The sequence below is a fragment of the Dendropsophus ebraccatus genome, chromosome 9 (genome assembly GCF_027789765.1).
Source record: "Dendropsophus ebraccatus isolate aDenEbr1 chromosome 9, aDenEbr1.pat, whole genome shotgun sequence".
Taxonomy (NCBI): domain Eukaryota; kingdom Metazoa; phylum Chordata; class Amphibia; order Anura; family Hylidae; genus Dendropsophus; species Dendropsophus ebraccatus.
The window spans coordinates 94,133,346-94,205,434 of record NC_091462.1 but is presented as its reverse complement, the minus strand read 5'-3'; the positions used below and the strand labels follow the sequence as shown (position 1 = coordinate 94,205,434).

Sequence of the window (72,089 nt, the reverse complement as noted above, 5' to 3'; positions counted from 1 at the left end):
TTTTACAGCAATATTGTTGGAATTTCATTAAAGTTTCTACATAAGTGGTGCAGTTTTACCACAACTGCATGAATCAGTAACAACTGTATAAGGCCCTATTCACACATCCTGTTCCTGTCCGCAATTGCGGATCCGCAATAATATAGGACCAATGTATTTCAATGGACCTATACACACATCCGTGTTGTGTACTGGGCTGCAATCCGTTCCGCAAAAAAAAAAGGACAGACCCTAGTACGGACAGTAACTGACACATCCAATACAACTCTATGGGGTCTGTATTTTACTGAAGCAATACGGATGCAATACGGATGCAATACGGATGCAATACGGACTGAATTTGCGGATTGTATACTGACTGAAATTTGCGGATTGGAAAAATATACTGACGTGTGAATAGACCCTAAGTGACTGGCAGTGCACTAGCGTTGCTGGTCACATACACAGCTCTATGCAAAGTCGCTGTACTAACGTGAAAGGTTTGGCGCTGATTATGTCTTTATATATTGGGTGGGCCCCAAGAATCAATTTCCCTGGTGGGCCAAGGTACCCCAGTCCGACACTGTACATACGCAATGCAAAATGTGTAAAAAAAAAAAAGTTTTAATAAGTTTTAAAACTTTTTAAAAAATCCCTAGTAAAATGCCCCATTAAAGATTTACACTCACCGGCCACTTTATTACGTACACCTGTCCAACTGCACGTTACCACTTAATTTCTAATCAGCCAATCACATGGCAACTCAGTGCATTTAGGCATGTAGACATGGTCAAGACAATCTCCTGCAGTTCAAACCGAACATCAGTATGGGGAAGAAAGGTGATTTGAGTGCCTTTGGACGTGGCATGGTTGTTGGTGCCAGAAGGGCTGGTCTGAGTATTTCAGAAACTGCTGATCTACTGGGATTTTCACGCACAACCATCTCTAGGGTTTACAGAGAATGGTCCGAAAAAGAAAAAAACATGCAGTGAGCGGCAGTTCTGTGGGCGGAAATGCCTTGTTGATGCCAGAGGTCAGAGGAGAATGGGCAGACTGGTTCGAACTGATAGAAAGGCAACAGTGACTCAAATAGCCAACCGTTACAACCAAGGTAGGCAGAAGAGCATCTCTGAACACACAGTACGTCCAACTTTGAGGCAGATGGGCTACAGCAGCAGAAGACCACACCGGGTGCCACTCCTTTCAGCTAAGAACAGGAAACTGAGGCTACAATTTGCACAAGCTCATCGAAATTGGACAGTAGAAGATTGGAAAAACGTTGCCTGGTCTGATGAGTCTCGATTTCTGCTGCGACATTCGGATGGTAGGGTCAGAATTTGGCGTCAACAACATGAAAGCATGGATCCATCCTGCCTTGTATCAACGGTTCAGGCTGGTGGTGGTGGTGTCATGGTGTGGGGAATATTTTCTTGGCACTCTTTGGGCCCCTTGGTACCAATTGAGCATCGTTGCAACGCCACAGCCTACCTGAGTATTGTTGCTGACCATGTCCATCCCTTTATGACCACAATGTACCCAAGATCTGATGGCTACTTTCAGCAGGATAATGCGCGATGTCATAAAGCTAGAATCATCTCAGACTGGTTTCTTGAACATGACAATGAGTTCACTGTACTCAAATGGCCTCCACAGTCACCAGATCTCAATCCAATAGAGCATCTTTGGGATGTGGTGGAACGGGAGATTCGCATCATGGATGTGCAGCCGACAAATCTGCGGCAACTGTGTGATGCCATCATGTCAATATGGACCAAAATCTCTGAGGAATGCTTCCAGCACCTTGTTGTATCTATGCCACCAAGAATTGAGGCAGTTCTGAAGGCAAAAGGGGTTCCAACCCGTTACTAGCATGGTGTACCTAATAAAGTGGCCAGTGAGCGTATATTACCCCTATTCTCATTATACAAATAGAAATATTAACAAAATATAAAAAAATAAACATATTACATATCATAGCGTGCAGAATTGCAGAATCTATTAAAATATTACAAAATTGTTCCTGTACAGTGAATGGCGTAAATAAAAAGTGGGGAAAAAAACACCAGGACTGCTGATCAAAATTTTTCTTTTACACCATTATGATATCAATAAAAACTAGAGATCATGGCACTAAAAATGACACCCCAACCAGCCCTGTAGGTGGAAAAATAAAAGCGCTATTGCTCTTAGAATGCAGGGAGGAACATTGCTTCAATTTGACCCAGATATCCTGGCATCAATGACCTTGGTCATGTAGGGGTTAAAGGAGCAAGCGAGTGCCGACCTGTCAAGTCAGCACTCGCTAGCTCCCCATTCCTCACTGGCTGGCTGTGATATTACATGCACAGAAAGCAGCCCGGGGGCTGTAGGGAGCTGCGGCACGGGATACCGGACAATCAGATTAGTACCCTCCTCAGGAGTGGTAGACTAAAGACCACACCAAGAGCAAGGTGTGTAATAGTCTGCAAGGTCACAAAGGAACCCAAGCGACTACCACGTAACTAAAGGCTTTTATCACAGTAGCTAATGTTACAGTTCATGAGTTCATGAGTCTACCACCCGGGGGACACTGAACACCAATGGTGCGGCATGGCGACTGCAAGGAGAAGGCGATGATCTCAAAAAAGGACATTGCTGCCCATCTGCAGTTTGCTGAAGATCAGCTGGACAAGCCTGAAGACTACTGGAAAAATGTTTTTGGACAGATGGAGGTTCTTGGTTAAATGAGAAACATTATTTCAACAGCGTGTGAACATAGCCTGTTTTCAATGTTTTCCTCTCCTGGTTTTGGTTTAAAAATACTGAGCAAAAATACTGTGTGGAAACATAGCCTAAAAGTGATTTCTTTTTAATCCTTGTTGGTGAAAATCACAGCTACATACCAGATTAAGAGGAATCGCCTAACACACAGTTCTTCTCTCCTCTACTTGCAGCTTCTTGTTTTATGACTACTCCTCTCTGACCTCTAACCTGTGTGATGCCTCTGCTCCTGTCAGTGCTGCTACACAGATCTCAGTATACCGCTGAGCATTGAAGCTGAATTTTAGCAGGTTAGGCATAAGCAGTCAACTTTTACATGGTAAGGGGGGGGCCTCTTGGTTCCCCCAATTTATGGGCCAAGCTATGACCTCAATAGCTACACCAATGGAAAAAAAAAACCGCTCCCTGTTTTATAGGAGCTCAACTAAAGGTTTTTTGATTGTATACCCTATTTTCAGCTATCAAATTAACTTGTTATTGGTAAATAAAGTTATTTTAACGCCTTTGTGTGGTCCTTCTGCTTTTGATGCAAATTGTCTGCTTTGTTGTCTTGCTGTACACTCTAGCTGGGAATTTAGCTACCTCTATCTCCTTCTTCCATGTGGGAGACCTGGGTGGGTATATATATGTATATATATATGTGGTGTCCCACCAAGGGTGTTGCTATTGGTTACACCCTTCACAAAAGTCTGTACTCATATGTGTAAACGGTAATGTAGCAGCAATGAGAGTTCTTTCTTCTTCTTTCCTATCCCCTTTCTCTTTGCATCTTCCACATATACTCCTCACCCACTCACAGCACATCTTACATGTGCTGTAGGAAGGAAGTCACATGGGTAGATGAAGTGTAAGGTCTTTTCTACTTTGGATTCTGTAGAGGAAGGACGCAAGCTAGAACGCTCTCTATAGCAGCCAAGTTGTGGTTCAGATATTGAGCAGAGCACATGCACGCGCTAGACACAGACACAGTTTCCGTCTAGCAACACTGCTAGACACTATGCAATGTTAAGTCGCTAGAGTCACTAGAAAGGACAAGTCAGAGATCATTTCAGCCCACACCGAGAACCAGAAGGAACACAGTGCAGGACAGTCTCAATAAAAAGTAAAGGAACTGATGTGGATAGAGCAAAGTTGCTAGAAGCCTATGTACTCTATCTTGCAACAAGGGTGTAAGCAGAAAACCCTCAGCATATCGCTCATCCCAGGTAACAAGGTCTGGGGCATGTGTCACCCTCTAGGACGGGTCACTCGACACTGGTGGGCAATAGGTGGTGCAAAGACCAAAGAGTCAAAACACAGACACAAGTATTTCTCTCTACTTTCAATTATTCTACTTCTTCTACCTCTGAAGTACCTCTCAGCACTTTTTACCTCTCTGCTCCACTCTCAGTACAGATCTCGCCTATCAAGTATAAAGTACCATATCAAGGCAAAGCTGTATTACCTGCTTCCTACATCAAGTAAACAGATTTTATTTATTATAACGGGACTCTGTGGTTCTTCACTGGGTGGCAGTACCAATAGTCTGGGTGGGTCACTACTCTACTCCGGACCACCGTGAAAATTGGCCAAGGGACCCCCAAACAGCCCGGCATGCTACTGTCGACAGGGGAAAAAGGTATAGCCAGCCCACTAAAAAAAAAAACAAGTGTGCTAGCATACCTGTGTACCCATCCAGCACTGGCGTCATGACAAATTACCACCGGGCAGGGCTATACCTCGGCCAACCACCACCAGAGTGGCGTCACACCTAACCAGCACCGGCCGTGCCTCTACAGCAGAGGTCACCACACACACATATATATATATATATATATATACATACACACACACATACATAAATGAAGGTATGGTGGGAGGAACATAGAGCTGGCTGAATTCTGAGCTATAGTGTAAAGCAGGAAGAGGATGTCTGTTACAGGATGTACACTAGAAAGAAAGTGGAGCAACAGCTGATGGACAGCATGAAAGACTACAGAATGATAGTAAAATAACTTAATTTACCAAAAATCATCCTTTTATTTATATTGAGTATTAACCCCTTAGCAACCCATGACGTATCTGATACGTCATGGTGCCGCGGGGGGTGTTCAGAGCGGGGTCCCGTTGTCAGCCGGGCAGTGCCTCTATTAGCCGGCGCGGGTCCCGTTGCCGCACCGGCTAATTAAGCCTCTAAGTGCAGCTGTCAAACCTGACAGCTGCATTTAGAGGCACTGCGCCGCACGTCCCTGTGTCTAGTGGGACGGATCTCCCCCGCGCGATGCGATCGCGGGGGGGAGATCCGTTCTTCTGCCCGTGCCGGGCCTCAGCGTCGGAATGACGCTGATCCCGGCTCGGCAATAGATTGCTATGGCCTGCAGCAGGCCATAGTAATCTATGACCGATCTAATCGATCTTTGCTGTGTATATACACAGCATTGATCTCTATGAGAGATCAGTGCTGTCTATATACAAGCCCCCAGGGGGGCTTCTAGTTACAGTAAAAAAAAAAAGTAAAAAAGTGTTTTTATTCATAAAAAAATCCCCTCCCCTAATAAAAGTCCAAATCACCCCCCTTTTCCCATTTTATAAATATAAATTAATAAATAAATAAATAAACATATTTAGTATCGCCGCGCGTAATCGCCCGAACTATTAATTAATCACATTACTGATCTCGCACGGTAAATGGCGTCAACGCAAAAAAATTCCAAAGTGCAAAATTGCGCATTTTTGGTTGCATCAAATCCAGAAAAAATTTAATAAAAAACGATCAAAAAGTCGTATATGCGCAATCAAGGTACCGATAGAAAGAACGCATCATGGCGCAAAAAATGACATCTGACACAGCCCCATAGACCAAAGGATAAAAGCGCTATAAGCCTGGGAATGGAGCGATTTTAAGGAACGTATATTTGTTAACAACGGTTTGAATTTTTTACAGGCCATCCGATACAATATAAGTTATACATGTTATATATCATAGTAATCGTAACGACTTGAGGAACATGCATAACAAGTCAGTTTTACTCCAGGGCGAATGGCGTAAATGCAAAGCTCCCCGAAATCAAAACAAATTCGTTTTTTTTTCAATTTGACAGCGCAAATGATTTTTTTCCGGTTTCGCAGCATATGTTATGGAAAAATAATGCCTGTCATTGCAAAGTACAATTGGTTTCGCAAAAAATAAGCGCTCATATAAGTCTCTCGGTGAAAAAATGCAAGCGCTATGGACTTTTAAACTTAAAATGGAATAAGCAAAAGCGCAAAAACGAAAATAGGCTTTGACCTTAAGGGGTTAAACACAATAGTAAAATAGCCCTTCGTTCCCACATACATTAATATTACAGCTGTAATTTTCATAACAGGTTCAGTATTCTGTGATAATTTCCCGATATATCTTTATGGTAGCCAGAGCAAATCTTCAGTCAGAGCATATAGACATAAGACCCAAAGTTTTCGCTTCCTAAATCCAGTAAAAACTAAGTGCAAAACAAATGATCACCACTATGTGGCAATACAGGATCATGGCATTGTGATGAAACCAGACACACTGCACTTCACACGGCCATATCCATTCTGTATATATATCGGAAAGTAGCAGGGAGAAGTTAAAGAACATGTATCACCTAGATTTTTTTCTAGGTGATACATAGGTGCTGAAAGATTTTTTTTTTCTAATCTGTTTCCATTTTTCCAAATTGCCTGAGCTATTTTAACAGCATTTAGAGAGATGCTTTACAGCAAGCCCAGAGGACACAACAGACAGGAACTGTCCCATTCAGATTTATAAAAAAAAAGGCTTCTAGGCATGCTTAACCCCTTAACGACATCGGGCGTAAACTTACGCCCTCGCGCCCTGGTACTTGGCGCATCAGGGCGTAAATTACGCCCGATGTTTCCCCGATCGCTGCGTGTTCACACACAGCGGTCGGGGAAGATGGCCTGCTATAAATCATAGCAGGCCATCTTAGCTTCACGGCACGGGGGGTGGTTAACACCCCCCGTGCTTACGATCGCCGCTATAGGCTGATCAATTCAGATCAGCCAATAGCGGCGATCGGAACCTTTCCGGGTCATCGGCGACCCGATGACCCGGAAAAAAATGGCGGTCGGTGCTGTCCGAGGACGGCACCGACCGCCATTACTGTAAAAAGTAATGGTGATCGCCGTGTCACCGGCCCGATCGCCGTGAACGGCCGGCTGGCCGTTCACGGCGATCGGGCCGGTGGCACGGCGATCAGAGTCCCACAAAATAGTAAATACCTGCCCTGGACCCCTCAGCTAGGTAGCCGGGGGGTCCAGAGCAGGTATTTGTACATTACTCACCTGTCCCGGGCTCCTGATCGGCGTCTTCCGGGATCGGCTTCTCTCGGCTATTTTCGGCTCCAGCGTCGGCTCTTTCCGTATTTTGCGCTCTGCTGCCCTGTAGCTGCTGATAAGTGTATTACACATATCAGCAGCTACAGGGATGTTCAGAATGTAGAAATTTTTTTTTTTTTTCAATTTTTTTTTTTTCTATTTTCCGCACCCTATCGCCGCTGAGTGTTGATCAGCATCGCACGAAAGTGCGCTGCTAATCAGCAACTCATCCTTTTTGGTGTAGGGTGTTTTTTTTCTATATTCTACTGCCACAGTCTGCTAATAAGTGCCGCACATAAGTGCGGCATTTATCAGCAACTCCTTTGTTGGCGTAGGTTTTTTTTTTTATACTTACTGTAAAAAAACACGTAAAAAACACTACATTACACCACACTACATTGAATAAAGTTTGACACTACACCACTACATACCCCATATACCAATCCCCGTATAAAGATGGCCCCCAGGGTGTTTTCGGCGTCAGAGGGATACGTTATTGCCTCCGACACCGAAACAGCCAGTGAGGATGAATGGGGGATCCTTCTTTCCTCCATTCATCCTCATCATCCTCATCATCCAGTGACATGTCTGGGGGTAGCGTAGCGTACGCTGCCCCCCAGACACGTCTTTTCCGCCAGTACCATCCCAATAAGAGATGACGGTATGGCGTGAAATTCTACACACTCTGTGAGAGTACCTCAGGGTACACTTACAGATTTCGGGTACGTGCACACTGCGGAATGGCGAAGGATAACCCTTTGTGCATTCCGCAGCTGGCACCCGCCGGCGGACTGATGCGGGCGTGTGTCTCCACCAGTGTCATAGACTCCATTCTATGCACGGGCGGAATCCGTCGTCCATCCAAAGAATGAACACGTTGGACGGAGAGCGGAATCCGTCCGTGCATAGAATGGAGTCTATGACACGTGTGGAGACGTGCGCCTGCATCAGTCCGCCGGTGGGTGCCAGCTGCGGAATGCACGAAGGGTTATCTGTCGCGATTCCGCAGTGTGCATGTACCCTTAGAGTGTATGTAGGAAGGGACACCCGAATCCAGCCCCAGATGCCCCCCCCCCCCCCCCCCCCATCCTCGGAGTTAGTGGGAAGATCGTCCGGGAACTGATCTTCCCACTGCTGGATAAAGGTCACCACCTGTACGGGGATAACTTTTATACTAGCACCCCCCTCCTCTGGTCTCTCGCTGCCCGAGCTACTGTAGCTTGCGGCACCATCCGAACATATCAGAACCAGTAATAGCGCCCTAATATTTGGCAGCCATGGAGCGGACCCAGCGCTTCTGGATATGAAGGACCCCGTATCGCACCAGGACAACATTTTCCAGGTGACGTCCCCCACACTGGAGAAAGGGAGACCCCAGAAGAAGTGCAGAGTGTGGCGTAACAGGGGGATCAGGAAGGACACCATTTTCCCGTGTGACACCTGTCCTGATCACCCCAGCCTCTGCATACTGGATCGCTCCAAGGCGCACCACACGTCACTGGGGTTCTACATTATCTAAATTCTGTCCCTTATTCCTATTTCAGGGGTCACGTTGATCCGGGGATTATTCTGATCGCCATTATGGAGTCAGGAAGGAATTTTTTCCCTGTGATGAGGCTACTGTCGTCTGCCTCACGAGGGGTTTTTGCCTTCCTCTGGATCAACACAGGTTGAATTTGATGGACACCTGTCATTTTCAACCTTATAAACTAATAATTGGCCTAATACCCGCAAATAAATTAGAATTGTCCCTTTTCCCCAGCTAAGTAGGTATGGCCGCCATTCCCATTAGAGGAGGCCATGATGCAATTATAAAGCCTCTGTGCGGCCAGGACAGTAGAAACCCCCCACAAGTGACCCCATTCTGGAAACTACACCCCATAAGGAATCTAAGAAGGGGGGCAGCGGGGATATGGCCCCCTGGTGACGGCCACATTTGGGACGTGAAAATGAAAAAAATTGTATTTTTTATTTTCTCGGCACATGTTCTACGTAAGTGCCCGTCACCAGTGGGGTCCATATGCTCACTGCACCCCTTGTTAGATTCCTTATGGGGTGTAGTTTCCAGAATGGGGTCACATGTCGGGGGTTTCTACTGTCCTGGCAGCACAGGAGCTTTGTAATTGCGAGATGTCCTCCATCCTCCATTCCAGCCTCTAAATGGCGCTCTGTCCCTTTGGTGACTTGCCCTGTGCCCATATGGCACATTATGCCCACATGTGGGGTATTTTTACTCAGGGTAAATTACCCTACACGTTTTGTGTTCATTTTCTTTTTTAACCCCTTGTGGAAATGGAAAAAAATCAAGGCTAGACATTTAGTGTAATTTTTGTAAAATTTTTACTCTAAATCATTAATCTTGTCATGTTTTTTCATTTTCACAAGGGGTTAAAAGATAAAAAAAAAACATTTAATGTGTAGAGCAATTTCCCCTGAGTACGGAAATACCCCACATGTGGACATAAAGCGCCATGCGGGTGCAGGGTAAGCCTCCGAAGGGACGGAGCGCCATTTGGTTTTTGAAGGCTGGACTTGGATGGAATGGATTTCGAGGGGCCATGTTGCATTCAAAAGGCCCCTGTGTTGCCAAGACAGTTGAAACCCCAAGCAATTTCCCCCGAGTCCGTAAATACCCCACATGTGGACATAAAGCGCCATGTGGGTGCAGGGCAAGCCTCCGAAGGGAAGGAGCGCCATTTGGATTTTGGAGGTTGGATTTGGCTAGAATGGATGATGAACGCCATGTCGCATTTACAGAGCCCTCGTGCTGCCAAAACACTGGAAACCCCCCACAAGTGACCCCATTCTGGAAACTGCAGCCCTCAGGGAATCTAAAAAGGGGTGCAGTGAGGATATGGACCCCTTGATGACGGGCACATTTGTGCCATGAAAGTGAAAAAATGAAATTTTTCCCTTTCACGTCACATTGTTCCACATTTGTGCCCGTCACCAGTGGGGTCCATATGCTCACTGCACCCCTTGTTAGATTCCTTGAGGGGTGTAGTTTCCAGAATGGAATCACTTGTGGGGGGTTTCCAGTGTCTTGGCAGCACGAGGGCTCTGTAAATGCGACATGGCCCTTGAAATCCTTTTCAGTGAAATTCAGCTTCCAAAAGCCAATTGGCACTCCTTCCCTTTGGAGGCTCGTCCTGCGCCCCCTTGGCACTCTATCGCCACATGTGGGGTATTTCTGTACTCGGGAGAAACTGCGCTACACATTTTTTGTCTTTTTTTGCCTCTTATCCCTTTAAGAAAATGAAAAATTGAAGGCTAGAACAACGTTTTAGTGTAAAAAATAAATTTTTCTTTTTTCACGCCATATTGTTCGGAAAATCTGTGAAGCACCTGTGGGGTGCAGATGCTCACCGCACCCCTTGTTACATTCCTTGAGGGGTGTAGTTTTCTAAATGGTGTCCCTTTAGGGGTGTTTTTTAGGTTTTGACACCCCAGAGCCTCTGCCAACCTGAAGTGGTACAGTCAAAAATGACCAAATATAACGGAGGCGTTGAAATTCACTAGGCGCTCCCTTATATCTGAGGCTTGTGGTTGCGTCAAATAGCGCAATAGGGCCACATATGGGGTATTTCTATAAACTGCAGAAACGGGGCAATAATTATTGGGGTGCATTTCTCTGGTAATAGGTTTATAATTATGAAAAATATTGGATTACAATAAAATCTCTGCACAGAAAATTAAAATTTTCAAATTCCTTACACACTTAGCTTTTATTTCTGTGACTCCCCTAAAGGGTTAAAACACTTTCTGGATGTGCTTTTGCAGAGTTTGGGGGGTGCAGTTTCTGAAATGGGGTGCTTTGTGGGGCTTTCTAACATACAGGCCCCTCAAATACACTTTAAACCTGAACAGGTCCCTAAAAATATCTGATTTTGAAATTTTACTGAAAATTTGGAAATTTGCTGCTAATGTTTTAAGCTTCCTATCGTCTAAAAAAAATGAAAGATAGTTTAATAAATGCCGCCAACATAAAGTAGACATGTTGCTAATGCTATTTAATATATAATTTATGTGGTATAACCACTTTCTGTATACGCAAAAAAGTTTCAAAGTTGGAAAAATGCATTTTTTCACATTTTTTCACATTATTTGGTTTTTTTTCATAAAGATTTGTTATGAGTATCGACTCCAATTTACCAGAAATGTAAAGTACAATATGTCACGAGAAAACAATCTCAGAATCAGCCGGATAGGTAAAAGCATCCCGAAGTTATTAATGACTAAAGTGACACTGGTCATATTCATAAAATTTGTCTCTGTCATTAAGGCCATTTCAGGCTCTGTCCTTAAGGGGTTAATGACCAATATACTGTTCATAATATTGTGCATGAAAACATCCAAAGTATCCTAAGCGCCAACTGGTTTCGCAGCACTGTACATATTTGCCAATTTTGGTCCCTGTCCCCATTGGGGATCACAACCTAAATTCACCGGTCTGTATTCTTTGGGTGTGGGAGGAAACCAGAGTGCCGGAAGAAACCCACGCAAACATGGAGAGAACATACAAACTCTTTGCAGATGTTGTCCTTTGTGCGGTGTAAACCCAGGGCCCAGTGCTGACCACTGAGCTACCTTGCTGCCCCTGGAATGTCCTGACTAGTTAACCCCTTCCCGTCAGCCATATGTGTATATACATTCCTGATGCACATGTCCCATGCAGCAGGAGAGTATGTATACGTTCCTGACTTCAGGGGCTTTTGACGTGTGCTGCAGTGAGAGCGGTTCCGCACACATCAGTGTGTCCAGGCCCGAGATAATGACAGGCAGGGGCGATCCTGCATCAGTGAGAGTGGTCCCGCACACATTAGTGTGTCCGGGCTGGAGATAATGACAGGCAGCTGCGATCCCGCAGCAGTAAGAGCGGTCTCGCACACATCAGTGTGACCGGGCCGGAGATAATGACAGGCAGCTGCGATCCCGCAGCAGTGCGAGTGGTCCCGCACACATCAGTGTGTCCGGGCCGGAGATCCCTCAGCTGCTTGTCATTATTCCCTTAAATGCTGTGATCTATAGCTATTGCTGCTTTTAAGGTACTCAGTGACAGGACAAGCACCTGTCCCTGACTGATCGGGAGCCCCACAGCCATGCTGTGGGAAACCCGATGGCTTGTACCAATGGGCATGGGTAAGCCACTTAGCTCTGTCCTGTCGGGTCGGCCATCTGTAAATAGAGTCTGCTCTCAGGGAGGCTCTATGCACAGATCGCTGATCACACTGATCTATGCTATGCTATGCTATGGCATAGCATAGATCACTATATGCAATCTAATGATTGCAAATTTTACAGTTAAAAAAGTGTAAAAAAAAAAGTATAATAAAGAAAGTTTTTAAACGTATAAAAAAAACACCTTTGTATCACCCTCCCAATAAAAGTTTAAAATACCTCTGTGCCCATTATAAAAGTAAAATTTTTTAAAAATATATAAATAAATAAATAAAAATTAATAAGTAATAAAAACTAGAGGTCATGGCGCAAAAAATGACACCCCAACCAGCCCTGTAGGTTGAAAAATAAAAGTGCTATGGCTCTTAGAAGGCGGGGAGGAACATTGCATTAATTTGACCTGGACATTCGAGCATCATTGACCTTGGTCATTAAGGGGTTAAGGAAGGTCACCCCTGACAAGGTGTACCCTATATGGTAGTTACCACACCTGTAGGCTTTAGCACTGCATAACTATCGTGATACAGTGCTTAGAAGAAATCAGTAGCATAGAGACCCTGTCAGGGGACCTGGCCTCCAGGCCAGGCCCTGTGGGTAAACCTTCAACAGGAACACAACTTTCTGTAACTTTCTCTATTAGAATACTGACTGTACATACCTACCCAGGAACTAACAGGGTGATTTATAATAGAGGACAGGACTAAGCTCTTATTGTTGGGGATACCTCTGGAAGGGACAAGGCCTGAGCATGTGATAGGCCAGTGTGCTGTGTGGTACACTGTCTATGGTTTGGACAAAAACATTGATAAGATGTTTAGAAACATAAAAGATTGTCAGCAGAAAAAGACCGCCTGGTCCATCTAGTCTGCCCTTTTAGTATTTCCCTTCTTATTATCTTAGGATAGATAGATATATGTATATCCCAGGCAGGTTTAAATTCTGTTATTGTAGATTTACCAACCACATCTGCTGGAAGTTTGTTCCAAGCATTTACTACTCTTTCAGTTAAAGGTATTGTCCAGCGAAATTTTTTTTCTTTTAAATCAACTGGTTTCAGAAAGTTATATAGATTTGTAATTTACTTCTATTTCAAAAACTCAAGTCTTCCCATAATTATAAGCTACTATATGTCCTGCAGGAAGTGTTGTTTTATTTACATTCAGAAACAGTGCCCTCTGCTGCCACCTCTGTCCGTGTCAGAAACTGTCCAGAGCAGCAGCAAATCCCAATAGAAAACCTCTCCTGCTCAGGACAGTTATTATCTCGGCCAGAGGTGGCAGCAGAGAGCACTGTGTCTGAATGTAAATAAAACACTTCCTGCAGGACATACAGCAGCTGATAAGTATGGGAAGTAATATTCTCTCACGTTACTTCTGATTTTTACCTCAACTAACCTATCACTGTGTCCTCTTGTTCTTGAGTTCAGTTTTTTTCTATAAACACTTCCCTCCTGAACATGATTTAGTCCTTTAACATACCTAAAGGTTTAGTTGGCAAAAGGAGGGCGGTGGGCAGTAACTGAAGGAGACGAGTTTCGGGAGAGCATGGAATGGAAATCTGTACAATTTCACTTACACAACAATAACTTTTTTCAAAAAATATAAGGTGTCTTGGCAGTGCCACCACATGTGTATAGGAACTTGGGGTCGCATCTCCAACATACATCTGTGTAGTCAGGGTTGAGTTTATGGAATTTAGAAGTAGTTAGGTACCAGCAGGAGAGGACCTTGTATCCATTTTCTTGTAGTCGTACGCACCTAAAAGTGGGTATAGGGGCTGCTAGAATGGATTTGAGCAGTGGCTTAGTAAAAGAAATCCCAATGTCCTTATCCCAAGCCTCTAAGTATGAGTGGGTTGTGATATTCTTCAAGGCATCTGCTGAAAGTTTAAGTGAGGTAAGTGAGCTGGTGTAAGCTAAGAAGTCTAGTTTTCGGCAGTTGGTAAACTGGAACACCTCTGTGTATGTTGGCAGTAGACCCTCTGGGAACACTGAGTGAAGGGATTGCGTATTAAGGCTCAGTTCACACTGAGCAAAAGCGTCAGAATTCCGCTGTGGAGAGCTCCCGCTGTGCTCAGTGTCCTGCAGTATTTTTATGGGAGGGCGCGCGCCTCCGCTCTCTGCTCTAAGGATTGACATGTCAATTCTTTGAGCAGAGAGGGGAGAGCTCCGCCGCAGAATTCCACCATTCTAAGGTGGAATGATAGTGGATATAAAGTCTTTGGTATGTGAACCGAGATATCCAATAGGCCGATATCCAATAGGCCTCCTCCCGCGCCTCATTTATCATGATTTTCGCCTGCTGGAAGCTGGTAGATTTGGTATGCTGGGCGCAGGTTTGCACACCTCTTAGTGAATCCGGGCGGGGAAAGAGGGGAAGGGCCTAATTGAAGACCAGCGTGCGAGTAAGCCGGTCTTGATAGACCCCCCCCCCCCCCCAAAAAAAAAAAAGTGTCCATTGGGCTCTGCTGATGTCCAGTGTGCAATAGCACCTTTTTTTTCGTTGTTTTGCTCCAGTGATCCTAGTCTGTTTAGTTTCACTTTATGCCAAAATAGGATTGACAAATCTGGGTCAATGTTTTGTCCTATGTGTGTTTTGTCTTAAGTGCGTGACTTGAGATTAAGCGCAGAAGTGTTTGTGAATGACGTAACAAAGAGCTGTGTGCCTTGTTGAGTTTCTCTGCCAATTTTTTATTTGAACTTTTTATCCAGTTAGAGCAGTTACATGGCTTAGACATTGCAGGTATACCTGTTTATAAGTTAGAGATTAAGGGTGCGTTCACACCTACAGGATCTGCAGCAGATTTGATGCTGTGTTCAGTTATTTAAATGAAATCTGCTGCAGAAAATCAGCTGCAGATCCTGTAGGTGTGAACGCACCATAAAGGAGTTTTTCAATTTTTTTTTTTATAGATAATGTGACCAAAAAATCTGCAATCCTTCCTTTTTACTCTTTTCGTTTATGCTGTTTATCATGCAGGAATAATATTGTTATAGTTGACTAGATCGGACGTGCATGGGGCCCAATTGGACAGTGACAGCACAGTGACAGTGACAGGACAGCAGCTCCTGTCAGTAATACCTAAATGCTGCAATTACATTGTTTAAGGGGTTAAAGGGGAACTATCAGCAGGTTAGACTAATCTAACCTAATGATAGCCCCCTATTGTGTACAGGGAACCGAGGAGTAAGGTATGTCTCTTACCTTCCTCCTCAGCAGTGTTCCTATACTGTTAGTAGTTGAATCCTCAGTCCGGAGCACCATTAGGAGCATGGCCCCACCCCCAGAGTGCAAGAATAGATCATGGTACAAAAATTAGCCCCCCACCGCAAAAAAGGGCAATTCAAATCATTATATTCATTTTTTAAATTTAAAATAGTAAAACATAGCAAAACTATATAAATTGGGTATTGCTGTAATTGTCCTCATCTGAGTAATAGAGATAACATATCAAGTGATTATCGGATGTATTTGACCGATTAACAACCATTACGGCCAATGATCGCTTTGTGTAGTAAAAGGCAGCTATTACTATGACTATGCCCAATGTCGGCTGATCGTTGTCTTTCAACGTGTTAACACAAATGATTAGTATAGCAACGATCTGCTGCCGTCGCTCCTCGTAATAGCAGCGGTGGCAGCAGACCGCCGCTATCTCCTATGGAATCGAAAGATCATCCGGGGAGCCCCTCCAGCACCTCCCTGTGCCCCTATCGCTGTCAGCACATGTAATGGCGCCGGCAGCAAGCAAGGAACGAGGAGCAAGCAAGTGCTGACCTGACAGGTTGGCGCTCACTTGTTCTCGGAAATCGCCCCGGGCTTTAGAGAAAATGGCCGGAAGAGTCCTATAGTGATAGAGAAGAATGAGAAAGTGGGTATGAGGGAATGACCTAGAAAGAGCAGGAAGAGAGTCTCGATACCTGCTTCTCAGCTACTTTATATATAAGGTTGTCGTGTGACAGAGAAATACCCTGATTTGGTATTATCATATATTCTTTGTATGTTCTGCTGTTTTAGTTGTCACACTGCTACAAACGGCATACACTAGAGTATATTGTCAGTAAAGTTAAAAGTTGTTTCACAGAATCCTAGTGTCAGAAGTCATTCATCCGCACTTTACACAGCTAATTAAAAAGGAGTGTGAAAAAATGTCAGACTCTTGTCGCCATGTTTTTCGTCAGCAGATTGAGGGATTTAGTTATGAACATGTGAATTCCAGAAAGTTTGTTGAACACAGACCGAGAGTTCAAAAGAGCAAAGTTAAAGGGGACAGGAGCCGGCATGTAGAGAATTTTTACCAACCTATGCGGGTTTCTATATGAGGCAGGTAAGGAAAAGTGGTAGTTAGTAAGAGAAGGAGGAGGAAGGGCAGGGTTACAGGCCATAGGCAGGCTCTATGTGAAGATTACCTAACAGATTACCTGCCAAAGATTTGAAGCCAAAGCCAGAAACAGACTGTAAACAGAGATCAGGTCATAAAGGAAAGCCTGAGATTCCTCCTCTTTTCAAATCCATTCCTGGCTTTGGTTTAAAATCTTTGGCAGATAATCTGTCAGATAATCTTTCTGTGTAGATGGACCCTAATGGTGCGTTTACACAGAGAGATTTATCTGACAGATTTTGGAAGCCAAAGCCAGCAACAGACTATAAACAGGGAGCAGGTCATAAAGGAAAAATTGAGATTTCTCCTCTTTTCAAATCCAGTGCTGGTCTTGGTCTCCAAAATCTGTCAGATAAATCTCTCTGTGTAAACGCACCATTAGGCTATGTTCACACTACGTAACAATGTTGAAATTGAGTGGATGGCCGCCATATAATGGTAAATAACTGCCTTTATTTTTAATACAACAGCCGTTGTTTTAAGGTAACAGCAAATATTTGCCATTAAATGACGGCCATCCACTCAATTACAACATTATGTGATCATAGCCTTTCTGTGCTTTCAATCCACTCCTGGACCTGGACCTGACATGAGGACCAAATACTGCCTGAAATATACTGTGTGTGAACCCAGCCTTTACACTGATCAATGCTATGCAATGGCACAGCATTGATTAATAAATGCAATCCAATGATACTACTTAAAAAGTGTAAAAAATAAAAATGTTTTTAAAAATATGCCAAAGCTTCTCCCACAATAAAAGTTAAAATAAGCCCCTTTTCCCTTTATACAATTAAAACATGTAAAAATAATTAAATAAATAGACATATATCGTAGCGTGCGTAATAGTCTGATATAACAACATTGTTCCCGCACGGCCTAAATGAAAAAATGAAAAAAGCGCCACAATTGCTGATTTTATGTTACAATATAGGGCAGAAAAAAAATTAATAAAGAGTGATCAAAACATCCTATCTACACTAATATGGTACTAAGAAAAAAAACTTTTTTTTTTTTTTTACAGTTTTTGGACAAAAATTATGGGTTTGTCTGGTTTGTAAACAAATTGTGTCTCACACCTTTAGTAAATGTGTCGGTCCACTAAAAGTGGACAAAAATGGACAAAACCCCCACAATTTGCTACCTTAGTAAATCAGCCCCATCAATTTTTCTTTCCAATTTCACCCCATAAATAATATTTTTTATTAACAATACCTTTTATGGCCTGGTCATTTAAGCCATGTTGGGCTTGGTCATGAAGGGGTTAAAGGTCAGTATAGAACAGTTTTTTCATGAATTTCTAAAAAACATCACATGTATATGGAAGTTTACTACATGATAGTAAATTTACTGAAACAGTTAATGAGGAAAGTCTTGGTTCTTTGTTATCATGTGCAGGTCTGTGTTTTTCCTTCTTATACTCCTCATTGTCATTCACTGTGACTGGGTGTCAGTGTTTGGGATGGATGGTGGTAGGAGGAGGAAGAATGGTCACATGGGGCTGTTTTTTTTTATAGTCTTCAGTTATTACCTGTTATTCAGCATTGCTATTTCTTATGTCTATGACCAGTGGAGATCCACAAGTGCTTTGATAGATATTCATATTCTCCACTACTATCTCCCCAGATCATGACATAAATCACATTTAGGCTACGATCACACATAGTATTCCAGGACTGGAGCTGACAGGAGAATCTATAATAGAAAGGTTAACAGTTTATGAATTTTGAGCCATCTACTGGATACTGACTGATACTGAGAAGTCCGTCAATTTTTTTTTTATTAAAGTATTGTATTGTCCCCTAAAAGTTATACAAATCCCCAATATAAAATTATTACGGGAAATGCACATAAAGTGCTTTTTTTCTCTGCACTTACTACTGCATCAAGGCTTCACTTCCCGGATAACAGAGTGATGTCACTTCCTGGATAACATGGTGATGTCACTTCCTGGATAACATGGTGATGTCACGACCCGACTCCCAGAGCTGTGCAGGCTGTGGCTGCTGGAGAGGATGATGGTAGGGGAACACTGAGGGACACAGGGCACTGGAGGGACACTGAGCTTCCCTGGTGAGTATACGGGCCAGCCTGCTGCCGGGGAGTCAATAAAACTATTTTGGGGGAAATCAATTTTTTTTAAAGGGGAACTATCAGCAGGTTAGACTAATCTAACCTGCTGGTAACCCCCTAATGCACACGGGGCATTAGTAGGAAGGAAGGTACAGTATGTCTCTTACCATCCCCCTCGGCACTGTTCCTGTGCACTTAGTAGTTGAATCCATGGCCCGGGACACAGTTAGGAGCACTGTCCCACCCCCAGAGCACCAAGCTGGCCTGCTCCATTGATTATCATTAGAAGGAGCGGGCCAGCTTGGTGCTCTGGGTGATTTGGATCGGCACAATAGGGTCAGTGCTCCTAACAGTGTCCCGAGCCGTGGATTCAACTACTAACTAAGGGGAACAGTGCCGAGGAGGAAGGTAGGACCTTTAAAGGGAACCAATCACACCAAAAATACCCCTAACGCTATGGGAACGTGCTGCTACATCACCCAGGATGCTCTTCAAACATACCGTAATTTACATACTGCATGGGAGATTGTAAAAGTAAGATTGTGGTTTATATACACATGGGAGGCAGGCTACAAGGGTATGTTTAGGAAGCGTGCTGGGTGATGTACCAGCACGTTTCCATAGTTTTAGAGACGTTTTTGGCATGATTGGTTCCCTTTAAAGTTAAATTCTAGCTAAAACCACTTGGGGTAAATAAAGATACCTGGGCTCTGCTGTGTTAGATAATCTCCCAAATGCTAGTTTTCTAGGGGCATTAAAGTGAATGCCCTAAATGCTGAAAAATGTACTTTTCTCCAATCCGTTTCTATTTTAAGACTTTTTTTTTTGGACATTATGATGACCGCCATCTTGCCTGAATTCTTTTTAACAGCTTTTATAGACATGCTTTACAGCTAGCACCAAGCGCATTAGCACAAGAAACTGGGCCAGACTGTATTTATTTAATTTGAGCATGCTCTGTGACCTGCGAAGAGGTCATAAGGCTCAGCTTAATATTAGGCCTAGTGACCAGACAAAAAACTGCCAGATTTTAAGATTATCTTATAACATACTGTATTTTCCGGTGTATAAGGCGACTGGGCGTATGGAAAATGGTAACCCCTGCCTGGCCAGGCAGGGGTTAACTGCAGCTAAATAAAAAAACAAAAAACATTAAACTTACCTGGGGCCTGTTCCCGGCATTGGTGCGCCTCCAGTACCATTCCCGGCGCAGGCAGTGTGACGTACAAACCGGAGATGCTTGGCTGCCGGGAGAATGAGAGAGGCTTTGGGAACTTCCAGCGCCTCTGTCATTCTCCCAAAGCTCTCCCAGCAGCCAATCGTCTCCGAGCCTCTCTTATGAGACGCTCGGCTGCCCCGGAGAGGTTCGGCGATCTCCGTCTCCGCCGCAGTTAGTGTACGTCACACTGCCTGTGCGGGAAATGGTACAGGAGGTACGCCGATGCCAGGAACGGGCCCCAGGTGAGTTAAATGTTTTTTTTTAATAGTGGTTAAGATGGCTCGATTTTCGAGCCCCCCCACCATATGGGGCGACCGGCGTATACCCGGCGTATAAAACGACCCCCGACCTCTAAGAAGATTTTTCAGGGTTAAAAAGTCGTCATATACGTCGGAACATGACCAAAAATTTGTAAAAATATGTTTAAAGCAAACCTGTCATTAAAATTGTCACAGGAGGACATGTCACAGGAGGGAGGTAAGAGAGAGGGTCTTGTGTCTATTTTTACATAGAGGAATTGGGGACCCCCACAATGCTGGTACTGGGATAGGGCACACTTTATAGTTTGCCCAATTCGATATGCAATATGCATTATTCTTTAACAAACTTGTAAATAAAAGGATTACACCAGCGCTCTGTAACTGTATACCAGTAGTAGTATGAAAAAAAAAAAAAAAAAAGAGAGAGAAAAGTAGGGCGGGCACAGATATCCCAGAACCAAGGGGAAATGCTTCAGTAGGACTAAGGAAGAGTCAGCAAGAGACAAGGCACAGACCTCGTAAGGAAAGGAGCACAGCTGCCGGGAGTCAGGTACATGGGAAAAATTATTATTATTATTATTATTATTATTGGCAATAGAGGGATATTACACATCTACATCCACTCATGCTGAAGTTTTGTCTCCATCTTTGCAATACTTAATGGTTATATAATATACAAAAGATAGATATATATATATATTAATAGAACCTAACTCAATGCCGAAATCTTCTGAAAGTTAGCCGCGTGCAAATTGCTATTCACTTTTTTCCAACCCATTGAATGCCAATATAAATTAATAGAGAAAAGGGTGGGGGTATAATACCATATATTAATAAATATGCCTCACTGTATTTATTTATATAGCACTGACATATTCCACAGCCATGTACTGAGATCAAACCCTATCCATACTGCAGCTCCCAATCTAATACCAGTATGTTTTTGGATTGTGAAAGTAATTTACTGCATTTTTTCTGACTGCATGAGATACATTGACTTCGACGTGCAGAGTTAGAAGAAGCCCCCCAAAAAAAAAGAAACACAGCTAATTTCTTGTAAAGACAGGACCACCCCTTAATGTGTCATCAGAAAACTACCTATTGTTTATTAAAGGGGTGCTCCGGGCATTCATATTTTTTATATATTGCTGGGGCTGTACAGAAAATAATAGACAAGTCAGTCTAGGAAGTAGAAGCCAGGCCATTTAGAGGTGGGCCTGAAGGCATCACAAGAGGACCCCAAGGGAGTGTGGTAGGCAAGAATATGATGTTTATTATTTTCTGTGCAGCCTCAGCAAAATTTAAAAAAATATAAATACCCAGAGTACCCCATTAAGCATATTTTTCTTGATCTTTTTGTCCCCAATTTTCTGTTTTACTATCTATATTATAAAATAGTGCAATCTTGCAGTTTTCATTCTCACCATTAAGCCTAAAACTAAACCAAGACTTCCTGTTCTGTCTGTGATGATAATAGTAAAAATAATAATATTTATAATAATAAAGATAATATTTATTTATATAGCGCCAACAATGCCGCAAAACGTCTATTCTGAGGGAAAGTATACAGACAAAATTAGACATCAACAAATCAGACATGAAGAGTGAGGGCCCTGCTTGCAAGAGCTGTAAAGCATCTAGATGCTGTTCTAAACTGCTCAGGCAAGATGGCTGCCCCCATAATAATGTACAAAAAACTAAAATAATAATAAAAAATTATTATTAGAAAATAGAAAGAGATTAGAAAAAAAGAACATGTTGCAGTATCAACTGGCTTAAGGGTGCGTTCACACATACAGGATCCGCAGCAGATTTGGTGGCACAGATTTGATGCTGCAGAAATCAATGTAACTAAATGACTAGACACAGCATCAAATCTGTGCCGTACATGTAAACGCACCCATGGGCCATGTTCACACACAGTAAAACACCAGCTGTTCTGTGACCCGGCCGGATGCCGAGTGCGCCCGCATCCGAATTTCCCGCTGTACACAATGGAGTATGCAGCTGGAGCCGCACGATCCATTGTGTACACTGACAGGTAGCTGCCAGTAGGAATCCTATACTATGTGTATACAGTCAAGGCCAAAAGTTTTGAGAATGATACAAATATAAATTTTTACAAAGTCTACTGCATCAGTTTTTAAAATGGCAATTTGCATATACTCCAGAATGTTATAAAGAGTGATCAGCTTAACAGCAATTACTTGCAAAGTCAATATTTGCCTTTATTCCCCAAAACACATTTCAACATCATTGCAGCCCTGCCTTAAAAGTACCAGCTAACATCGTTTCAGTGATTGCTCCATTAACACAGGTGTGGGTGTTGATGAGGACAGGGCTGGAGATCAATCTGTCATGATTAAGTAAGAATGACACCACTGGACACGTTAAAAGGAGGCTGGTGCTTGGCATCATTGTTTCTCTTCTGTTAACCATGGGTATCTCTAAAGAAACATGTGCAGTCATCATTGCACTGCACAAAAATGGCCTAACAGGGAAGAGTATCGCAGCTAGAAAGATTGCACCTCAGTCAACAATCTATCGCATCATCAAGAACTTTAAGGAGAAAGGTTCCATTGTTGCCAAAAAGGCTCCAGGGGGCCCAAGAAAGACCAGCAAGCGCCAGGACCGTCTCTTAAAAGTGTTTCAGCTGCGGGATCGGGCTACCAGCAGTGCAGAGCTTGCTCAGGTGTGAGTGCATCTGCACGCACTGTGAGGCGGAGACTCTTGGAGCAAGGCCTGGTCTCAAGGAGGGCAGCAAAGAAGCCACTTCTCTCCAGAAAAAACATCAGGGACAGACTGGGGTAAAGTCATTTTCTCTGATGAATCCCCTCTCCGATTGTCAGGAAAACAGCTTATTCGGGGGAAGACGAGGTGAGCGCAACCACCAGTCTTGTCTCATGCCAACTGTTAAGCATCCTGAAACCATTCATGTGTGGGGTTGCTTCTCAGCCAAGGGAATCGGCTCTCTCACAGTCTTGCCTAAAAACACAGCCATGAATAAAGACTGGTACCAGAATGTCCTCTAAGAGCAACTTCTCCCAACCATCCAAGAGCAGTTTGGCGATCAACAATGGCTTTTCTAGCATGATGGAGCACCTTGCCATAAAACAAAGGTGATAACTAAATGGCTCAGGGAACAAAACATAGAGATTTTGGGTCCATGGCCTGGAAACTTCCCAGATCTTAATCCCATTGAGAACTTGTGGTCAATCATCAAGAGACGGGTGGACAAACAAAAACCAACACATTCTGACAAACTTCAAGCATTGATTGTGCAAGAATGGACTGCTATCAGTCAGGATTTGGTCCAGAAGTTGATTGAGAGCAGCCAGGGAGAATTGCAGAGGTCCTGAAGAAGAAGGGTCAACACTGCAAATATTGACTTGCTGCATTAGCTCATTCTAACTGTCAATATAATCTTTTGTTACTCATAATATGATTGCAATTATATTTCTGTATGTGATAAAAACATCTGACTAACACACATAAAAACCAGAGGAAAGCAGATCATGTGAAAATATAATATGTGTGTCATTCTATAGGAGTATATTTTAAGCAGCTGGCTGATGTAGTAATAATTATAAAAACATGGTTGAGATTGGGAAAAGACAACATTTTCCCTGACTTTTTCCCCATATTTATTTTAACATGCCCAAGGCGACCCAAAATGTGGCCAACAAAAGTGAACTACTTTGCATTACCAATTGCAGAGTATCTGAATGTGTATAGCAGTGCCTCCTCTTGTCGCTGGTGGGGCACAGCTGGGGAGGCAGTGTTCTATAATGTGACTATAAGCAGCACAGTCCTTTTTCTGGGTACAAGAATCTCTGGTTTACCAACTTTATTGACCCATTTTGTTGTTATAATAATTCATCAGCAGGTTAGATATTTCTATACTTCTACATAGCAGGTTACATATGTCCGTACAGCCCACAGGTGCTGAGGATTCTCTGCACCATTTTTTATTTTATATTTTTATCCATATGCTAATGAGATGTTTTGGTGCACTGGGGGCGGGGCTACCACCCATTCTGCCCCAGGCCCGCCTCATCTAATGAATACAGTATTCATTTAGCACTCTGCAGCGATGAGAGCAGGCGAGATGTCACTGCAGAGCGCTGCCCCAATATTCACTAGAAGAGGATTGCTGGCCAGGCAGATCAGTGCACTAGGCACACTAGTCCCGCCCCCAGGGCACCAAACACCTCATTAGCATATGGAGTAAATTACAAAGTTCCCGAAAATAGCGCTGAGGATAAAGGTAAGAAACTTATCTAACTCCTCAGTGCCCGTGGGCTGTAGGGACATATCAGCAGGTTAGATGTTTCCAAGAAAAAACTGATTCTTCAAAAAATAAGATCAATTTTGTATGGAATGGTTACCTAAGTTATGTTCACTAGAACTGCTGGGAGTCAGGGTTTTATGGACACCAACATGGTGACAAAGTGGGGACAATGTGCGCACAACATAGTAACACCCTTCCTTTCAAGAAGAATATGCCATTCCAGTGCAGCCTATGTGCACTCAGTACCTGTTGGGTTACATGCCACAATTATCTGATACCTTTAGTGCAGTATTCAAAGAAGGTTACCGAGCCAATTCAGCTCTATCCCGCCAAGCTACCACTCTGGTGTAGGTGAACAGCTAATCCAATAATCCCTTTCCTAACATATACTAAAAATAAAAGGGCACAACATTTACTGAAAACACATAATATCCTCTGCATCTGTTACACTGGTATCTGGCCAAGTAGCAAAAGGGCTTTTAGTCCCGTTCAGGACTCAGGTGGGACTGCTCCCTCTGCATCTCCTACAGCTTAAGACCCTGACCACCATAGATGCCTGCAACTTACTTAAAGGGGTATTCCAGGAAAAATAAACTTTTCCCCTATCCACAAGATAAGGGAAAAGTAGGAGATTGTGGGGGTCTGACCTCTGTACCCGCCGCCAATCTCCGTATCAGGTCCTGGCTTCTGTATTATGAATAGAGCGCTGGTGAGGCACGTGACCCGCGGCTCTATTCATTCCTATGGACGGTGGAAAGAGGCGAGTACGGCGGAAGAGCACTGTTCCTATCTTTTTCTGTCGGCTCCATAAGAATGAATAGAGCCGCCGGTCACATGCCGCACCCAAGGCTCTATTCATAATACAGAAGCCTAGACCTGATATGAAGATTGGCAGGGGGGTACAGAGGTCGGACCCCCACAATGTCCCACTTTTCCCCAAGCCAGTGGATTGGGGAAAAGTTTAATTTTCCTGGAAAGTTAGATGGTTGACTACAACAGGCGGTAACATTTGGTAGCATTATCTATAAGACGGAGAGGGTTTGGTACTTATTCTGCATCGGGGCTTAATTTTCACAGTTCTTTGTTCCCTCCCTCATCTGCTTTTACACTAACCCACGAGTAGGGATGGTCCGAACCTGCCGAGGTTCGGGTTCGTATGAACCCGAACGCTCGGCATCAGATTCCCGCTGTCCCGCCGCGGATACAGCGGGAGGAACGCCTGGAAAACTGGGATACAGCCTATGGCTATGGCTGTATCCCAGTTTTCCAGGCGGTCCTCCCGCTGGATCCAGCTGCTCCACGGAGCGGGCAGACAGCAGGAATCTTTACCGAGGGTTCGGGTTCGTACGAACCCGAACCGAACTCGGTTCAGACCATCCCTACCCACGAGCATAGTCCTACGTGACTGCATTGAAGGAACACTAAGGGTATATGTAAGAATGGCTGTTTGTAGTCACGAGTATGTTGTGTCTTAGTTGGTTACATAAGTTTGCTGTTGGTTTTGCATAGAGAAATCTGCTTCTGCTTTCTGGCTCACACGCGATATCACCTTACATTTATACAAATGATTTTCATACCAAGTCATAGGAAGAAACCATAAAGGCTACCCCTACAGACTTTTATATACATTTATTCAGTAAGTGACTGCAAACTCTTCCAGTGTATGTTTAGATCAGGTTTTCCTATGGTATCACCTGGTAATCTTCAATGTACACTCACTGACAAGAAAATAAAATAAAAATAGATCTTCGAGAAGGAGTTTAAACTGCGTGAATGTAATTAGGCTTTAATAAGTCCCATATGGTATCCTGCAGCCCATTAGCTCTTAGATGGCGCAGCTGGGTCTGAAGATCCCCCATACTCTCAAATTGGCTAATCATAAATGGTCGACTGGCGATAATTCTGGTGCCCGTGAAGCCTGGGAAGATATACAATCTGGAGGAGATATTTCTGGGAAACCCTTGCATGTGTGTAGACCATTATCCTGCAGCTGGATGTCCTGTACATATCACTGAGCTGTAAGTGTCCCTCATATCATTACTAGGAGTGACTGACAGTTATAAGTCATGATTCCCCACATCATCCCACCAGCAGGGGGCAGTGTGTCCTCCCCACATCATCACATCAGCAGGGGGCAGAGTGTCCTTCCCACATCATCACAACAGCAGGGGGCAGTGTGTCCTCCCCACATCATCACAACAGCAGGGGGCAGAGTGCCCTCCTCACAACATCACAACAGCAGGAAGCATTGTGTCCTTCCCACATCATCACACCAGCAGGGGGCAGTGTGTCTTTCCCAAATCATCACACCAGCAGGGGGCAGTGTGACCTCCACATCACCACACCAGCAGGGGGAAGTGTGTTGCTCCACAGCAAAAGACTGAATCACTCACCACAAGGCCTCCATACTGTAACCAAACTGTTGTTGGATCACACATGGAACCTGTACAGCTCCAGGCCATGATAGTTCTGGTGGCTGGCAATGGCAGGACATGTAATGGACATCATGACACCAAATTTCCTTCTGCTAACCACTGATCTTGACAGACAGTGGTGTCTGGATGGTGGACAAGGAAACTTTCAAAGCCGCTTGTGCTTGTCAGTAGATCAAACAATCCTATCTATTGGTGGTTTGTCTGGGCCGTCTGGGGCCTCTGTGCCGTGTTCGCGAGCCCTGATATAACTACAGCTCACAACACCTCTTAAGGGTCAGTTCACACGTACAGACTCGCAGCATAAATCTCACCGCGAGTCTGTCAGGTCCTGGCAGTTCACTGTTACTACATACTCGCAGCTGTCTGAACGACCGCTGCGTGTATATAATTCTGCCGGCCCCTTAACCCCTTCTGCTGCCGCCCGTCTCCCGCTCTGTATACATTACCTCTCCTCGCTGCACGGGGTCCCGTCGTACTGCTCTCCAGCCCGGCCAATCAGTGTGTTGCCCAGCCGCAGTATGCTCACAAGCTCCCCCTAATGGTCGCTAATGGCAGACAGAATTTTAAACAGAGCTCAAACTCCTTCAAAAAACCTATGATGCATGTTATAGGTACAGAATGTTAGGTCTAAAAAATAATAGTGTTGAGTAAAGGTGGACGTACACTATGAGCATAAAGGTACGCATCCTAAAACATATGATAAGGTAATATTTTATCCTTAATTATTTCCCCCTGTTTGGTCACCCCTTTCCCCAGTTCTTTATCACAGACCCAAGGCTACCACATCCTGCACTGTCTGCACCTTGAAGATTTATGGAGCCATTTTCCTGGAAATTTCACAAAACGTTCTTGGAACCATTTGTTAGTCATTTGGTGAGCATGCATTTAGCTACAGTATAAGAAGTGCAAAATATAATATTTTAAAGCTTTTATGTCTGGATTTGTTGTTAACTTATTATGAAAGTCTGTTGTTTCTCTGTCACAGGTGACCATAATATGGCTTCTGGTATTACTGGCCACCATGTGTACTGGTAAGTGACCTGGTGTTATTGGTGTGATGCGGCAAAATTCCCTCAATACGGCTCCTGATGGACCAGAAATGCCAGTTAATCCATTAATCCATAAACCATAGTAAATAAAATTAGTCCATAAAAAGAATACATGAAACAGGAGGAGATTCTAGTTTGGCTGATATTCTCCAGACATGTATCAAGGCTCTTTTAGGTGTTGAAGTGTGTGTGTGTGGGGGGGGGGGGGAGGTCATATCAACTGGTGTCAGAAATTATACCGAATTGTAATTTACTTCTATTTAAAAATCTCAAGTCTTGCCGTACTTATCAGCTGCTGTATGTCCTGCAGAAAGTTGTGTATTCTTTCCAGTCTGACACAGTGCTCTCTGCTTCCACCTCTGTCCATGTCAGGAACTGTCCATAGCAGTAGCAAATCCTCATAGGAAACCTTTTCCGCTCTAGACAGTTCCTGTCATGGACAGAGGTGGCAGCAAAGAGCACTTTGTCAAACTAGAAAAAATACACCACTTCCTGCAGGACATACATAAGTACTGTAAGACCTGAGACTTTTAGATAGAAGTAAATTACAAATCTATATAACTTTCTGAAACCAGTCGATTTGAAAGATAACTTTTTTCACCGGCGTACCCCTTTAAGCACTGTATTACAGGAAAGCTACCTCAGTTAAGTGCCAGTTGAGACCAAGCTCTTTCTCTTTGGGGAGCTACTCTGCATACTTTTTCCCAGTGAGCATTGCTTGGCATATAGGATCCCTTCTGCCTGCTGGGTAGTTGTCCGAAGGAGACACATTGGACCCTCAAACCTATATAACTAAAGGAACACAATGGCAAAATAGAAACAATAAAAATGCAGGGCAGTGATAAGTTTATGAATGTGGGGGGAGGGGGGGCGACTCACTGGTGGGCCCCTTTAACACTCATACCACCTGCTGGCACTTCTGCTCTATGTACCTTGAGTGAACCACCACTACTAGTTTATTGCAAACCAGTACCACAAGAGAAACCAGCTCTTTTCATTGCCATTAATATCAATGGAAATGAGCTGCAATACTAGACACAGCCTATTAAAAGGAGTGGCGCTGTTGCCACAGTTTTTTTTAGTTACCCTCTATCATCCCTACGAAAGGCAATAGTTTATTGTAGATCTCATACAGTGTGACCCAGTCACTCCAATCTTGATCTATGAAATTTGGAAGCTTCCCATTACAAATACAATGCGATGAGTGTTCTGAAGTTGTGTTCAGCTCTAAGTGAAATAAATAGCAAAGCAAACACTTGGAGTAAGTATAATTTTGGCTGCATAAATGGAAATTCAATATGTAACTTAATCTATGTTAGTTTTATGCAATGTCTCTTGCAAACAGAACATCTAAACCAAATGAGCAAAAGATATATATAGATATATATATATATATATATATATATATATATATATATATGGGCCTATTTACTGTGGGCTCCTGCACGGCTAGTCACAGTTTCCCTTTCTTTTGCCAGCAGTTAATATGGCTGGAGCCCAGTTACATAGTGGTGGGTGACCAAGGTTGATCCGGGGCGCTTTCCTGGGCTGGTGCGCTAATTGTTTGTTATGTGTGCCCAGTGAGAGGCAGCGATTGGATGGAGACAGAGACAGAGGTGGTAATGTTGGGCATATGTCTTATAATATAGCATCAGCTTATTAGTTCCCACATGTATATTCTATGGGGGATATTTATCAAACTGGTGTAAAGTAGAATTGTCTTAGTTGCCCCTAGCAACCAATCAGATTCCACCTTTCATTCCTCACAGACTCTTTGAAAAATTAAAGGTGGAATCTGATTGGTTGCTAGGGGCAACTGAGCGGGTTTCACTTTACACCATGTTCAATAAATCAGCCCCTATATTTCTATATCTCAGCTCTTGCCCATATACAAGATGGTTGCCTCCCCATGTGCGGTCCACTAGGCATGCATGTATGGCGTGGGGAGGGATGGGAGCAGGTTTGGTGACGGCATGTGCATGCCGGAGGCCATTTCTGGTCCTGTTTGTTTCCATGCATACTGTCATGCAAAGGGACCGCCCGATACCAGCAGTTGTCATCAGAGAAAACCAATCACGTGTGTCAGAGCTGATATATAAGGACCCCTGGGCCCCCACCTCAAGCAGGAGCGAAATGGCGGAGGTGAGCTGAGGTGAGCTGAGGTGAGCGCTGAGGTGAGCTGAGCGATTATTCTAGGACACCAGGTTTGATATCACTATACTAGCTTTTGTGCATCTATAGAACAATATGGTCTATGATTTGTTCGGCATACTGATTAGGCTAGGTTCACACTGCGTTTTTAGCATCTGTTTAACTGATCCGTTTTTTGAAAAAAACGGATTGCAAAAAACGGATGCATTTGTGTGCATCAGTTTTTGATCCGTTTTTCCATTGACTTCCATTATAAAAAAAAACGGATCAAAACGGATGCGTTTTTTTTTACGCACAATAAAGTACTGTTGACACTACTTTTTTGACCGTTAAAAAAAACGGATTGCAAAATCACAGTGTGAACCCACCCTAACATGATATTTAGTTTGTTGAATTAGTAAACCTGTAATGATGCACTAGCACTTTATACTGACAGGATCTGTCCCAGTAACACGGCCGCTTCGCCAAGTCTTTTTTTATGTTGTTTTGTGACTATGTTTGTGACAGTAAAAATATAAAAAAATTAAGATTTTCATATTTTTCTACTTTTGGTCGTAAATTTCTGATAATTCCTTTTGGGCATAGATATTCATTGTAGGTGTAGTATTTCATGAGGAAATATCTTGCATTTGAATAGTGTATAAATAATTGTGGTTCTCAGGTGTATTTAGGTGTAATTAAAGGGCTCGTCCAGCAAAAAAACTTTTCTTTCAAATCAACTGGTTTTAGAAGGTTATACAGATTTGTAATTAACTTCTATTTAAAAATCTACAATCTTCCAGTACTTATCAGCTGCTGTATGTCCTGCAGGAAGTGGTGTGTTCTTTCCAGTCTGACACACTGCTCTCTGCTGCCATCCCTGTCTGTGTAAGGAACTGTCCGGAGGAGGAGAGGTTTTCTATGGGGATTTGCTACTGCTCTGGACAGTTCCTGTCTTGGCCAGAGATGTCAGCAGAGAGCACTGTATTAGACCTAAAAGAAAACAAAATTTCCTGCAGGACATACAGCAGCTGACAAGTATGGGAAGATTTGAGATTTTTAAATAGAAGTAAATTACAAATCTATATAACTTTCTGAAACCGGTTGATTTGAAAGAAAACAATTTTCATTGGACAACCTCTTTAATGGTGCGTTCACACCTACAGGATCTGCAGCTGATTTTCTGCAGCAGATTTCATTTAAATAACTGAACACAGCATCAAATCTGCTGCAGATCTGCTGCAGATCCTGTAGGTGTGAACGCACCCTAAAGTAGCTGTAATATACTAGGACAAAGGAAATAGGATATACAGGTATAAAGATGGGTGGCCCATACTTAAAATAGTAGACCCGGAATGGGTTCTGTCATCCAGAGCTTGTATCTACCAACAGGACACAGGGGCCATGGCATTTATAGCAGCTTTTGCCCGCACATGTAGTTTTGTATTGCAAAGGGTTAAATTGTGAAAATGTGTGAATAGACAGGCTGTGGATTTGACTGAAATTGCACAATGAGTTTTTTTTCCCCACTACATGTGGATAGGGATTAAAAAAAAAAATTCACCATGTCCATTATGTTAGATTCTATCAGGATTTATTGCAGGCATTTCCCATTAACTTCAATGGAGAAGTTAAAATCCACAATAAATTTACAGATGAGGATCCAGAACTGCAGATTTGAAATATAATGACAATTTATCTTTATAATATGAACTTATTTGTCCTGGAAACCCCCATTAAAATGGCCAGTTAGTAATACATTCCAGTTCTCCCTGGCCTTACTATCCTTCTATCCATGTTTTCCAGGACTCCCTAGGGCTGCATCCAACTTCTTAAAGCGAATGTACCAGCAGTACATTCGCTTTAAGACTTTTACATGGATAGAACAGCGCTGGCCTGGGGAATCCAGTGCCGCGTCCCTATTTTTTAAACACAGCCGGTTACTGCGTATGGTGCAAGTTGGAGCAACCCCCTGCCCCTCTATGACACGGCTCCATTGATTCTAAAGGGGGCTGGTACATTCGCTTTAAGCCACCGATATTCAAATGCTGAATGATCGGACTCGAACATGCTCTAAAACCATTTCCTCTGGATAACCCCTTAGATAAAAGTGGCATAGACCTTTTTTTTCTCCCATCCTGTACAATCCCTTTAAAAGACCATTGGTTATGTATGTAATATTGTAGGGTATATATAAATAAGGCATACTGTACATTGCATATACATGTGTTATATCTCCCTCTCCAGCTCAGGAGAAGCTCCACATCAATAACTTGGACTGCTATAATGACTATATCACTGAGATGTTTTGCACTTGGAAAGTGTCTACTGCAAACACCAACTGCAGCCAGGAATTTCTGCTTGAGTACAATTTAAAAAAAGACAGGTGAATTCCTTTGCTTTCCACAATATCCCCTTAAGATACAGAAAGCTGCTCTTAAAGGGGCTGTCCGGGATTAGACAAACATGCCTGCTTTCTTCCAAAATAGCACCTGTTTTGTCCTGTGTTTGGGTGTGTTTTGTAGCTCAGTCCCATTGAAGTGAATGGAGACTAATTGTAATACCGCACAGAACCTGAGGACAGGGGTGGCGCTGTTTTTCCAAAAAAGAGCTGGTGTATAATCTGAATCAATGATCCCCAACCTTTGACTCTTAAGCTGATGATCCCCAACCTTTGACTCTTAAGCTGATGATCCCCAACCTTTAACTCTAAAACTACAACTCCCAGCATGCCCTGACAGCCTTTAGTAGTTTTTTGCTCTGCAACAGCTGTAAAGCCACAGGTTGGGGATCTTTGATCTAGATCAAGGATCGGGAACCTTCGGCCCTCCAGCTGTTGCAAAACTGCAGTTCCCCTCATGCCTGGACAGCCAATGCTTTAGTTCTCCAGGCATGATGGACCCCTGTCCTTGATCTAGGATAGATCATGGTAAAAGGTTTCTCCCTATGCATATGGGATCCTCAACCACGGTTCAATATTTCCTATCTAGACAAGGAACTGCCTCTAGAGCTTACTGAATACAATTTACACTCACCAGCCACTTTATTAGGTACAACTGTCCAACTGCACGTTACCACTTAATTTCTAATCAGCCAATCACATGGCGGCAACTCAGTGCATTTAGGCATGTAGACATGGTCAAGACAATCTTCTGCAGTTCAAACCGAGCATCAGTATGGGGAAGAAAGGTGATTTGAGTGCCTTTGAACGTGGCATGGTTGTTGGTGCCAGAAGGGCTGGTCTGAGTATTTCAGAAACTGCTGATCTACTGGGATTTTCACGCACAACCATCTCTAGGGTTTACAGAGAATGGTCCGAAAAAGAAAAAACATCCAGTGAGCGGCAGTTCTGTGGGCGGAAATGCCTTGTTGATGCCAGAGGTCAGAGGAGAATGGGCAGACTGGTTCGAGCTGATAGAAAGGCAACAGTGACTCAAATAGCCAACCGTTACAACCAAGGTAGGCAGAAGAGCATCTCTGAATGCACAGTACGTCCAACTTTGAGGCAGATGGGCTACAGCAGCAGAAGACCACACCGGGTGCCACTCCTTTCAGCTAAGAACAGGAAACTGAGGCTACAATTTGCACAAGCTCATCGAAATTGGACAGTAGAAGATTGGAAAAACGTTGCCTGGTCTGATGAGTCTCGATTTCTGCTGCGACATTCGGATGGTAGGGTCAGAATTTGGCGTCAACATGAAAGCATGGATCCATCCTGCCTTGTATCAACGGTTCAGGCTGCTGGTGGTGGTGTCATGGTGTGGGGAATATTTTCTTGGCACTCTTTGGGCCCCTTGGTACCAATTGAGCATCGTTGCAACGCCACAGCCTACCTGAGTATTGTTGCTGACCATGTCCGTCCCTTTATGACCACAATGTACCCAACATCTGATGGCTACTTTCAGCAGGATAATGCGCCATGTCATAAAGCTAGAATCATCTCAGACTGGTTTCTTGAACATGACAATTCACTGTACTCCAATGGCCTCCACAGTCACCAGATCTCAATCCAATAGAGCATCTTTGGGATGTGGTGGAACGGGAGATTCGTATTATGGATGTGCAGCCGACAAATCTGCGGCAACTGTGTGATGCCATCATGTCAATATGGACCAAAATCTCTGAGGGATGCTTCCAGCACCTTGTTGTATCTATGCCACGAAGAATTGAGGCAGTTCTGAAGGCAAAAGGGGGTCCAACCCGTTACTAGCATGGTGTACCTAATAAAGTGGCCGGTGAGTGTATATATATGATAAAACAGTATGCAGTAAGCTCCTAAGCTCCCCCTACTGGTGGTGGCTGGGAGACATTTTATTTTGTCTACATATTTGACTAACTGACTTGCTATAAACGTGGCTTCCTTTGTGGCATGGTCGGCTCTTCTCTATGACCCACTGTGCTGAAAATACTTTCCTGTAACCTGTAAAGATTGCATAGGGTACATTATATGGACCTGTTAGCAAGGGGTTTGACCAAAATGGATACATCTACTAGTACGAGGGGGAGCCCATGCAGGTTGTATGTGTTTGGATTCTATACAGCACCTGGTAATTCACTTTATCCAACATCATGTTATAATTTAGAGCATGACCCGCTGCAGGAAATAGCTAGTTACAGCAACACAATAGCTCCCTTTGGCTCACGGTCGGCTTTCAATTACAGATATTTTTGTTGGATGATTCCGCACTCACATATCTCTCTTGGTTGCAAATATTAAAGGGGTTATCCAGCAAAAATCTTTTTCTTTCAAATCAACTAGTTTCAGAAGGTTATATAGATTTGTAATTTACTATTTAAAAATCTAAAATCAGCTGCTGTATGTCCTGCAGGAAGTGGTGTTTTCTTTCCAGTCTGACACAGTGCTCTCTGCTGCCACCTCTGTCCATGTCAGGAACTGTCCAGAGCAGGAGCAAATCCACATAGAAAACCTTTCCTGCTCTGCACAGTTCCTGTCTCAGACAGAGGTGGCAGCAGAGAGAACTGTGTCTGACTGAAAATAAAACCATTTACTGCAAGACATACAGCAGCTGATAAGTATAGGAAGACTTACATTTTTTGAATAGAAGTAAATTACAAATCTATATAATTTTCTGAAACCAGTTGATTTGAACGAACAAGATTTTCTCTGGATAACCCCTTTAATTGTATCTGTTAACAGTACAGCAGCCCAAAGAACAAACTGTATTTGGGAGGAGTGAACTATACAAAGGGGTTAATCTCTACCATCTCGGTTATGATTTCAGAACCTCTTACTGCGTGCCAGAGAATGTGCCACTTTCCGACTCCAGGTCACCTACTGAGTGTATCTGTTACATCAGCGTTGAGTACTTTGTATCAGTTGATATCTATTATATACAGGTCAAGTCACATGATGGATCATCTCAAAACACGATAATAAAGCCTTCGGATAAAGGTAACGTGTACTGTAAGAGTGTGTTCACATGGCGCATGTTCACCCTGAATTCAATAGAAAATCACAAAAAATTTACCTCATATTGATATAAATGAATCCACATTATACTTCACACAACACAGGGTAATCACAATTCTGTTTAAAAATATCAAGTCTTTCTGTACTTATCAGCTACTGTATGTCCTGCAGGAAGTGGTGTATTCTTTCTTGCTTGTCCAGAGCAGGAGAGGTTTTCTATGGGGATTTGCTACTGCTTTGGACAGTTCTTGGAAAGAGGTGGCAGCAGAGAGCACTGTGTCAGACTGGAAAGAATACACCACTTCCTGCAGGACATACAGCAGCTGAAGTACTTGAAGACTTGATTTTTAAAGAAATAAAAGAACAGTTCAAATCTGTATAACTTTCTGACACCAGTTAATTTGAAAACAAATTAGTTTATTCGGAGTACCTCTTTAATGATGTAGAAATCTACCTTCAATACCTCCACTGTTATTGCCGGCCAGCTGTATCTTTCCCAGAGGGGTAAGTTGGAGCCAGACTGCTTGAGTGTTGGTTTATGCCACTGAGAACAACAGTGTCTGGCTGTAAAAATCCAACATGCCGACCCTTATCTCAACCAACATATTTATTGAAATTGGGAGGCTGCCATACATGTAATACTGTTGGTCAAACCTGCAGGTGACATCAGTTTCAGCTAAGTTTAGTATAAGGTGTATGGGCACCTTAAGTCAGGACATGAGGGTCTGATATGGGTGTGATAAGGAATACACCTTGGCAGTATTGAGATGGGATGTTCAGAATGTGTGAAGCTTTCCTAGGTTTAGATACACAGAGATATGTTCATAGTAATAGTCAAAACAGACTGCTTTGTAGCTTGAGACTATAAGACGTATGTTATTCTGTATTGTATAGTTAAACCTAAAACTCCGGTCAATGTGACCATTGAACATGGTGAAGACGAGACTGTACTGGTTTGCTGGGACAGCAGATACTCGAATGATCACTTCTTGTTTCGTGAGCTGATCTTTGAAGTCCAGACAAGCGCCATGCAAGACCCAAAGGAGGTAAGTAATGGTGTTTATGTAGTTTCCCAGCACAGGTGTGCCACTAAGTCTTTTATGCACCTGGGCAAAGTAACTCACTTAGGTTTATACAGTGGGATATGGTTAAAGCGTATTCTTTGTTCTCCCCCCTAGGGGTCACTACTGTGTTTTCTGTATGTCTTATAGTGTGCACAGCTGAAGGAAGCATTTGGTTAATTGGGTTGTTACGTTTGTTTTCTCTCCTATCACGGGTGCAAGCCTGGTTTCCCTCACTTTTCTACCTATCCTCTTTCTGCTCTTTTTTACACCACAAAGTCCCACCAATCACTAGAAGGTTTAGTTTTCCCCAATAAAAGGGAGATTAATTCCTGGTGCGGGAGTTCTTTCTAGTCAGTTCAGTCAGAGGGAGCAAGACACAGAGACAGTTTCTCCAGCATTGAAGCCAGGGCCTGGCTCAGGCCGGGGTCTGGCTGAGGCCAGGACCCTTGTCAGGGACCAAAAGACTTCTATTTTTTTATGCAAGTCACCACTGCTAGCATGCAGTGCTAGACCCCTCAGGACCCCTCTGAGGAAAACCTTGTCCATCCCAAAGATACCTTCTCCAAGACACAGGGCAGCATACCTGAGTTAGGTACTGACCCCAGTAGGACAAAGCTGCAGTTGGCCTACGTATCCCACTGCAACGCACAGCTGTACTGAAAAGTTTTGGGAAGCCTGCACAGCCTCAACCCAGCACAGGGACCTGAGACATCATACTATCCGAGCAGGACGGGTATCTCAACACTGTAGGGCATAAGGCGCTCAGATCCAAGTTATCTATACGTGAATACGAGTATCTTCTTCTTAACTACGCTTTCCCGGCAGAGTAAACAGCAGAGTACAAGACGCTCATCTACTCTCACTGCTAGTTACTACTACTTCTACCTCCTGCTTGCACATGCAGTTATTGAAGCCTTATTATTGCATTGCACTGAAGATTTTAGGTAAATAGATGTTATTGTGGTTAGGCTCCTGGACTCTATCATTCTGCACCTACACACCAGGTACTTGGGTTATCCAAACCTGCGGAAGCAGTGCCGGTCTGACCTGGGATGGGTACCATTGCCACTCCAGGCTAATGTGACAAGTGCCCAAGAGACCCTACACCCACCTAGCAGCAACACTGCCAAAGCTACCAATGGCAACCCAACTTCTTGATGCATTTATCACTAGCAACCCATGACCAGGCAGTCAGCAAGTTTAGCCATGATAAAGGGGTATTCCAAACTTAAAGTTGTACTGTGACTTTAAAAAAAAAACTTTTGACACGTCACAGATATGTTTTAATCAGTCACGGTCAATAGAGAGCGAGGAGAAGCAGACAGGTGAGTGCTTCACTCCATGACTTGAGGCAGGAGACAGGCTCCATAGACGTATTACAGAACCTGACTCCTGAAGCAAGATCAGGATAGACGCACTCAGCTGCTTTTTCTAGTAATTTGTGGGGGTCTGAACACAAAGAATGCCTGTGGGAGGTTTTTTTTAAAATAACAGTAACCCTTTAACATTTACAGCATATGAACAAGAGGTAGACCTCTGGGACCCTCAATGTCAAGTGATCAGAAGTCTCGCCACCCCCAATTAGCAGCTGCATGGCTTATTCCAAAACCCCTATTAGTCATAGTCCACAACTCCCCTTCTCCTGATGAAAGTTCTATTAGGGGTTTGTGGTAAATCCTTTAAAGGAGAAGTCCGGCCAAAATTATTTTTTTATATGTTATTACTTATGAAAAGTTATACAATTTTCTAATGTACATTAATTATGGGAAATGCTCATATACTGCTATTTCCCTTAATTTAGTGTATCAGGAAGTGTTAGAATTCTCTCAGATGCAGTGACGTCACGACGAAAGGTGTAATTCCTATAGAGTGTCCAGCAGGTGGCGCTCTTTATATAGAAGTCAATGAGTACCATTGACTTCTATATATAGTGCGCCCCTGCTGGACACTCCATACGAATTACAGTGTAATGTAATGTTATGCACTGTACTTTTGGGGACTTCATGAATACATTTATAGAATACTTTGGGGAGCAAGTGTCCTTGCTCCCCAAAGTATCCCATAAATGTATTCAATGAATAGATTTGCAGGGCACCGAGCAGGGAGGGAGAGGAGTGCCATCTACCTCCCCCCTCCCTGCTCGGTGCTGGGAACATATATAAAGTACTACTCCCCCATTATCTGCAGATAATAGGGGAGTAGTACCTGTGCTATCCCTATCACCGCCGCCGCTCACACAGGGGCTGCCTCTGACTGCTGCTCACTCCCACCCGCCCGCGCCGCTACTCACTATCCAGCCGGCCACTACTCACTATCCAGCCGGCCTCTACTCACTATCCAGCCGGCCGCTACTCACTATCCAGCCGGCCGCTCACTCCCACTTGCCCGCACCGCTACTCGCTATCCGGCCGGTCGCGCCGCTCCTCACTATCCCTGACTCCCGCACGCACGCCCCGTTCCTCACACTATCTGGCCGGCCGCCGCTCTCTGCTCATGCATGACGGCCGCGTCAGCCCGCCCCCACCCCGGCCGGGAGCACGGCACTTCCTGGTGTCCCCGGCCGGGGTAGGGGCAGGCTGACGCGGCCGTCATGCATGAGCAGAGAGCGGCGGCCGGCCAGATAGTGTGAGGAACGGGGCGTGCGGGCGGGAGTCAAGGATAGTGACGAGCGACGCGGCCGGCCGGATAGAGAGTAGCGGCGCGGGCGGGTGGGAGTGAGCGGCCGACTGGATAGTGAGTAGCGGCCGGCTGGATAGTGAGTAGCGGCCGGCTGGATAGTGAGTAGTGGCCGGCTGGATAGTGAGTAGCGGCGCGGGCAGGTGGGAGTGAGCGGCAGTCAGAGGCAGCCCCTGTGTGAGCGGCGGCGGTGATAGGGATAGCACAGGTGCTACTCCCCCATTATCTGCAGATAATGGGGGAGTAGTACTTTGTATATGTGCCCAGCACCGAGCAGGGAGGGGGGAGGTAGATGGCACTCCTCTCCCTCCCTGCTCGGTGCCCTGCAAATCTATTCATTGAATACATTTATGGGATACTTTGGGGAGCAAGGACACTTGCTCCCCAAAGTATTCTATAAATGTATTCATGAAGTCCCCAAAAGTACAGTGCATAACATTATATTACATACACTGTAATTCGTATGGAGTGTCCAGCAGGGGCGCACTATATATAGAAGTCAATGGTACTCATTGACTTCTATATAAAGAGCGCCACCTGCTGGACACTCCATAGGAATTACACCTTTCGTTGTGACGTCACTGGATCTGAGAGAATTCTAACACTTCCTGATACACTAAATTAAGGGAAATAGCAGTATAGGAGCATTTCCCATAATTAATGTACATTAGAAAATTGTATAACTTTTCATAAGTAATAACATATAAAAAAATAATTTTGGCCGGACTTCTCCTTTAACTCTATGGGCAAAACAATGCTTCGCTATATAGAAGAGATCTGTGTCTCTAGTGCTGTTTGTTCCTTTTATATCATTACATGAATTCTATATTCAAAGTATTATACACTTAATTTGTTTGTACTGCTTACATGTGCATAATGGTTGTCTATGTGTTCATATACATTATGGGGAGATTTATCAAACACTGTGTAAATGGCCCAGTTGCCCCTAGCAACCAATCAGATTCCACCTTTCATTTTCCAAAGAGTTTGTGAGGAATGAAAGGTGGAATCTGATTGGTTGCCGGGCGCAACTGAGCCAGTTTCACTGTACACCATGTTTGATAAATTCCCCCCTATGTGTTTTATATGATATTTCTGTCTCTAACCAATAGCCATGCTGATAATACCAGCAAAATCGCACAGCTATTGTGGCCCTCAAGCTGTAGCAAAACTACAATCCTCATCATGACTGGACAGCCAAAGCAAAGCTTTGGCTTTCCAGTCATGATGGGAATTGTAGTTTTGCAACACCTAGAGGGCCGCAAGTCTGGGACCCCTGGATACGAATCTGAGGGTCTTATCCAGTGCAGCCAGCACTGCACCAATTTCCACATGCCTGTGCTACAAAGTACTGACCTTTTGCTGTACAGTTAAAATCATGTCATACATCATAGGTAACAAGTGCTAGATCGTTCTAACGTTCTGAATATAACAGATATTCACACAGATAGCACTTAGCCCTGTGCATGCAGGCATTGACTGGTGACAGGTTCACCCCCCTTACTTGCACTGCCTTATTTATAATGATGGCCGGACCATAAGAACAATGAAGCACTTTGCCCCTCTGCCATTTTGTCTCGCACCCCCTCCTAGTAGTCTGTAAGCTCATGCATGCGAGCAGGGCCCTCACTCCTCATGTATGGATAACTATATGTATATCTCTGTAACGTCTATTTTTGTCTATGTATGTACCCCCAGAATTGTAAAGTGCTGCGGAATCTGTTGGCGCTATATAAATAAAAATTATTATTATTATTATATTATTAGATATTCAGAGAAACATGTTCCTACAAGGGGCTTTATATGTTTTGCAATTTTCAATGACAGATAAAGGTGACTACATTGCACCAGGGGGAATCCTGCTACAGAATAAAGAAAAGACAGTTCAGACGTAGACAAGACTATACAGTAAGGGTCCGATCAAAGCCCTATAATGACTATAACGGCATATGGAGTGAATGGAGTTCTGCAGCTGTGTGGCACAATGGTAAGGGCCTAAAATCTTTATAGTTGGCTAGCTATATCACCAATACCTATTATCAATGTAGGACAGTGTTCCCCAACCTGTGGCTTTCCAGCTGTTGCAAAATTTCAACTCTACAGGGAGTTTGTTTTGCGGCAGCTGGAGAGCCACAGGTTGGGGGACACTGCTATAGGGTATATCATGGGTCTCCAAACTGCGGCCCTCCAGCTGTTGCAAAACTAAATTTCCCATCATGACTGGACAGCCAAATCCAAAGCTTTAGCTGTCCAGGCATGATGGGAGTTGTGGTTTCGCAACAGCTGGAGGGCCGCAGTTTGGGGACCCATGGGGTATATAACTTACATAGAAACTAGTACTTAGAAGAGTTTTAAAATTTAAAAGGGTTATCCAGCGCTACAAAAACGGCACAACTCCTGTGTCCAGTTTAGGTGTGGTTTGCAATTAAGCTCCACTCACTTAAATAGAAATGAGTTACTGGTGAGTGATGTTGTCTCTCGAAGAAGTGCCATGTAGCGCTGGATAACCCCTTTAAAGCGACTCTGTACCCACAATCTGTCCCCCCCAAATTGCTTGTACCTTCGGATAGCTGCTTTTAATCCAAGATCTGCAAAGAGTTTGTATGTTCTCTCCGTGTTTGCGTGGGTTTCCTCCTGGTACTCCGGTTTCCTCCCACACCCAAAACATACGGATAGGTGGATTTAGATTGTAAGCCCTATTGGGGACAGGGAGCAATAATTGGCGAAACTATGTAAAGTGCTGCAGGATCTGTGTGCACTATACAAATAAAAGCATTATTATTATTATTATTATTATTATTATCTGTCCTGGGGTCCGTTGGGCAGGTGATGCAGTTATTGTCTTAAAAAGCAACTTTTAAATTTGCAGCCCTGTGTCAAATGGCCGTGGCCAAGAGTATCTGTGCCCTAACCTTGCACCACCCCTCCGTCCCTCCTCCCCACCCTCCTCATCATTAGAAAGGCCACTGGCAGGATTTTTCCTATTAATCTGCAGTGAACATTGCACAGGTGCCTTAACAACCCAGCCCATGTGCCGTGTTCACACAGCTGATGAATAGGAGATAATCTGCCTGGAGCATTCCTATTGATGAAGAGGGCGGGGAGGAGGGACAGAGAGGTTGTGCCAGCATAACACACAGACACTCTAGGCCACGCCAGTTTGGCACAGGGCTGTAAGTTTAAAAGTTGTTTTTTAGGACAATAACTAACTGCATCACCTGCTGAACGGACCCCAGGACAGATCTTGGATTAAAAGCAGCTATCTTAAGGTACAAGCGGTTTGGGGTGGGCAGATTGTGGGTACAGTGTCACTTTAAGCTTTGTGCTCCCAGTAAACATTGTTACAGTAAGGTTTCTACACTGTAGAGGCTTGGTGCTATTACCCCCATTACACCAAGTTCTTAGGTGCACATAGTTATTAGCCACATAATTAAAAAAGGTCTTACCTGGTCTGCCCTCTGATCCGCTTTAGCAGTACAGGCATGATTAAAAATGTACTTCTGTTACAGCTGGAGCGCCGCAAGCTTGACACCCGTTATAAAGTAAAGTGAAGAGTTAAGGTTCCCGGTAATGTTACATATTATAATCTCATCTTACATTTCTCTACAGACTACGATCTTCTATTTCACGATAAAATGGTAATACTGATTCCATCGTCCGCGTTGGTGATCTTGATTTGCATTTTACTGTGCTCAGTCTTTAGCTGTTTGTAAGTATCCAACAAAATGAATTTTTTGCTAATAAATGAATTCGCATTCTATGAGTCCTACAGATTATGAGCAGTATGGAAAGTTAATAGAGATGAGCGAACCTCGAGCATGCTCAAGTCCATCCGAACCCGAACTTTCGGCATTTGATTAGCGGTGGCTGCTGAAGTTGGATAAAGCCCTAAGGCTATGTGGAAAACATGGACATAGTCATTGGCTGTATCCATGTTTTCCTGACAACCTTAGAGCTTTATCCAAGTTCAGCAGCCCCCGCCAATCAAATGCCGAACAATCGGTTTCGGATGGATTTGAACCCGAACCCGGTTCGCTCATCTCTAAAAGTTAACTTATAAGTCATGTTGAGCGGAGTTGCTGAACTGTTCAGGCGTCTATGGCTGTATCCATGGTTTGCTGGTAGCTGCATCCAACTTCTCAAGATGCCGGGGGTCAAAAGCCGAACGTTTGGGAACGGAGAACGTTGCCAAACTCAAACAGTTCAGCAACTCTGCTCAACACTTCTTGTAAGGTGACAGAACTTCTGCAAGAGATAAGCGTTGCCAACTATAATGGGCACTGGTGACTTCACATTTTCTTTCTCTTACAGCTTCAAGAAATGGCTGAATACTATCCCCAATCCTGGCAGAAGTCAACTGTTATCTACCATGATGAATAGGTCACAGGTCAGTAGTGAGATAACAGTGGTGAGGGAAATTTTTTGGCAATACCATTTAGTTTATTCATATTCTTGATAGTGTCAATTGCCGAAAGAGCTAATCCAGGCTTTAGATTCAAGGCTGCAGCCAATAGGACATCATAAGTTATAAAACTAGGCAATTTGATGTATTTGGCAATAACAACCAAAAATGTATAGGTCAGGAGTGTTCTTGTTACATATATCCCTGATGAATACAACTGCATAGCCATAAAGTGGCATAACTACATAATGGCATACATTAGCCAACAATAAAAGAAATAAATATTGTAATTATTGCATTTTCTTCAGTGACCCACTGTACAGAAAACAACACTTTCCCATACAGTGTAGAAAAAAAAGTTATTCCGATGCCTGTCACCTTGTCAGGAGGCGAAAGGATGCCTGGGGGGTCTATAGCTATGTTTAGCATAGAGACAACACATCACCCTCTGCTGTCTCAGGAGGCTTGGCTAGATCTTGTCTTTGACCCCCTGTCCCACCCCCTAAGTGATATCCTCACCTCTGAGCAGTCCCTACAGCCTACATCACCATCTGCCATATACACATACGTATCTTGATTAGGAAGTTTAGAGGAGAATGAGGTGTGCTTACAGCAGTTGTCTTTGCTGAATAAAGCCAAAAGCAGAGGAGCAGGCAGTAAATTCAGCAGGTTGAGAAGACTTGCTGTGTGGTCAGATAGTGCTGTGGGAGGGGAGTGAGCAGGGTGGGAGGGCTGTGACAAACATCTAAAGAAAAGCAATGCAGTCTCAGAATTGTAGAACTGAGTAACTGGTCACCTAGGAATCAGTGATTCAGAGATCCAGAAACACACAAAACAAATAGATTTTGGGTGATTTCAGACATGAGGCAGGCAGGTTAAGTAATGCTATATGCTTCTAAAGTATTTCTAAATTGACCTAAATTGGAATACCCCTGTAAACAACCTATAATTGCAAAAGTAATTTTTTTCTGACCATGACATACATTTGCTGTCTTATGTTTATAGGGGCCAGAGCTAAAATCTGATATTAATAAAAGTTTTTGGTAAGTACTAAATTTACATGCTGACTGTTGTCCACATCATATTTCTTGGCTTTATGATCATAGAGATAAATACATTAGGGTCATGACATATATATATATATATATATATATATATATATATATATATATATATATATTCCTATTCTTGGACCTACTACTATACCCCCAAATATTATAGAATGAAAATTAAATTTTACATAAATCAAAAGACAATAAATTAAACAAAAAGTCTGCCGAAAATTTTTATTAAAGTATTGTATTGCCCCCAAAAAGTTATACAAATCACCAATATACACTTATTATGGGAAATGCTGATAAAGTGCTTTTTTCCCTGCACTTACTACTGCATCAAGGCTTCACTTCTTGGATAACATGGTGATGTCACGACCCGACTCCCAGAGCTGTGCGGGCTGTGGCTTCTGGAGAGGATGATGGCAGAGGCAAGATAAGGCAAGAAAGACTAGCAAGCTTTCTGAAGCAACAGTTACTTGCTGCCCATAGATATCTATGGAGAGGGAAGGGGAAAGCAGTTACAGCAAGTATTTAATCCCAGTACTAATCTATAATGTCCTCCAAGCTGCTGCTCCTTCTTAGGATGGGTTCACACTACGGAACCTGAGCGGAGAATTTCAAGTCTTTTCGGTGGAATGCAGAATCTGCCCGTGCATAGAATGGTGTCTCGGCCGTGAACGGGTATGAGCTATGGAATCTGGCGGAAATTCTCCGCTTGGGTTCCGTAGTGTGAACCCACCCTTCGGCTGTGGGGTCTCTTCTGTGTGTGCACTGTATGGGGAACATGATAGAGCTTTACCAACAGCTTAGGGGCTACTGAAAATCACAAATGAAGCATGCAGAGCAGAAATCTAGTAAAGAATGTCCACTGGGCTTATACTCTTCTCAGAAGTGTTTGAAGCTTGCAGTACTAAACCAACCTCTATGATTGACAAGTACAATGCATCTTGTGCCATGCATTTGATTCTGGTGAAATTGCAAACATGCACTGGGAACTCCCAGTTGAGAGGAAGTTCTTTAAAGAGGCCATGCTATCAGCAAGGAGTAGCCAAAGTGTGTGTGCGGATGGAATCTGTGCCGATAACCTCCGACGGATTCCGTGCACTCGCTCCTACTTAAAGATCTGGCCTCCCATAGGCTCCATTCTAGTCAGGCAGATTCTGCTGTCCGCCCAAAAAGAATTGACATGTCAATTCTATTGAACATAGAATGAAGCCTATGAGGCGGACAGATGTTCAAGCGGGAGTGCATAGAATCCGCCGGAGGTTATCCATGTGGATTCCGTTGTGTAAATTTGCCCTTCTGCACTGATGAAAAAATATATATATTCGAATAGTTACTGTATTTTATTTTTCCTTAGTGAAAACTGTAAAATGCTGATCTCTAGAAATCAAGGTAAAACTAAGCAGAATTCCGGAATCCTCATCACACCTAGACCTCAAAATCTTTTTGAAAGGGCTGGTGTCAAAGCATTCTTTGTGATCCCGGAGATAACTATTGCCGAGAAGCCGACAGACATCTCCCCACTTCGTGATGACACACATTCCATCAATGAGCCAGCAGAAGAAGATGAAGCGAGAGATCACGGAATGGAATGTGATATTATCAACCAAATGTTTCATGAAATTCTAGATGGTATTGAGGCTGAAGATATAGGGATGGATAATACTGACGGCTTAGAGAAACCAGATCCGACTAGATTTACTTTTCTAGCAGAGTTTTGCCACAAGTCAAGTCTACAGACCACTCCTGAACTTGTCAATTCCGACTACACAAATGGGAACGTACCCATCAACACGTCACAGAATGTCTTCTGCTTTGATGAAAAATTTGGAAACCAAACAGACTATTTTCCAGAACTCTATACGGGCTCTACACATAGCCACAGCTGTAGCATTGACACCTACATGGACTACAGCTGTTTTGCTGGTGGTAAAGATGAGTCAGAGTTTGATGAACCAAAGTGTCTACAATCCACAAGTAGTGGAGATGGCATCTACCACAAGACGGAACCAGTCTGGTTTATGCCAAAGACTTGTGTTGACCAATGTCAAACAAAACCACTGTGGGACCAATACAATCCTGTAGAAAATAATGAGACCACAAACTCTACCAAAGTGTCTTCTTGCCTGTACCAGGTCTCAGACTATCAAAGCTTTAATACAGCAATTGTAAACCAGGGACACAGTCTAACAGCTATAACCTATGCACCAACAGAAAGCGGATATAAGCCTTTCCTGCATCAAGTACTGAGCGAACATCACAATGTTCATATTGTGTAGGTCTGCCCTAGAGCTGCCATAAAATACAAGACCTCTGAAAATAGGTCATATCTGGCACCAAGACACTACCAGCAGACCCTTAGGTCCCGTAAGCTGTATGGTAGGGGTTCCATAAGGATATGGAGGCCAATTAGCGATTCCTGAGTGATTTCTGCAGTATACCATTGGAGAATACAGCTGCAATGAAGTGTTGTATTACACAAGGTTTCGTTGGTGATTTGTATAACAATAATATCCATATGATACCAGGACTCAAGGCTTCCCAGCAGAACAATTTTCAGAGCATCCGTCAGCTCGTCTTCTCCCCCTCACCATACATCCTGGCCCGAGTCTGATCGTTCAGCAACACCAATGGCTAAAGAAGCCCTAGGGCACAGCCTATGGGCCTTGTCCATGTTTTCTCAGACTCCCTAGGGCTGCATCTAACTTCTTCAGCCACCAGTGTTTAAATGCCGAACTATCGGACTTATCTCTAATCCTGCTGCCATCTTTTAAACACCCGCCCATCCACATGACAGATTCTGTGGATTCCAGCCTTAGCTCCCCAATTTAAACTTAGGGTACTATTACACCAGACGATTGTGGGCCGTACTTGGCCAACTACCAGCCAATAATAGTTCGAGTTTAAGGGCAAAGCTCAGCCGACATGCACGATCTCGGCTTATCGTTGTTTTAAAGCATGAACCAAAAACACGATCCACAGTGATGGCCGTCACTCTGTGTAATAAAAGCAGTTGCAGCAGACCACCGCTATCTTCTATGGGCCACCCAGATGATCTAAAGATCGTTCGGACAGCCCGTCCCGCAGCTGACATTTAACACAGTTGTTGAATCTGCATCATTTCATTTAAGCTATGCAATGTAAAAAAAAATGTCTAAGCATGTCTGAGCTTACCAAGTTATTATATGGATATTCATCTCTATATACATGCTTGACAACTATATTTTGGTATATTCTGCACATGGGGGATGGTAGCTTCTGTTTGCCCTTATGAGTTTTCTTGTAATATGCATAGTTATTTAATAGGTTTTTATTCTCAATAAAGTTTATTTTAGGTTTGTTGTATGCTGCAGCTTTAAACATGCTCTTAAAAAAAACAGCTCCATGTGAATGGGTTTTCGTATTATTCTGTGTCATGCAAACATCAACATGTTGCCTTAGGGTACAAACACACACAGCAGATACGCAGCAGATTTGATACTGTGTTCAGTTATTTAGATCTAATCTGCTGCGTATCGCAGCAGTAAATACGCAGCGTATAAGCCGTGTGTGTTTGTACCCTAAATCTCAGCATATATGTTAGGGGTTGTTGGCAAGTGTATAAAGCAAGCTCAGACACCTGCTGCTAAATGCTGACATCAGCTATCCTGCTGATTGCAGTCATTTAACCCTATAAATGCCAGCTGCCGCATCTGTCGGATGTCCGATCAGTACCCCCCCCCCCCCCCCCCCCCCTGTGAGCAAATAGAATATGAGACGGTGAAGAAATGCCACACAAAATATACTAGAAGTAGGCAGAACTATTTTAATTTATTAACTTTGTGCACCATACCCACTGCCATCTGCTCTATTCACTCTCTATAGGACTCTTGATTTGTAGGGTCCTAGGATTCAATAGATATTAGAGATGAGCGTAACATGAGCATGCTCGGGCCCATCCAAACCCGAGCATGTTTGGTTACTTGCTGAAGACGTTGCTTGCAACCCTAGGGAGTCCTGGAAAACATGGACTCGTGTTTGGACAGACCCGAGCATGCTTGAGTTGCGCTCATTTCTTTTAGTTAACACCAACTGTGAGGATAGGTGATAACATGTAATCCTGGGATAAACCCTTTATTATTTTTTATCACCTTAAATAAAATCTTTGTACAAAACATTACAAAAAAGAGGTCACACAGTCTTATTATGATCGTCTTGATCTGGTGGACGTTGCTACGCTGTTTCCTCGCCTCTCCCCTCTCCTCGTATGTTTCTGGGATGTAGAAGGTGTTTGGGAATCTGTTTGGGAATCAGTCTGTGACAATCCTGTAAAGTAGATAATAAATACTTAGTATCTCTAAACCTTTATAATGTTAATTCACCATACTAGACAGCTCTACTGCCAAGACTATGAAATAAAACTGAACTACTAAATAAATTAAGTAAACCATAAAAAAGTAAATTAACAGGGGACAAATAATTAAATATATTTTCATGTAGTTAAAGGAAAACCTTGTAAAATTGTGAACATTTATATTTATTATTGTATGACAGGTCATTTAAATCTCTCGTATTTATTGAAACATCTCCACATTTTTGCTGTTTGATAAGTTTTAGGCTTCAAAAGTACTAGTATTTAGCGGCCTCTGCAGGGGAAATGTGGTATTGCATGCTGTCTGCTATTGGCTCATCCACTTTTGTGACATCCATGTCTTAGTACGGTCTACAGAGAGGGACTGTGATAATCAAACATCCTAGAATCACTGCAATTTTTTCTGTCATTGAGGTCCTCACATACCCCCCAAGAGATGAGTGATATAAACAGTACAGTATCTATCATGTTATTATATGTCAAATTATGATCTTACTGGGTATTTCGTGTGACCAAGCGTCAGCACAGTGAGGACAACGTGGTTCATCTTGTCCCCTGAAATACTTCTCCACGCAGGTCAAATGAATCTTTATGCCGCAGTTATCACAGATCTGACCCTAAAAAGATAAGGAACACAACCAATCATTAAAGTGAGGCTGAATGTGACAATACCGTAAAAATCTGTCAGTGCCAGAGAGAGCCAGCTAATGGATGTGCGGCATAGCTCTTCACATTCTTCAGGATAATATACAGTCTGTATAATGTGTTAGGGATTGAAGAGGCTGGTAGCGCTCAGAGCCACTGTCTCTATCAACTGATAGACAATGGTGTCGGGAGTCAGATTTGATATTGATATGAATTTCCATACGACTCTAATGTTATAAAGCTCCTAAAAAAGTAGTGATCCCCAACCTCTAAATGTTGCACAGCTACAATTCTTATCATGCTTGCCTGATGAGAGTTGTAGTTTTGCAATGGCTGCAGAGCCACAAGTTGGGAACATTTTACTGCATATTAGTACTGAGTGATAACATTTCTCTGACTAGTGTTCTGTCCAACAGGAAATTCTCTCTTTGAAAGAATATATCTGTTTTTGACTATAACACTATCTTGCACTGCAGAGACTTGAGCTGTTCCAGATAATTCCACATCCGGGATAACAAATTTTAAAAGCTTTAACAATTAATAATTCTTCAAAACCATCATGTCGTTATAGTCCCCTTAATAAAAGGTGTTTGGAACTAATTTATTCCATTCTTCTCTACCAAGGGGATACCTGAATGGCGATGTTATGGCAGATATTGCAAGTTTTGACCATGTCCTGGTATGTGCTCTGTATATAGTGTTCCATTTCCATTATGCAGCGAGTATGAAGACTGTACTCTCCATCTCTCTATAAAGCAAAAAAAAAAATAAAAGTAGCAATATATTTTATTTTGCACAGGTACAATGAACCCAAGAGGCCCAGGTTTATTTAATATAAAAGCTAGTCTAAACTGCCCACAGCAACCAATCACAACTCTGAGCTGTGACTGGTTGTTGTGGGATGATATTAAAGAGAACCAATCACCTCCCTGAGGGAGAGCGAGTTGGTCCCAGCACTTTACAGCTGCCGGGCACAGGGTGGCAGTTTTAAAATCTTGATCTTTAATCGTCCATCCCAGATCCCGGTAACTAGACATGAGGATGGAGCCACAGCGGCATGGAGCCATGCTGCCTCTGCCCTCTTCCCAGCAACTCACGCTTGATTGACAGCATTAGCACTGGGCTTTGCATTAAGTTCCCTGTGCTTAGGCTGTCAATGAAGTGTGAATGGCTGAGAAGAGGGTCGAGGCAGCTGCAGCTCTGCCCCTATGCCTAGTTACCAGGTGCCAGGACAGACTATTAAAGATCGAGAATTTGAAATTGCTGTCCTGCCGGAGACTGACAGGCACAGCGTCGGAGACCTCTGCCTGGCAGCTGTAAGGTATCGGGACAACTGTTTCCCTTTAACCAGCTTGCACCAACTAGATAAAGATTAACAGCCAAATAGGACACCCCTTGTTCTATGTACAAATTCACTTTAAGGTCAAACAAGTGGATAAAAGAATGGCTATCATTTACATCATAGTAAGATGTTTTAAAAGGTAGAATATAAAGTGCTGCTTTCTAGTTTGAGCCGAGCAAAACCAAAGGGCACAAGTGCTACATATATAACCGCACACCACTCCGATTGTGTTTCCAAGGACACCTGAACAAAGGCTATGACAACTAAGGAGGCACAGCATTTCTCTGAACACGTCTGCCCATTTGTTTCAGAGCTTGTTATCTCTGTGTAATAAAGCAAGTATCTAAAAGTGTGAGACTTACCTCAATCAGCCACTTTTCTTGTACAAAACTCTGCAGCAGTTGCTCGACCTCTTTTTTCTTTATTTTCTTGGTTTGTAGTTGGTCGGTGAGGTTTAAAATATTTGTTGAAGATGCAAACCCATTGTCCGAGTCTATTATCAGATCCAACTGCTCAGGAAGGAGTGTGAATAGCAATGTAAGAAATCACAGAATTCTAAAGGACACCGCAAACAAATTATTTACAACTAGTGTTAAGCAAACTTGCTGAACTGTTTTCCTGGCAGCATCCAACCTCTCCAGCCACCGGGAGCTGAGGCCTAACAATCTGGCACGTTCGCGCAACACTATTTACAACACTTTAATAGTGTGGTGTGGCAAAAAAGTCAACCATTACCACAGTTTGGTTAGTTATAAACTGTTTTCCTAAGCTTTGATCAGCCAGGATCTGGGTGTTCAGACGTGCTCCGATTTCTAGACAGAGAACTGCTCAACTGACAGTCAGATGGAGGCTAAGGGCCCTATTACACGGAGCGATAATCGGCCAAATCAGGCCAATTTTACCAATTATCGTTCTTTCTGTGTAATAGAAAGAACAACTGGCCAATGAAACAATCATCGGCTGATTATTTTTTTAGGTCCAGACCTAAAATCATCAGGCATCAGTGTGTAATAGTGATGTGCGGCCAACAGCTGATGATTGTAGTATAAAACACCACGTTCCCGGGTGTCCTCAGGCCTTCCCTAGCAGCTTTGCCTTCTGTTTCAGTCTCTGCACTGACTGGCCTCTCAGGCAATCATCAGCCGAGACAGGACCACAGAAGGCCGAGCTGCAGAGACCAAGGAAAGCCTGAGGACACCCGGGAATGTGGTAAAGTAAACACTTTATTATTTTACACTAAAGGCAAGGGCTGCATGGTCATCGCTAACGATGTCCGTGCACCCCTTGCTGCCCAATAGTCCGCCCGTGTAATTGCTCAGTAAATGAGCAATCTAGCAGATCAGCAGTCGTTAACACCATATGATAGGGCTGTGTAATGGGACCCTAAGTCCTTCTTCTATTCTTCACACAATTTGTATGCGAAGCACAGGAATGAGATTTAAAAGTAGCGCTTGCCTTCCAGCTGCCTGCCAAACAAGCAGAGATAGGGATGGGAGTATTAATGAGGTGTTGGACTCAGCCGGAAACATTTCAGGAGCTTAGGAAAGCCTCTGACACTTTGCACACTTTGAGAATAAAATCATTTTTCTATGTTCTGGAATCACTGACAGATATATCAAAGGTACCATGTTTCTCCTTAGGCTGTATTCCCAAGTACGTGGAAAGCCTGTAACGAAGTCTCCCCCGGCTGGAAAGCATCTGTGATAAGATGCTAGGAGCGGGGGAACTGTACTCATATGCGCCGCGCTGTAATGAATCAGCGGTGCACGGTGCTGTCATTACAGAACGTCGCATATGAGTACAATTTACCCGCTCCCAGCATCTTATCACAGATGCTGTCTGGGTGGGGGAGACTCCGTTACAGGCTTTCCACGTCCGTGTTCCGTAAGGAACACGGACCGTGGGAATACAGCCTAACCCTCACAACATCTTAGTGTCAGCAGTTTGGAACCTGAATTACAGCCTTTGAGTAAGAAAAATTCAGATTAGCGTCTAAGAATGTAAATACGTATCTTACCGTCTTCCTAAATAATTCCAGTTCATGCTCTGCGAAATCCATGGCCATTTTAGTAACTTCGTTTTCTGCAATATTAACCTAATGAAGAAACACAAGGGTAAGCACATTGAATCAGAAGCAAACCATTTCAAAGCCAGCACTATATCTAAAAACTTTGTCTATTGCATGTATCTGAAGGGAACCTGTCACGTCCCCTGGGCCTCAGACAACAGAACATGTCAGGTGAGAACAGCATTCCACAGCAGTTCTCCTCGGCTCTATGTGGCACCGCATGCAGCTGAAGAAACCTGTGATGGCCGTGACTAGTATCCAGTCACAGAAAAGAACGCAGTGGCTCCAGTCACCCTCACTACATCTTTTTGACGCCAGACGGGCTTGACTGACAGCCAAATGCAGGGAGAAGCCTTAATACCCCCAGTCCCTACTGCTCCCCGTTTTCTCTGATGTGTCAGTTACCAACGGTGACCAAATGCTTTGACCAATGACTGGCTGGGTGGGTCAGCCTGAAGATGATGATGCCTGGCATTAAGGATATGATCTGCACACTAAAAGGTTGCCAGACAATCGTTCAGGCATCAGTTACTGTATCTCTCCCGCCTTGCCCCCATCCTTCTCATACCCGGAAACGTTCAGCACGGCTAAGCGTTCCTCCATGGGGAGGGGTAAGCTGTAACCAGAGAGCTCTGACTGAGGCTTATCTCTCCCAGAACAAAGAGGTGGGAAAGGATTTTGAGACAGGTGCTTTTTAATGGGGTTGTCTGGCCATGGCATCTTTTTTTCGGAAATACCTGAGGAGGGGGTGGTTGAAAAAAATAACACACACCTCTCTGGCACCTTCATTGCCACCCGTATTTCTCTGCACCGGGCCCCTGTGTGGGGATGCTTCCAGGTTCTGAGACATGATGTAAAAGGCCTGCTGAGCCATTCAGTAGCAGAGGTGGGATACTGTTACAGCAGCTGATTGGCTGAGCAGGACTGCAACATCATGTCTGAAACCTGGAGGCAGCCACACTCTCCAGGGCCCTGGGCATTCTAAGGGCCCTATTCCACAGTAACGATAATCGGACCCATTTGGCCTGATTCGGCCGATTATCGTTCGGTGAAATAGAGAGAACGATCAGCCGATGATCGTGTCATCGGCTGATCGTTCATTTAGGGCCAGACCTAAAATCATTGTTCCCCCACCGCGCATCGCTACGGTTGAATAGCGGTGCGCGGTGGGCGACCGACGATTTGACAAGCAGCGTCAGCAGCATACATTACCTGTCCAGGCTTCTTCTCCGCGCTGTCTTCATCCCCGGGTCCCGCACGCTCTATCTTCAGACCGGCCATTCTGAAGATAGAGTGCGCGGGACCCGGGGATGAAGACAGCGTGGAGAAGAAGCCTGGACAGGTAATGTATGATGCTGCAAGGGCTGCAAGGACATCAGTAACGATGTCCCTGCAGCCCTCGCTCAACGATCATCGGGCCGTGGAATAGGCCCAGTAAACGAGCGGCAATCTAGCAGATCGCCGCTCGTTTACATTGTTGATCAGGCCCTCCTCGGCCTGTGGAATAGGAGCCTAAAAAAGGGCTCCAGGCCAGACAACCCCTTTGGACACATTTTAGCACACTGTAAAAAAAAATAAGTGAACAAAACCAACATACCAGAGAGTAATATTGTCTCCCATCATTTTCATCTGTTCCATTTCTAATCTGCATAAACAGAGGCTGCAAATGTTTGTTGATGATTCCCACAAAGTCATCCAGCTTGTCGTGCATGTACTGAACTGAAACAAGAAAATAGGTGTCATTACTGTCATTTGCAGTAACTTCTGATGTGTCACCAGGCATGTAAAAAGTTACTGATCGCAGTGGGTCTCACGACTGCAATCTTAGATACAGCCCAGGGGGAGGTATGATGATCAATGAAATCTGGCCTCACTTCCTTAGGGTACGTGCATACTGCGGAATGGTGACGGATAACCTGCAGATGATGGGAGCAGTAGTTCAGTGTATATAGTCCAGATCGGCGGGAGTGCGGCGGATCGGCGGGCTTACTGTGACATCCTAATGTACTGATTGAATTCATTTATGGAATTCCATATATGTATTCATTCAATAAAGCATACTGTGCACTACATTACATTACTTTACATAGAAATCCTTAGAAACAATAAAGTCCCATAGACTTCTACATATAGAGCGCCCCCTGCTGGACACTCCATAGGAATTACACCTTTCGTCATGACGTCACTGTATCTGAAAGAATTCTAACTCTTCCTGATCTACTAAATTAAGGGAAATAGCCCTATATGTGCATTTCCCATAATTAATGTACATTAGAAATTTGTATAACTTTCCATAAGTAATAACATATCAAAAATGTATTTTGGCCGGACTTCTCCTTTAACTCCCACTAACGTTATCTGGAGTCATACAAATTGCTGGGGCTATTTTCAGCTTTCCAGCCACTATAAACTGTGCAGATCGGGAAGCAGAGGTGGGGACAGCCCTTTTAAAAGAGATGCCTGGTTTTAAAGCGAATGTACCATCAGGTACATTCGCTTTAACACGACCCATGCGGCCCGGTTCTCATGTACAGCGCCGTTCTATCCACAGGTACCGAGCTGGGGCTGAGGCACTGAAGGCAGGCCGGCCCAATCCTAGTGAGAGAAAATCCCCTCCCCTCTATGACGCGGCCCTGTTAGAATCAATGGAGCCGCATCATAGAGGGGTGGGGGATTCCTCCAACTGGGGGTGGGCCGGCCCGCCTCCAGTGCTTCAGCCCCGGCCTGGTACCCGTGGATAGAAGGGCGCCATACACGGGATCCGGGCCGCGGTTCAAAAAATGGACCGCGGCACCGGCTTGCCAGCGCCGATCTATCTGTGGGTCATATTAAAGCGAATGTACCTGATAGAACATTTGCTTTAACAAACAAAATTGCTCAGAGCCGGCAGTAAAAGACAAGTACTCCCCCATCACTGATCCCCTGTCCAGTGCCAGTCCCGCTGTTTACTCTGTCCTGACGTACAGGAATTGTCCTCTCACCTGAACACAGTCCACACAAATGACCTATCAAATACAGAGATTGGACACAGAACAGGAAACTAAACTGCAGGACTGGAACTGTGCAGGGGATCAGGGACAGGTAAGTACTATATATGTGTTATATGTTTTACTGCCACACATGAGCACAAGTAATTTTTTTTTCCCAAAGCCAGCTTTAAATTGCATCTAAGCAATAGCAGCATAGTAATGCACTGACCTTTGTGTACATCACAGCAATGTTTATGTAGTTTCCTTACAGCAGAACCCTCCATTATCCCATGAGACATTAGGACCTGCAGAAATCGCTGGTGGCTCTCAGTCATCGCCATTCTTCACTGTGGAACAAATAGCAAAAGACAATTACTACAATGTACAGTAATAACCAAGATGACCAATACACTGATCATAACACACCAGGATTGGGTTGTAAATATTTATTTACATTATCCTAAGAATCTGGAAATGCTCATAGGCGTAACTGTATCCAATGAGAGATCGTGCATTTGCTAAGCGACTCATTCCATAGAATTTCAGGAGTCTGAGCGCCCAGACCCCAACCAATCAATACTCAAACTAAAATTTCTGTGACCTGTCAAAACTTTTTTTTAAAAAAACCTTTACGTTTATTGGAATTTATTGGTACTGCCACTTTAAAAGTTTGTCTATACATCTAATGCAGGAATAGGGAATGTTTGGCCCTCCAGCTGTTACAAAACTACAACTCCCATCATGCCTGGACACCTAAAGCTATAGCTATGTCTGCACAGGCATGATGGGAGTTGTAGTTCTGCAACAGCTGGAGGGCTGCAGGTTCCCCTTTGCTGTATTAGATGCTACAGGTAAGTCTGTGTCTGCAGACCCTTCAGCACTATCCTGGCTTTATATAGCCACATATATCCATATACAGATCAGCTGCCACTTATAACGCTGTTCACAAACCCCAGTCACCCACCCGGCACCTCTTTCACCCAGTAACGCAGCAGACAGTAAGCACAGTTCACACTACCGGCTACTTGGCGGGAATGCAGTCCTCGAGGAGCGATAAGAGGGCGTCACTAACCCAAAGCCTGCCGCAGTGCGCAGGCGTAGCAATGGTTGCTCTAATGCGCACGCGTTGCAATGATCGCCCTAACGCGCATGCGTACATATTCGCTCGTCGTAAAGAACGCCGAATGGAATATGCAGATCGACCATTAGAGGGCGACATACCACCAGAAATGATTGTTGTAATAGAGAATGCAGAAAAACATAGATAAGCTGCCTCTGCCCAAGGTGGTGATCCGCTGTTGGTCAATTATTTTGTTTTGCTTATTGTTTTTTTTTTTTTTTATATATCAGCATAAAAGTGATGGTGTGTAATACAAGCAGAGGCTCATGGTTGGTTTGTTGGGGCATGATATATATATATATATATATATATATATATATATATATATATATATATATATATATATATATGGTGTTCCCCAATGTGCAGCTCTACTGCTCTTACAAAACTACAACACCCATCATGCACTGACAGCCAGCAGCAATGCTTACCAATATAAAACTCTTCGACTGTTCTAGAACTACAACCCCCATCATGCACTGACAGCCAGCAGCAATGCTTACCAATATAAAACTCTTTGACTGTTCTAGAACTACAACCCCCATCATGCACTGACAGCCAGCAGCAATGCTTACCAATATAAAACTCTTCGACTGTTGTAGAACTACAACACCCATCATGCACTGACAGCCAGCAGCAATGCTCACCAATCTGCAACTCTTAAACTTTTGCAAAACTACAAGGCTTATCATGCTTTGACAACAAACCAATGTCCCGCAATCTGCAACTCTCAACTCCCTGCCCGGGCATGGTGGGAGTGGTAGTTTTACAAAACCTGCAGAGCCACAGGGGACGCTGCTGTAGAATACAGGAATACAGACAGTATCCCTATAATAGGGGTTATCCAGAATTAGGAAAACATGGCTGCTTTTCCTCACCGCTCTTATTGCCAATAACTTTTATTGCCAATAACTTTTATTGAAGTGAATTGAGCTGAGTTGTAATGCCACATACAACCTGAAGACAGGGATGGCGCTGTTTCTGAAATAAAGTTTACTTTTGGCTAATTTGGGCTCACCCCTTAAAGACAAATCTACTGTAACACAACCCCCCACAATGATTGTCGCCAAATTCAGAATGATTTTCTTCACAGCATTAAGAAAAAAAGTCCCCACATGAAATTTACATATAAGACACTGGTCCTTTCCTGTGTTAGTATTTTTGCAGCTTGCTTCTGCTTTTCTCTGTTGTTGGACTTTTTCTACTATATGCTGCGTACTGAGGGGTTATTTTCTGCAGCTAATCTCAGAAGCCGGCTATACACAGGGGAGCGCATCCCTGCAGGCCTGTAAGTCCCCTTATGTGACCCGCCGGCTACACCAACAGCAGTGGGATCAATGAGAGGTCAAAGCAGATTGGAAGGGGATGAGGAAACCCATTATGGTCCTTTTACACGGAACGATTTATCGTTCGAATTTGCACAATAACGATCGAATTCGAACAAAAATCGTACGTGTAAACGCAGCGAACAATCAAACGATGAGAGAGAAATCGTTCATTTTGATCTTTCAACGTGTTCTCAAATCATCGTTGATCGTTCGCAAAAAATTTGTTCAGTGTAAACAGTCTTTCAACGATTTCCCCTATGTATGAGATAGGCTTAAGCGATCGCAAAACGATTTTTCCATACGATGTATCGTTCCGTCTAAACGCTGATCGTTATAAAAAAAAACATTGTTCATTCAAAATCGTTAATCGTGCGATCGGGCGAATTATCGCTCCGTGTAAAAGGACCATAAGGCCCAAATTGTTTTCACATGTTCCACTATACTATTACAATCTACTATTTTCAATAGGCATATACAGGGTATTTCATACGGCACAGATTTTGTATGATGGTTTTCAATCCACAAACTTGACAAGTTACCTCTATGATGCAGAATTTGTCACTTTAAAAAACTTCAGACATGTCCTCGAGATATTTCCAAAGCTTTAATCAGTCGTAGTTATAGGGGGACATTTATTAAGTCCGGCGTTTTTACACCGGACTTAAAAATGCCCCCGCATCTCAGGCGCTACGGAGATACCTGTTAGCACTTCACTCCACATGGCAGACCTAGAGCCGCTGTAAGGCCACTGGTTGCTATGGCATCCGTCTAATAATAAGATCATGTTGCCACCATTGACCATGGCATCTAAGAGGTTAAACAGCCAGGATTGAAGTTCTCTCTGATCCCAGCCTTTAAAGCAATGTGCCAGCTATATAAACTCCCTGGTTTGCTTTGTTATGCACAGGGCTTTAACATGGCATCTACAGACTTCTATGGAGTGTACCCAGGGCAGTATTACCAGCTGCTGCTGCCCCCGGCACTACACCTGCAGACGCCCCATCTTCACTCACCAATTAGCATCAGGATTTTCATGTTACTGAACATCATATTGATATCTGATCAATCTTAGGCTATGTTCACATTACGTGAACATCCGGCCGTTCCGTGACCCCGGCCGGGTCAAGGAACGGCCCGTCTTACCCCGGATCATCCCGACCGGTACTTAAGTACCGGCCGGGTGATCTTTCCGGCCGCAGAGCTCTGATGCGGGCGCATGAGCGTGCGCCCGCATCAGAGCTTGCCATAGCACACAGTGAAGCAAGCGGCCGGAGCCGCTCGCTTCACTGTGTGAACTGACAGGGCTTTCTGCGGACGGAATTCAGTGAATTGTCAGTTATTTGCGGCACCGCATAGATCCAGGCTGGAGCGTATACGATGTGTGTACGCTCCGGCCGGGATCCTATTGAAAGTAAGGTTATGTTCCACTCCGCAAAACTACGGCCGTAGTTCTGTGGCGAGAACTGCGGCCGTAGTTTTACGTAGTGTGAACATAGCCTTAGGCCGCGTTCCCACATTTACTGTACGTCACCACATGTAGCCAATAATCCTGGTAACAGCACATGACTACTGAGGAACAAATGGGAGCATGGTTTCAGCCACATGCATTTCTCTACATATTTCTCTATGTAGAAACATTGTCTGAATCACGTTTTTTGTGGTTTTTAACGGCTTAAAACATAAACAAATTTCCACATTGAATCAATGATTAGAGCAGTCTGCATATTGTCTGAGGGAATTCTCACCACAGGATTGGTAGATTGGTAGGTAATAGCTCCAGGCGTCACATTTACCACCGCCATACCAGACCTGACCAATACCACCATACTGTGACTGGATAACACCGCCATACCAGATCTGACCAATACCACCATACTGTGACTGGATAACACCGCCATACCAGACCTGACCAATACCACCATACTGTGACTGGATAACACTGCCATACCAGACCTGACCAATACCACCATACTGTGACTGGATAACACCGCCATACCAGACCTGACCAATACCACTATACTGTGACTAGACAACACCGCCATACCAGACCTGACCAATACCACTATACTGTGACTGGATATGACCGCCATACCAGACCTGAGCAATACCACCATACTGTGACTGGAAAACAGCGCCACACCAGACTTGAGCAATACCGCCATACTGTGACTGGATAACACTGCCATACCAAACTTGACCAATACTGCCATACTGTGACTGGATAACACTGCCACACCAGACCTCAGCAATGACACCATACTGTGACTGGATAACACCACCATACCAGACCTGACCAATACCACCATACTATGACTGGATAACACTGCCATACCAAACCTGATACCACCATACTGTGACTGGATAATACAGCTACACCAGACCTGACCAATACCAACATACTGTGACTGGATAACACTGCCATACCAGACCTGATTAATACCACCATACTGTGACTGGGTAACACCGCCATAGCAGACCTGACCAATACCATCTGTGGATGTTACTTCTGCAAATCTCCATCCATTCTGGTAGGCATGAACTTAGCCCTATGTCAGTATGCTCCACATATAAACTTACTGTCACTAAATTCCACCCCACAGGGAAAGTTGCTGCTCGATCTTAATGTTACCACAATTTGCATACAACTTCCTGTTCCTGTGAAGCCCACACCTAAGGCTGGTTTCACACTAGTCTAACAAACGCATTTTTGCATCCTTTTTACCAGCCGCAAGTTGGGTCAATTTGGGTCATCAGATCAGCAGTGAGCAAAACTGCATTAGTATTACGCTAGGGTAAAGCTGGTCCAATACAGATAGAACAGATTACTGCCCAGCATCCTTTCTTCTTGCCAGCTATACCCCGGGTTCAGTACCACTTACAAAGCAAGAAATATAAAGGAGTCTTTGCTCCTTTAGGTATTGTAAGGTTGGGATTGAAGGACACAAGACAGGCACCCGCCCCGCCCTGCTGTCCCTGCCTACTTACCTTGATCTGCTCTAGGCGGCAGCGGGTAACTGGTCCACGGTCCCTAACCTTGATAAGTGTGACCCAGAGACAAAGACAGAACAAACCAACACAATATACTCAGAGTCGTCTAGCTGGGTTGGAAACAAACGGTCAAAGCTGTACAAAATCAGAAGGTGGGGAGAATCATCAGGAAGTCAAGCCAAAGTCAGGCAAACCAGAGAATACGTAACCAGGATATAAACACTATTTTTTTTGACACTCAGGAATGAGGCTCTATCGCAGGCAAGGGGGATGATGAGGGGAGTAGTTTAATGGAGGCTGGAGTTTCAGCCCCAGGACATTATTGGGGATTGAGACTTCAGCCCCCCAGCATACAATAGAGCTGACTGGCGATGCCAGCCACCAGTCAGCACATAATTATCACTGTCAGCTATGCGGTGCAGCGAGGGAGGGAAGAGGAGTTACGGCCATGGCAGTAGTACTATGGACGCTGCTGGCACGCCCCTAGCAACTGACTGGGCCAGTTGCCAGGGGCGCTGCCGACGTGTCCCTCAGGATGGCCGTGCACTCCGCTGACATTAGTGTCAGGAGCCGAGGACCCAGCCAAGCAATATACATTTACTGTCATGAGCAGTGATGTAAACCCTGTATGCATCACTGCTCTCTATATGCTTGCCTGGCTTTGTTAGAGGATGTCTTGGAACTGGCAACCCACACAACGCCAATGCGTGGGTTTTCTGGTTTTATATAAATCTAGCCATTGATCATTGCATAATGAACAGTTCTTTAGCGTTCTGATATCATTTTCATTTCAGTTCCCCACTCCTTACTGTCAGTAAATCGGGACATTGTGGTTTATAATGAAAACGCCCAGAGTGCTTTCCCATTCCACAGCATGTTACTCCAGACTAGACAATCCTGTGGTAGGTTTACAAGATATATACGAGACAGATGGAAGGCAATATGACTACAGTATCAGGCTGCACAGGTCATCCATAATTTTTAACGTTTTTTTCTCTTTCCAACTCAGAAAGTGATCACATATAAGAACACAGCGTCCATTTCTAATCTATGGAGGTCTAACAACTGTGACCCTGCATGTGGTATCCCACTGATAAGTGCCCTAGGCACCTGTCACAAGCTTCTCTCTTCAGTTCAGTGGTGATGAAGGTAGCATCCTATAGTTTCACCACTAGGTGTCAGTGTTACGTTTAAGTATTGTTATTTCATGCACAGCGGTAGTTACCAGAGGATTACTGTTAATATTGTACCATGTGGTCTGTGCTGACCTATAAGGGATGCTCTTTCTTCTTCTGCCTATCCCTGATCTCCACACACACACACACACACACACACACACACACACACACACACACACACACAGCCCCTGTGGAAGTACCTAGTTGGCCCCATGTGGACAAGAAGTCAGTTCAGAGCGGTGTGTTGGTGTGAGTCGAGACACACATGTATGAAGCAACTAGAGACACTCAGTTCCTACAGTGTACTTATATTTACGATGCAGTGCTAGGGACTACACAAAGAGGACAAGTCGGAGATCATCTCAGCCCACGCCGAGAACCACTCTACAAAGTGCAGGGCAGTATCCTAGTCTACAGAAGAACTAGCCTGGGTAGGACAAAGCAACCAGAGGGTCTACGTATCCTATCTCGCAGTGCAGGTGACACCAGGGAACCTTGGACACTTAGCTTTGCCCAGGTAACCACAACTGGCGTGTTTTTATCTTTTATTATTATTATTATTTTTTTTTTGTTTTCTTTTTTGTGATGACCCAATAAAGCTACCATAATTTTATTGAAGCCGTGGATGGAATTTTTCGTTTCATGAACCACAACTGGGGCTTGTGTCACCCTATTAAGACGGAAAGCTCGACACTATAGGGCAGAAGGTGGTCAGACAACAGTCTAAACACGGGCACAAGTTAACTTCTCACTCTCAATTATCTCTCAAGTATTTTCTTCTAAAGTTCCGGCAGAGCACAGTACTACATTGGGTTGGGACTCCCTTGACAAACTCCTCTTCTCTACTCTAAAGCTCTACAAGTACCGCTATATACCTCCAGTCTATTCAACACTTAAGTATATCCCAGCACAGATACAGTGAAGCACTAAAGTCTGTATCAAGATTATCTATCTATTGTCAGGCTGCGTTCACACTACGTATATTTCAGTCAGTAAATGTATATTTCAGTCAGTGTATTTCAGTCAGTATTGCAACCAAAACCAGGAGTGGATTAAAAACACAGAAAGGATCTGTTCAAACAATGTTGAAATTGAGTGGATGGCCGCCATTTAATGGCAAATATTTGCTGTTATTTTAGAACAACGGCTGTTATATTGAAATAATGGCCGTTATTTACTGTTATATGGCGGCCATCCACTCAATTTCACCATTGTGTGAACAGATCCTTTCTGTGGTTTTTAATCCACTCCTGGTTTTGGTTGCAATACTGACTGAAATATACTGACTGAAATATACGTAGAGTATTGTTGTACCGTGTTAGCCATAGAAATCAGTAGAATAGAGAAGAAATCAGGCGATACCTTTTGGAGGCTAACTGAGTATATTTGAGTGTAAGCTTTCGAGAGTCTAGCTCCCTTCGTCAGACAAGATGTTATACAGAACTGAAAAAAATCACAGACTTATATACACACTAAACAGAACTCATCAAAGGATTTTAGGAAACTTTGGAATTAACAAAATGTAATATACACAGGTTCAGTTCTGTATAACATCTTGAAATATACGTAGTGTGAACGCAGCCTCAAAGTGTTTATATTGTCCAAAGACTATACAGTAAAGCTGTGCTGCAGTTTCCTGGACACCCAGCATTAGTAGTGCCTCTGTGCAAGACAAAACTCTATTCATTCTCTATGGGTCAACTGAGCACTAAACTGAAATGTGGCCATGATGACTCTCTGTAACCCCCTCCTCCCACCTCCCTTCTTAGACAGCTGATGTAAACAAGTCCCTTGCAGGCTTTGAATCTGCAACTTTTTAGCTTTATCTGCTGATGAACTGTGATTAATTGCCCCAGCATTACAAAATTGCTACACAGTTGCAGATAGGGACTTTTTACATCAACTGTCTCAGAAGGGAGGGGGGAGGAGGGGGAGACGGAGAGAAAAGCTCACACAGTTTTTTGTGTCTTCAGCAGAAAGCAGCAGTTTAGGGCTATGTTCACACTACGTAAGTTTCCGGCCGTAGCGCGTTCCGTGAATAAGCTGCCGGAGATTTACGTAGTTTGCGTACAATGGAAAGTATACGAAGTACGGCTGCACAGTTCACACTACGTACGAACTTACGCCCGGATCGTACGCGGCGCCGTAGAAAATGAACCAGACCATTGTTTGAGGACAGAAATGCTGTAACTTACGCCCGTAGCATAACATGCGGTCACGTACGTAGTGGTGATTTCTTCATTTTAGCACTTTGATTTGCCGATCCAAAAGGTTCTGTGGGGTGTCCGGGGCTAGCCGAAGATATCCAAGTAAAAGACCGCTGTCAGATCGCTACGTACGGCGCTAAGTAGTAGACTATGGGCGTAAGTTCGCGGACCGTACGTAGCCGGCCGCAACTTACGTAAATCCCCGGCCGGAGTTTAACACGTACATGTCCGGCCGCGAAAAATATGCGGCCGGACATATACGTAGTGTGAACATAGCCTAGAACTGTGGGAAGGAGACTGAATAGATAATAAAAAGTATGGAAGAAATTGTTAGTCTCACCAAGGGCAAAAATCAAAACTTATGTTTGAGTAGAATACACTTTTAATGGCAAATGGAAAAATTATTATGCCTAACTAATGCCATCATACAATGACTGAATGACACCACCATAAAATGGCCAAAAATACCACTAAACAATGACTAAATAATACCACATTACAGTCACTAAATAATACCACTATATAGTGACTAAATAATACCACATTACAGTCACTAAATAATACCACATTAAAGTCCCTAAATAATACCTATATAATGACTAAATAATACCACATTACAGTCACTAAATAATACCACTATATAGTGACTAAATAATACCACTATATAGTGACTAAATAATACCACATTACAGTGACTAAATAATACCACATTACAGTCACTAAATAATACCACTATATAATGACTAAATAATACCACATTAAAGTCACTAAATAATAACTATATAATGACTAAATAATACCACATTACAGTCACTAAATAATACCACTATATAGTGACTAAATAATACCACATTACAGTCACTAAATAATACCACATTAAAGTCACTAAATAATAACTATATAATGACTAAATAATACCACATTACAGTCACTAAATAATACCACTATATAGTGACTAAATAATACCACTATATAGTGACTAAATAATACCACATTACAGTCACTAAATAATACCGCTATATACTAAATAGTAAATGAATAAATCATAACAGTAAACAGTAAAGTGACTGAATAATACAACCATATAATGACTAAATAATATAACTATGCAACGACAAATAAAAATATTTACATAAATAAGTGACTTAAAAGTACTGCCATACAGTGCCCAAATAATTCTACTAACATAACTGAACACAACCATACCTGCGATTCAATAACACCACAATTTAGGGACCACATAACACTATCATACAGTCAACAAAAAATAATACCACCATAAAGTGAGCAAATACTACAGCCATATAGTGACTAAATAATATCACCTTATTTGTCACTTTTGTCACCTCCATTTGCACCAGACCGTCTGAGTGTAAAGGTAGACAAATACTTTTATTGTTATTACGGTCATTTCAAGTGGTACAACTGAACTTTGACAAAATACACTGTGGACCCTTTCAATCCTTGCCCTGGTCTAGCAGTGTTGGGGCTGAGACATGAAGTTGCGTGCTATAGCGGTAATGAAGGTTAATACCTTGCGGTACTCAACATGTGTTCAAAGGAAGCTGAGTTAACACGGATACAAATGTGGAGGGCTGTGTGACAGAAGGTAATGGTGCTCTGAAGGTGAGGACAGGATGACAGTGCACGATTCATTGTAACCACATCCTCACCTGACTATGAGCAATGTCAGCACTGATGAGACATGTGATAGTGTGAGGTTGGGTTGATGTAACGTCCAATCGACCGAGTTGTGATTCTTGCTAGAAGTTACAAAACCTGAGTTTTATCACTTTCCTTTTAGACTGTAAACATGTTTTCTATTCCTCATGTCGGTATCATCTTCCCATATTCACAGGTCATAGAGAACCTCAAACGACTTGTTTTCAGTTTCTCAGTCCACCATACAGTATCGTATGTCTGCTGGTGATTCCAAAACTCCAGGAACCCAAGAAGAAAACAATCTGATGGTTAGTTTCTCGGAAGTCTGTAGACCCAAATGGCTACTACCACGAATGAATTAATCCTCTCTGCTATATACAGTATAAATATATATATATATATATATATATATATATATATATATATATATATGTATATATATATATATACAGTATATATATATATATATATATATATATATAAACATACTGTATATATAGATACTGTATATATATATTCACCATACTACGCTTGGTAGCTCAGCTTCTGCTAGTCATAATAATTTGTTGACTATTAAAGGGGAACTATCAGCAGGTTAGACAAATCTAACCTGTTGATAGCCCACTAATGTGCACAATGTACGTGTCTAAGGGTCCTATTAATTTAACAATTAACGACTAACGATAAACGATCGCAAAACGAGATTGTTTATCCTTAACATGAAATCGTTCACCATATTACACAGAACGATGGTCGTTAGATACGATAGTTATTGCGATCGTTGCTATGATCGTTTATTCCTTCTGATCTCAGCAAAACAATAGACAATGTGCAATTACACTGAAAGATTAGTGAAGAAATGCGGAACTTGAGCGAACGAATGTGGAATTACAGCGAACGATTAGAGAATGATTAACAATAATTTAACGATCAACGACATACAAACGATTTTCCGATCGTTGCCTGCAATTACACAGAACGATTATCGTTTAAATTTGAACGATATAACGATTTTTCGCACAATAATCGTCCCGTGTAATAGGGCCCTTACCTTCCTCCTTGGCGCAGTTCCCGTGCTGTTAGCAGTGTAATCCTTGGTCCAGAGAGCCGTTAGGACCACTACCCTGGATCCAGAGCGCCGATCCGGTCAGCTCGCTTCATTGATCATCATTAGAAGGAGCTGGCTCATTAACAAAGAAGTCTGGATTTTGCTAGGAGCATTATGCTAGCCACACAACCTTGCCATGTGACATATATACAGTGCACTACTGCACCCAGCCAGCCCGGCATTATACTATCTGTTGTTACCCCATGTGGCTACCACAATAGCTGCACTGTTTAAATTCCTGAGTGCGTCACATGATTTAAAACAACCTTTAGGTTGGAAGGAAACAGAATAGAGAGGTTTACCATGCCTCTAAATGTGGCCTATGGTCAGATATTTCTGTAAACAGCCAGGTATGTATATGTATATAGGCTCAACTATGATTTAACCACATTTTCCCTAAAATGAGAATGCTCATTGGGAAAGCGAAACCATTTCAGACTGAACCAACAAATATTCATCTGATTTTCCAATATGTTCATCATGTTACATAGATACTTGAGTTCCTACATCCTATGTGCAGGATCAGTGATCAGTACTGTGTTGCAGCCTGAGGCTGGGGATGGTTGCAGAAATGAGGGGGTGCTTGTATAGATCTTTTATCTGACCCCCAAATGGTCACCGCATGGCTGTATAATTGGTTTACTTATTATGTACTTACATGTACTATATAGGAAATTGTAATGATGGCAGTGCAATGGCAGTGACTAGTGTGGAGGTAGTGCCGAGAGTCTAAATAACAAGCAGGCATTGTTTCCATATGGTTTGGGCCCCTATAATCTATTCTACTTGGGGGGTCTACATATCACGGTCTAACAAAAACACAAAAGTTGCAACTGCTCACCGCTGATGGCAAAGCATAAACCCAATACAGATATAAAAATCCCTAAAAGCAGCCCCCTAACTGCTAAAGAAAGTCTCCATAAAATAATGAGGCTCTTGGTTACCATTTGCAAATATAGTGTGCACCATCCCACCACGATAAGGTGGCCTCATGCCCGGGATGGACCTATGCTAAACTCTGGCCTCTCCTGGGCTAAAAGTAAGCCTTGGTTTAGAATCATCTTTACTGTCTGTTATGGGGACTGGTGGCTGGAGACTATCCTGCAGCAGAGTTTATACTTCTATTGGGACTTCTTAGCCTTTGCCCTCCAGTTTAGCCTAAACCAATCACGATTCCATTATAATCATTAAAGGGTTTTTTTCAGGATTAGAAAATGAGGATGATGTAGAAAACTAAGAGAATACTTATGCCCGTGTATTGACTTTTGGGTCTTCACACCACCTTGTGCCCATCATTGTCGGGTGACCTGTCCTATGAGGGTGAAACAAGGCCCCAGACCTTGTTACCTGGGATGAACAGAATGTTGAGGGTTCCCTGCTGACAACCCTGCTGTGAGAAAGAGTTCCTAGGCTCTTAGCAACTTTGCTCTATCCGGATCAGTTCCCAGCTTACTGCTGTCTGTGGATACTGTCTGGCTCTGTGACTCTCCTAGTCCACTGCGTGGGTTGAGATGATCTCTGACTTGTCCTCTCCTGTAGGAGTTTAACACTGCATAGTGTTGTGTAGGGTAGACTGAAAAGAAACTGTTAGCTGTGTTTTGTCTTACTTCCTACCCATACGGGGACCTGACTAAGACTGAACCGCTCCTGTCTCCCACGTGACTTCCTTCCTCAGCGTATCTAAGGTGCGGTGTGAGTAGCTGAAGAGTGCAGTAAAAGAAGTAAAGAGAGAGGTGATAGGATAGAAGAAAAGATTCCCATAGGTTCACAGATCCATGTGACACACAAATAAATAATAACCCTTTCCATACTTCAGCCGTGCAGAATCTTAGTACATATACCTAAAACAGCAACACCTAGTGGTGAAACTTTATCCTTCATCACCACTTAAGTACAATAAGTACAGGCTTTTACAAAGGGTGTAACCAATAGCAACTACCGTGGTGGGATACCTCATTCCACTGAGGTAAGCACCATGCAACATATATGGTGGGGCCTAAAATACACTATTTAATCCTTTGATTAGTAGTAATGTCCCTGCTACTGCTCAGATTGGGCTCCTCTCCATCACGCCAGGCTCTATATCCTCAGTCAAGAAGAGCCTATTTTGCCATTTTTTTTACTGCTAGTGGTGCTGCCTCGCCATTAGAGGAGATGGCAGCAGAGGATGCCAATCAAAACAGCCAGTTCAGCCGCACCTGGATGACTATGGTTACAATTCTATGATAGCCCAGATATGGCTTCCTCACTTTCTACTATGCTGGCAGTCTTTTCTGCTATACCTCCCAGATGATCACCCCAACTTCTACTCTGCCTTTACTTCCCCTCCACCCCACCCACTTTCATTTTTTCTCAGCTTCCTCTCACTCTTCTGTTTTTCTGTCTTGTATTATAGTATTACATTGTAATACTGTTTGTTAAGATATATTGTGATGTACCTACTCTTCTGGATCCAATGCCTTTAAATGACAATACCTGTGATCATTGTTTTTTCTGCTGATTCACTGACTAAGGGACCTATTACATTGGCCGACAGGCATTGAGCAGCATACAACAATATTCTTAAAGGGAAACCATCAGCAGGTTAGACAAATCTAACCTGATATGTCTCTATTGTGCACAGGGAGCTGAGGATGAAGGTAAGTGTCTTACCTTCATCCTCGGTGCCGTTTCAGTGCAGCTTGTAGGTAAATCCCGTTTTTTTCCCAATATAAAGGTTTTATCCAAAGAAGTCTTACTTAAAGGGGTTTTCTAGGCAAGATAGACTGATGATATATTCAATTGAATTGAATTGGAGCTACACAGTAAACAGAGACAGACTGCTTTCAGTCCCATTAACTGTGTAGTGCGAGCTCCGACAGCTGATCGTCATGGGAGTGGGTGTTGGCATCCCGCCGATCAGTCTATTGTCTCCAGAAAAGCCCTTTAATATTAGCAACTCTTAAAAGAACTCTATCAACTGACCAATCTCGATCAAATTCCTTGTATCATGGTCCGTGCACCGTCTATGCATGAATGACTGGTTTTCTCTATGAAGCCCTGGAGACAAATATTGCAAATATGTGGGAGTTTATTGTGAAGATGGTGGTAGATTTACATATGATTTCATATAAATGGTTAGATTTGGGGAACCACCTATGCTTTAGAAACGCACATTATTGAAGCATGTTTCCTGTAAGTCATCATAAGACGTGTGACAGTCATTCACTACGTACCAGTACATATATCGAGACACTATTACAGGGCGAGAGAATCACCTGCTTCTATTAAGACCACAAAACTGCTCTGTCCTCGCACTGGACAACCCCTCCAGCTACGGAGACTTTGAGGGATGACTAGAAAGTGAATAAGTAGGAGGATTGGGCACAGTATGATTTTGTTATGTAATGCACCTATGCAGGAGCAGTATATATATATATATATATATATATATATATATATATATATATATAAAGGCTAACAATTACTACACTATGGATGCCGTGGGATCTACTCTTTAACCCCACAATGAGTCACCAGTCTAGCCAGGCAGTAGGGAAAGCGAATCGTATGCTGGGCTGTATAGCTAGAGGTTTGGGGGTACTCGACCACTGACGTGCTATGATGTCACTAGTGTCGCCACCTCTGTGGTGGTTGGTCGGTTGTGTTGTACAGCTCAGCCAGGGATGGTATTGTTGTGACCCCAGTGCTAGTCCAGCACACAGGTGTGATGTTGGTACCTGTTTTTTTTTGCAGCTGGCCTTACTCCCCTAAAATGGTTGGTGACCTGTCGGGCTGTAATGGGTCCCTTGGGATCTTGTCACACCCGGACTATCAGTACTGCCACCCACAGAAAGGGCAAAAATGACCCAAGGTGAGTGGTAGATGTGTATAGGTGCTGGTGCTGATGTAAGGATGCCATCTGCCATCTGCCATCATCCTCTCCAGCAGCCACAGCCCGCACAGCTTATGGAGTCGGGTCGTGACATCCCCATGTTATCCAGAAAGTGACATCACCATTTTATCCAGGAAGTGACATCACCATTTTATCTAGGAAGTGACATCACCATTTTATCTAGGAAGTGACATCACCATTTTATCCAGGAAGTGACATCACCATTTTATCCAGGAAGTGACATCACCATGTTATCCAGGAAGTGACATCACCATTTTATCCAGGAAGTGACATCACCATTTTATCCATGAAGTGAAGCTTTGATGCAAAAGTAAAAAAAACACTTTATACGTATTTCCCATACTAAGTGTATATTGGGGATTTGTATAACTTTTGGGGGGCAATACAATACTTTAATAAAAATTTTTGCTGGACATTTTCTTTAAGGATCTAAATCTGTATGGTCTGTATAGGGGGGGACATGATCGAAACCTTAAAGTATGTTAAAGGACTAAATAAGGTT

General features: G+C 43.4%; 2 protein-coding genes across 5 annotated transcripts; one reads left to right on the top strand and one right to left on the bottom strand.

The window, feature by feature from the left end:
• Window positions 1-29,514: 29,514 nt before the first annotated feature.
• IL4R (interleukin 4 receptor) lies at window positions 29,515-48,286 on the top strand. Its single transcript, XM_069982033.1, has 9 exons — window positions 29,515-29,581; window positions 32,343-32,481; window positions 35,339-35,508; window positions 36,421-36,572; window positions 41,094-41,253; window positions 42,876-42,975; window positions 43,578-43,653; window positions 44,674-44,711; window positions 46,084-48,286. Exons 2-9 carry the CDS (start codon window positions 32,399-32,401, stop codon window positions 47,003-47,005), a joined length of 1,701 nt encoding a protein of 566 aa, XP_069838134.1. The 5' UTR covers window positions 29,515-29,581; window positions 32,343-32,398; the 3' UTR covers window positions 47,006-48,286.
• Window positions 48,287-48,813: 527 nt separating this feature from the next.
• Window positions 48,814-59,263, bottom strand: NSMCE1 (NSE1 homolog, SMC5-SMC6 complex component). 4 transcript variants are annotated; one of them, XM_069982031.1, is made up of 8 exons: window positions 59,089-59,263; window positions 56,331-56,448; window positions 54,730-54,851; window positions 53,082-53,159; window positions 51,427-51,573; window positions 50,354-50,470; window positions 49,574-49,694; window positions 48,814-49,031 (listed from the first exon to the last, which is right to left on the bottom strand). In XM_069982031.1, exons 2-8 carry the CDS (start codon window positions 56,440-56,442, stop codon window positions 48,910-48,912), a joined length of 819 nt encoding a protein of 272 aa, XP_069838132.1. In that variant the 5' UTR covers window positions 56,443-56,448; window positions 59,089-59,263; the 3' UTR covers window positions 48,814-48,909. The 4 variants fall into 4 exon arrangements, with proteins under 4 accessions (XP_069838132.1, XP_069838129.1, XP_069838131.1 ...); XM_069982028.1 differs by lacking the exon at window positions 59,089-59,263 and adding an exon at window positions 57,120-57,207; XM_069982030.1 differs by lacking the exon at window positions 59,089-59,263 and adding an exon at window positions 57,066-57,149.
• Between the last annotated feature and the right edge of the window lie 12,826 nt (window positions 59,264-72,089).

Bases quoted from the DNA above. Each gene is read 5' to 3' on its own strand.
- IL4R (XM_069982033.1), top strand. From the start codon at position 32,399: ATGTTTTGCACTTGGAAAGTGTCTACTGCAAACACCAACTGCAGCCAG. The intron at 35,509-36,420 runs GTAACGTGTACT...TGTATTGTATAG, and splicing joins AATAAAGCCTTCGGATAAAG to TTAAACCTAAAACTCCGGTC. The intron at 44,712-46,083 runs GTAAGTACTAAA...ATTTTTCCTTAG, and splicing joins GATATTAATAAAAGTTTTTG to TGAAAACTGTAAAATGCTGA.
- NSMCE1 (XM_069982031.1), bottom strand. From the start codon at position 56,442: ATGGCGATGACTGAGAGCCACCAGCGATTTCTGCAGGTCCTAATGTCT. The intron at 49,695-50,353 runs GTATCCCCTTGG...TTATCTTTTTAG, and splicing joins GCCATAACATCGCCATTCAG to GGTCAGATCTGTGATAACTG. The intron at 49,032-49,573 runs GTAAGATCATAA...TCTACTTTACAG, and splicing joins TTGGTCACACGAAATACCCA to GATTGTCACAGACTGATTCC.